We start from the raw sequence: 58,679 nt of genomic DNA, 5'->3' as shown, positions 1-58,679 counted from the left end.
GAAGACGAAGCTGCTATTCAAGACTAGATTGTGTCTGTGGAATCAGCTTCATCCGAGGACGATTATGATGAGAGTGACGATGATGAAGAAGAAACGTGGGTTGAAGATGCCGCCATCCATGACAAATTTACTTTTCCCATGGAATGCGCCCTCTATATAGATGTGCAAAGCTGTGAGAGGCCTATCGACTACTTTCGCCTTTCTGAGTGACCAGTTGCTGAACCTCATATTGGCAGAAACGAACAGGTATGGACGTCAGAACTACCGTCGGTGAACTGGGATGCTTCATGGGCATCTGTCTGTAAATGGGAACTGTCCGGTTGCCAAAGCTTTTCGACTGCAGGTCCACTGATACTATTCACTCAGAAAAAGAGACGTAAGCTTATTGAAAGGAAAGATCTCAGGAGGAATCAACGAAAACATGCTGAAGCTGCAGCAGTTGGCTGATCGACATGGACGTCAGTACGCCGAAATTTATCCCAGAAAGTCCAGAACTCAGTGCAGTGTCTGTCAGAGCCTCATCTGCTTGGATTTCTTCCAAATGAGCCGCAAATTCTGTTTTACTCCTTAGGTGTTGTTGTTCTGTTATATTGTTTGTTATGTATGAAGGTATGAACAAAAAAGTAACCAAATAAAACAAAACAAAACAGACACCAAAAAAAACTCCATGGGCCATGTCAGTTGTAGATACTGTAGATATTGGCGAGTTTACAGACTAATATTATACCATTAACTAATTGATAACTACTCATGAAGTATTTCTACGATGCTGTCCCCCAAAATCGGCGGACATTGTTCCACGAGGCAACAAGAAGTGTCCGACGGCATCGCAGATTGTCGTCAACGGTTCAAAAGCAGAATGATAAAGAGTGAAACCGAACTTCAACAAAAATCAAAAATTTCTCTTTCTTTTAGAGAATGCTTCAGATTCATGAAACCACAGATAGCTGGTGAAGAAACTCTATAATGGCAATCTTCCTTATTTTAATCCTTAATTTTCGCTCCCCAGCCAAAACGCTCTTGTTTTGGAAGAGTTGTTATTAACTGGAACAAATTAGGGCGGCTAAGCACCAAAATCTGATCTGGCTTCGTTCAGAAGTTTCTGCTAGAGGGATTCCTCTTTATACATGTGAATTTCCCTATTTCTTAACTGAAAATTAGAGTAATCTGTTTGGAAATTTTCGATACAAATGTATAAATCTTACTTTGTCATGCTAAAACGCCGTGATGGTCGTATTGATTTCTTCCGCTTCCTCGGTGGTGTCTTTTCTTCCTCGGGAATAGCATGCAATCCAAATGCGCTTGGAAACCTGAAGGGATTCATGGAAGCATAGAAATATGTGTAAAAGTAATCCTATATCTAGTCTATGAGTCCCCTTTATCTCCTATATTTGACAATTAGTACTTAATATATCATATATATCACACGCATCATTTTCCATCTGCATCTATTTTTTTCCTTGTTGATTTATCTACTTATTTACTCAACTATTCATTAATTTAGTTATTGAGTTATATGCCTTAGAGTGAGTTCCAGAATACGCAACAGTCTAATGAATGTTAACTATTGAGGTAAGAGATACACGAAACCTTAACTAGAAATAAAAGGTGGTGGTGAAAGGAAAAATGATTTAGTTTAGCAGCGAGAACTGGACTTCTTTTGAGCAATCGCAAATTGAGCAGTTCGGCAGAGAAGGCAGCGAGTGTGTTTTGAACCCAGTGATTTTTGGTCATGTGTGGATCAGGTCCCATACCACGCATCATGCAACGTTGCGGAAATGCATGTGCATCCAACAAAACGGCTAAACCCCGTAACAAAAATGCTGCGTTAGATTGAATCTGCGTCAGTGAATGAACCAAATAACACTGGATAGGAGGACTGAGAAGGAAGTTGTCGATGCTCTCATTTCCATTGTGCCTACCCTTCAAAGGACAATTGTGTTCAGGGCTCAGGAAACGTGCTGATCCCATTGAAAGTGTAAGTGAATGATCAGATATGATCCTATCTCTATAGTAAAATCGTTAATCCTAGGAACGAAAACGAAAAAGACAAAAATAAGCCTCTTCCTCCCCTTTTTTACAACTTTAATTTGATCTATTAATTTACTTCTCAAGCAATAAGTTCACGTCAAAAATCATATATATTTTTAGAGCGCTCTGCGCATCGGACTCTGTCTTACTAATATGCAGCCGCGGATAATTTTTTCAAAAACTGTTTCATTTATCAGTTTCAAAAATTCTGGTTATATCCAGGCGATAGATTTCGCACGCAAGAATCGAATGACGCTTAGACATTATGATAAGGATCAAGTTGAAGTGAGTTGTAAAAAAAAGACCCTGGTCTTCATTTTTTTCGACTTCTTTCGAAGAAATAGCTATCTACTGCAGGAGTACTGCCTAGAGGTGGGGGAAATAACGCTTGCCTGGATCCCCGCGCAGTTTTAGCCTAGCGATTTTAGTAACTGTGAGTCGTTTTCCGCTCATCTTGGTAGAGCTGGAGTAAAGAGAAATGACAAAACATCGGCATAACAACGATGAGCTCTTACTTACCACTGGGCAGTGGCTAGCTGGTCAACTCGTGTAGCTCTTCTACAAGTTAAAGGCATCACCCCACGAATCTGAGGTGGTACGGATTTCAGGTGGAGTATTCGTATACGGGATAGTAGATTATGGAGAGGAGGTGATTCCGTCCATTTCTTCCTAATTGACGTAAAAAACAGCCCGGAAGATTCGAACTTCCTGTAGAAAATAGCGCGCCGGAACGCCCGAAGCCGTATCTTCCGGCCCGTTTTTAAGGCAATTAGGAAGAAATGGACGGAATCGTCCCCTCTCCATAATCTACTATCCCGTATCCGAATACCCCACCTGAAATCCGCACCACCTCAGATTCGTGGAGTGATGCCTTTAAGGTGCAGAACGGGATATTTTGTACAAAATCATCACCCAATGCCACATGTGTACTGCAACTGCCAAAATTTCTTTCCATAGCCATTATGCTGCAATAGATGTAATTTTAAGAACACTGTACGTAAAAAACTACCACTGAGATCCGTAATTAAAACAGTGGTCAGAGCTGCACAGGACTTTGGGAGCACACTTCTTAAAATTCCACGCGGAAATGCTAACTTTCATGTCGGTCTTTTGCTCTTGTGGAAATAACCTCATTTTACAGGTCAATTTGGTCACAGTGCTACTTCTTTAACAAAAATAAATAATCGTTGTTGAAGAGATCTCAACGGAATGCCTTGTGTTCGGATTTCATCAGTGCCAAATTGGTACTCATAAAGATCTTGTAATCAAGTTCATTTGTGTGGTTTCAACACAAATTAAACAAGGATAACCAACATACGACCCAGGAAATCAAAAAGAATAAGAAACTTCCTGAAAAACGTTTAATGAGAAACTCGTGTTTACAAAATAGTGTGGAAAGAAGAGAAGAGTCTGAAGAAAACCAATGCAGTAAAAAAGTGAAGTCAAGAAAAAAATTCATAAGGAAGAAAAAACTTCGAAGAAAACCAGTCTAATAAGGAAATCAATTCCGAAAAAACTTAAAACAAGGATAAACAACCGCAAGTCCAATTTCGGTTCAGAATCACGAACAGGGGACGCTTTCATGGGGCCTCAATTGCGATGTTGTACATGCGCTGTCACCGGGATATTTTCCAACATCTCAAAAACAATCAGAGGGAACGAAAAACACTGAAGGAATACAAACAATAAATAAAAAAGAAGGAGAGAAGTACTCGTCCAAAGGAAAAGGAGAAATAAATGATTCATCTAGAATGGAATGCACCACTCACCAAAAATCTCTCGTCATATAAGTGATTGACAACATCCACATCAATAACAGAACCCATCCCAGATACCTGATTTGTTCGTCAAATGTGAAGGACGATCGAATGGCTAAAACACTCTCCAGGTAGTCCATCAAACGCTGAAATACTGTGCTATTTCGAATCCAATAACGTTCGTTTTATTACCACTCGTTCTCGTAAAAGGAACACATCCGTGAGAAAAATAGCAAAGCGACGTAAGGGGTGACTCTTCAGGAAGTGAATAATGATATTGGAATGAGGAAGAGTTTAGGATGCATGAGGACAAGTACCAATCCACAAACATTTACATACATTGGATCAAAGTGAGCAGAGACTTTTTTGTGCATATTCTGCAGCTTGCCCCGCCCACTATGCGCACGACTTGCACTGTACTATGAGCATTTAGTGTATTTTCTTCTGCTACGCCTTCACTTAGTTTCTTTTTCACAAACCAGAAGGAAGAAAAGACGGAAAAGCCTTCAAATGAACGAAGGAACCAAGAAGAGAAAGAAGGAAACGGAAGATGTGAAACATAACTCTCAACACAGCTACACAAAATTCCTCTGATAAAAAACTGGTAAGGGATTTCTAAAGTTTTTGGGAGAACTTTCTATACTGGGTTCCTTCCTGTATTAGCTAATTCTGGCGACGTACAGCTTGTGGATATCGCATCGAAAGCGTAACATTCCCTCCAAATAGAGAAATCAGGTGGGCGGTTCGACAAAACTACAAACAGTGATCAATCTACTCGACAAATGAACTCTTTACACGTCTTAAAGTGATGAAACGAATGCGAACCAAAAACCTGGACCTGCTTACTCGCACAGATGCAAAAGAATTGCCCTCCCAATGGCTATCACTGCTAATCTTATTTATTCGAAAGTATCGTTCATGCAAGTGTAAAGAATTTCTTCGTTGGATGAACTGATCAGCCTGGTGCACCTTATCTATCCGGTTACCAGATTTCTGCATAGCGTCTTGCGTATTCGTTGCGATGATTGCAAACTACGCCCCGAACTCCAGTTACCGCTGGAATAAACTCGAAATCCGAAATTCCCTCCAGCTTAATGAAAGTTTTCGAGTTTACAATCGATAGCCAGTAGAAAAACGGACTCGCCTTCATCTCCGAAGCGACCAATATTTGCAAAACTGAATCCAAGACAAATTCAAAGCTGCATTTCAAAGATATGCACTCATCTTGATTCGAGTTCAACTTTGTGCATTTAAGTGCTACATATTACTTTCCCTATGTGTAGTGGGGAGAAAAACAGTAGCAAATGACAATTGCCGCATCGTTTGACAACATCAATAAAAATGGAGCAAAAATATGTTTGACTCCGTCTGAAGATAGTAAACAAACGGTGTGCTTGCATAAATTAAGCGATATATAGCTTTGATGGGGAACAAGAAAAGGTCTTCTTATATTGTTCAGCGATGAGTAATTCACCAAACGGCGATTCAGTTTTGCAAAAACGGCGAGTCGTTCGGTTGAACAAATGAGATCGGAAGGAGTTCTTTGCAGAGTGACCAAACTAAACGAGACTCATTAGGGCTGTATTGGATTCATGAAGTTCATTACACTACATACATAGTTCAGCGTTTCCATTCAGGAAAACTACGCATGCCTTAGGTTCATACACTAAACACCTGTTTCAAAGGCGAGAAGCTGTACGGCAGTTGTAAAAAGAGAATGATTGAGCCTTACTGCAAATAAGTACTTACTCCAAAATGGCAAGAAAAATGAGCATCTTTGCAGCTAAAAAAAATGAAGAAAAAGAGAATCACGATTCCTGTAAAAATAATGATGAGGGCAGCACTTTGCCAAAAATCAAAAATAAAAGATAAAAAATAGCAGTAAAAGTATTTTCAAAATTCCGACCAAAACTTCAAATCAATTTTATTTCAAAATTTAAGCTAAAAGAGAACAGACTTCAGTGCGGGAATTTTTCCTTCGAGTCAGGCATAACACTATTATCCTTGTTGCATTACTGAGACAAGTAAACAGATAGACGGATAAATAGGAAGGATAATGAATAGGAAGGGATTTGTGAAAGGTAATTATTGGAAGATGCCAAGGGAACAAAATCCTACAATAGCTCTTATCAGATTTATTAAACTGACTACGCGATACTCACTCTCGAAAATATCAGCGCGCATGTATAAGTCGTGAAGCAGACCCAATTTCAAGAAAAAAACGACGCCATGTGCGGTGTGTATCTAAGCGCTGGAGATGCTAGGAAGATGCACAGTTTTCTCCTCAGAAACAACAGCTCGTAATACTGGTTATTGTGAAATAAGTGCTAATAAGAGTCCATCACGACGATTCCTGGAGACATGGACTCAGTTCGAGCAAAATTGTTAGCGGGAAAAGCGATTTCCAACAATGTTCAAGCGCAGAACAAAAGAAGAAGTGGAAAATGAAAATTGCACATAATTACCCTTTTTAGGTGGAGAAGTCTGAAGAGTGAATTGCAGAGAAAGTCAGAGTGGAGGGAACAGCTCCAACTGCAAGGATTTTCCTTATCTCGTTCTGATTTACTCTCCTCTCTTATTGAGCTCATGGACTTAACTTTTTCAGGCCAACGTTTTCCATTAACGCAATAACGCATGACTTGTGTACTTGACCAAAATGTTGGGGAAAAATGGATCGTTTGGATCCTAACAGAGCATTCACGAATCTAGTCGCCTTTTTTCAACTTGTGCGAGATAAAGTGACCGGATAAGCTTAAAACAAGAATAACAGAAAAAAATTCAGGAAGATGTGTTGAAGAAAAGAGCCTGAGCATGCTTCTATTTCAGAAAAGTTCGAGTAGAAATGATTGCAAACTTCGAATGGGATCATCTTATGCATTATCTACCAACTTTAGATGCTTCCTTCTCACCCCTTATGACTAACTTTAGCATCGATCAGCGTAAGCAGTGCTGGTCAGATCCCCCACGATTTTTAAGATTAGGAAGCGTTTTTAATTGTCATCCATTAATTTGTTGTGACCATTGTTTTCAACTAAGGTGCACGCCCTAATGAGCTGCACAAAGTAAGCCCATAAAATTTCTTGTATGAAGAAAAATGAAGTATTACTGTGGCTGTACAGATGTAGCATCGGCTACATCTGTGCGACTTGTGTGACATAATTTGACTGCTGTCCATAAAACTTTAGGACCTGGGATTTCTACGAAAAACAGTGCAATTTAAATAAGGGTCTGACTTACGGCTAACAGAGGTTTTTGCTCAAGCTCAGATAAGATACTAGAGGTATTAGACGTAGTACTAAAAGAGAACCCAAAGAGAATCACGATGTCCATTCAACAAATCTGATTAATCTCTACACGGAGACGCTGTAATTCGTTTAATGATATGATGTAAAGAATTCTCTTTCGCAGAGTCCTCGACGCCTATATCACTCATTTAGCAAAATGTTCTTGCAGTAAAAGAGGTCGAATCTTATCGCTTATCTTATTGAAATTTGACTGCAATTTATTTTGTGTAGAATTTCCGTTCACTTTTAATTATTTATTTGGTTTTATTTACGCTTCACTAAATAAATTTTGAGCCATCTATTCATGCAACATATTATTTACACATATCCAAATTCATTCTTTCAAACTCCAAACTTGAAAACTTGACTCAGTTAGAAGAAATTTTTCTCTCAATTAGCATAAAATTCATTTTGTGCTGCTGACGACATATTCTTGCTAATACTCTCAACTGGTAATAGTAAATATCCAAACCACAATCCTTAGGAAAAGAGCTGCCAAATTCACGATCTCTCGAAGATAAATTTTTTTATAAGATCCATTAGCTTAAATATACTCAGTAATTTCACCTGTTCTTCCGAAGAAAAATTTAGAACTCATGAAAAAAAAAACTTAAACTTAAACGGAGCGGTACCCGATAATAATCACTAGTGGCACGACTGCGAGAAAAAGGAGAATTTAAAAAAAAGACCCGATCACTACAGAAATAAAGCCTATTTATTTTTTCATTTGCTTATTCATCCACATACATTCAATGTCGCCAAAGAAGACACGAAAAACATACTAAAAGTGAAGCAGAGTGTTTATGTGGATGAATGAGTGAAAATTATAATAGTTTAAAATACTGTTGTTGAATTACAGTTACATAGGTGGTAAATTTCAGAATCCAAAGTGTACCTAATTAGATCTCAACACTGTTCAAAAGATAGAGTAGTTTTAAGTTTGTTTTTTGATTTGTAACCTGTTTGTAGCAGGTTAAAGTGTGTAGGAGTAGAGCAAAAAAATTAGAATGATGTGGATTTCAATCGAGTGATTTTGAATACGGAGTCTTCTGCTCGGAACACAGCACACAGAACGTTGTCGAGCCTAGTAACTAAGTACGCATGTGACGCTACGTCATACATTCAAAAAATCACTGAGCGCCGTTCTAATGTGTATGTAAAGAAGAACACGTCACGATAGCAGTTGACGGACGGAGGAGGGGCAGCAAAAACCTCGACGTAGGCAGAGGTTATAGGTCGAAAGTGACCGAGGAAATCTAGGATTTCCTGCTCAGATAGCGACAGTGGAGAATTTTCTAACGCCATGGACGCTTTACTAGCAGTGTGTAGGAATAAAAGGATAAAGGATAAAGTGTCTGGTGTTAATCAATCCGCTCGGGGTGCGCCCCTACGTTCACTTCAATTCAGAATCGTTTGAGGTTTACGAAATTGTAACTGACCTGTGCAGTGACTTGCGCGGGCTAGCCGATGTGCCAAGTCAGTGTTTTTATCCTCCCAGACAAGTCTGCTATTTATCGACGCCGGAGGATGAAAGGCTTGGTTAGCACCAGGGCGGATTCGAACTTCCTATCGATCCTGCAGGCAGCGGAACCTCTAACCGACTGCGCTATACGCGCTCCATGTGTGGGAATAAAGTTTTATGTAGAATAGAGATATACAAGGCTCTAGAAGTCAGGATAGAAGAGATCTTCATTTCCCTCTGCTTAGACGGAGGGGAAGTTGATGGACGCAAAACACTGACATTGGCTGATGAAACGTGGTTTGTGCGACGGATAGTGTGTGGTGGTGGCGGTTGCAGCGGTGAATTCAGAATATTCAGAGAGTCAACCCGTGAAAAAATGAGAATACATCACTTACATGTGACGGCGACAAAGGAATTTCGCCAGAATTCCAAGAAACTCGTAATAAATTAGGTGCAGAGGTATGATTTCTAAAGGGAGGAATTCTAGAACTTTGAACACCAAAAAGGAATCAAAAATCCTGCAATTGATTAGCACCTCTGAGCGGCCGCAAACGCACTCGACTCCAATTCAAAATTGAGATATCCTGTAAGATAAGTTTTGTTATCGACCCACGAAGAGGTTGGCCGTTGCTGGTGCGGTGTTGAACCATCAACTGTACAATCATAAAGAGACATCGTACTGACTGCGCTACACCCGACCACTAAGCTTAAGCGAATGCACAAAAATCGATAAAGTGAAGTGATATTTTCGGACAAACTTGTTACCGTATCTGTAATCAGCACTTGCTAACCATCTCCAACAAGTGAACAAACGTTGTGGAATGTCCCACTTATGTAAATTTGACACAGTATATTTATAAGCGAACTAAACATTAACAACAGCGAACTAAACAACAACAACAACATTATGCAGAACGTGCGCATCCAGAGCGTCCATGGACGCTCGTCGAAAACTCAGCAAATAAAGCTGTTACTGAGGGGCAATATGTACCTATCGACATGTTTTTATTCAATTTTCTATTCATATTTGAGTGAAATTGGGCACCCGATGGACGTATGCATAAAATTCGTAAATAGTGCACTGGAAAGCATAAAAATTCCTATGTGAAATGAAGAAAATAATTATTTAAGGCTTTATTTCATCTATATGCATATATTTCATCTATTTCATCATTATCATTCCATTTCATGATTTCATCTATATACACAGCCAAGCAGTTAAGAGTAGGGGGCCTCCTGCGATGTGAGGCCGAGATATAGAGGTGAATAGGAGGAATAAACAGTATTGTATCCGAGAGAAGCGAGTGTTGGTGGCATTGAAGGACCACACCGATTTATTTACAGCATGGCTATTATCTTGTATTATAAATGACACTTTTTTCCTGTAAAAAATGAAATATACTGCTCAACCACCCACGCACGAAACGAACATTTGTCATCGAATGATAGTCGTAATTTTTGCTCTTACGTATATCCATTACAGATAATCGTGCTCAACGCTAATATTTACCTAGCCTTGTGCATCTTCCTAAGAACTAGGTGTTTCTAAATGATGAATTTTTCAAAACCGCTATCACTAGCAAAATTATATTACTCAATGTCTCTTTTTCTGAAAGTAAGCAGCAAGAAATGAACCAGCAGGGACATGGCTATAATAGAAAATGACTCTCTTTTGTTGACTTCTTCACAAATTTGTTGATTTTTTTTCACGAATGTCCATAATTTTTCGGAAAAGATGATTCTTTTCTAATTAAAAATTTTCAGTGTTTAAAAGTCTCAAAACACTATTAGTTTCCATTCGCATCATGACGTATTATAATTTTGTAGAGTATTTCGTGTTACTGATTGGTTTTGACTGAATTTTGATGTTTTCTGTGTTGTTTTTAATTCCTCGTAAACTCAAAAGTAGACTACAAAGGATGTCTCTTAGCAAGAGAAGGAAATAACAAATAAATTTTGGGAGATCTTCCAAATTTTTAGGCTTCGAGCGAAGACGTTTGAATGTGGCAACATCTGCATAAAAAATTGAAGGTCCGCCACAGTTTAGTAGCGCAACAGTAGTAACCGATCTTTGACCTTATGATCTGGAAGAAATAATTTAATGCGGATTTGCGAGCCGACAGATGTCGTAAGAACATTATTCCTCTATCGAATCATGACTGGTCCAGGTGCGAAGTAAACAGGAGATAGTACTTTCAAAATCACAATTTTTATCTCTTTCTCTTCAGAATTTTCTCTCAATTTTGGGCATAGTTGGTGGTTTGAGAATGAACGAACAGACGTTCTTTTTCAAAAGAAAACACTTGAAAACAAAGAATTAGTGTTGGATACCTCAGGCACTCTTGATCTTCCGATAATCCCTACAACGAAGGAATGCGAATGTGCGGAAAATAGGAGAAAGCGCTGAGAAATGTGCTTTGGCGGCGTCTCACGTTTCATTCTTAGCCGCTCCGGTGTTGTTTGTGCGAACCGATCCGAAGATGTCCTACATAAAATGCTGATGTTTTGCAGGCGACAAATGACATTATATTTAGTAGCTCTCTTGTTCACTGAATCCATTTTGGAAGCGGACCGCTTGGACGGATGAAGCTTCTCCAAAGAATGGATTGTTGTGGTGCAGATCTACGGATACGATCCTAAATCCTAATCCCACGAACATAAATTCCCATAATAAAGTAGCTACATCATTATAATTCTGTTTTATTCATTATTTCCATTCCTCTAGCATCTTAACTGCTATTTAGATAAAAGAAAATGAAAATCTATTCTTTAAATAATCTTGAATGCTTGAATATATATGCAGATAATCGAACTGTGAATTCATATTGTTGGGTGAAACCGACATGCGACATGAAGGAAGGAAAGTCGTACTTCCAAATTTTTCAAATTAGATATCCTTTTTAATAACTTAACGGAATACCGTTTAGAATCGGTTATCTCCTCAACCTTCTCCCACTACACACATAACTATTTTTCGTATAGAGAGTTCTAGGATATTTTTGCATGTGTTTACTTAACAGAAATGTGCGATGTATGCGAGAAGACAAATTAACAAAGAACATACTGACAACAGAAAAAGCCAAAAATATGAAAAAAAAAGACATCAAACGCGAAGAATGAGATAAACAAATGGTTTATAAAATTCGTCGTCTCCCTCAATATAAAAAAAACCTGTCTCTCACTGAAATCAGGATCAGCCCTGGTAATTTACAGTAAATTCTCAATGAGGAGACAGTCGAGAATCAGTGGACGGGATGACAAAATGACTTTTGTCTTTGGCCAAAGTAGTTTGAACATCCATTCTCTCTTCATCTTCTTCTTCTATTCTATATCTGGTACGAGTAAATTGCTATCCATAAACAGCAGCAGGAAGCACAATACTAAACAGAGAACAACAGAAGAGAATAATAAAAATTTGGAGAATAGTAGGATATAGGAGATCTAAGACGTGCAAGCAACAAAGACAATCTTCATGACTCCTCAAAAGCTCGAATTGCACTGGTGCAAATCGAAATACTCAGGAAAAAATTTGTGTTATGGCTCTTCATCTTTCCCTCTACAAACATTACTAGCATGGTTGAAAATCTGCCAGCCATTCCTATTAAAAGCGAGGTCCTTCTAGAAATTATGCCTTTCCGGAAATTTCTATATGAAGAATGCCTTTGTGCTGTTGAAAGGCTGATTACGAATTTTATTGAAGCTAATTTCTGGTGCCTACATTTTAAGGGTAAGTGAATTTGATTGGAAAAAGATGCATTGGGAGAAAAGGAGCATTGGAAGTAGAAATTTGAAATGTGAAGCCCTAAATACATAGCAATTCAATGCTAAAGCGAGATTGAACTTTAAGAAATATTCTCTAGTTGTTTATATTAGATTAGCAAAATTAAACCTTTAAACTAATGATAAGAATAAGAATAATAAGAATAATAAAAGATGACGAAGAACATTTTCAAACTGAAGTCTTTGAAGTCTTAGTCTCATTTCCAAGGTTTGAGCACAACTTACCGAATATTTGATGTAGTGACTTAGATAGGGTTAGGAAGTGAACATAGAACCGCTCCCAAAAAAGTAACCAGAACAAATTAGGAGCTGAATTCTACTCGACATGAACACTTTTAGACCGATCGTAATAGAGAAGTAAATTCTGAAAGAAAGAAGCCCAAGAAGAATTGGGAGGAGTTTCGTGTAGAAATCAACCGGAATCGTTGAATTATGAGCGGAAGTTTCGAGATGAAGGGAGAGAAGACAGAATGAGCGCGTTCGCCAAAGATAGTTCGTTTCCCCCATGGTTGCAGCTTCGGCGGGGCAGCTGGCCAAGCAGCCCCTCCTTCCGAAGTGTGGCGTCGAATAGTCTCCAATTGAGCGGAAAAAAACGAAAAGACGTAAACATGGCTTTGTTGCTTTGGGCTAAATGAAATACTATGAACAGTAGAAGATGTGGAAGTGAACGTTGATAACTTTACTGTGAGGTCATGTCTCATGAAATCAAAAACAAAGCAGCACTCTCATAGAAAAAGCGCTATATCAGCAAAACACACTGAATTCGATCCGATATAATATGCGCTGTCATTGTCGTAGCAATAACGCTCTACTTTAAAAAATATAAGAAATAGAAATAAGGGATACAAGCTGAAGCCTGTATCCCTTATTTCTATTTCTTATAGTTTTTAAAGTCTAGAAGGAAGCTCTAAAGAATATTATTCTTTATACCGAGAATATTCCTAGGAATATACCATTATTGATAATCCTAATAATGATTTTTTTCAACGGATCCTATTACAACAATGTGAAGAAAAAGAAGGCAGAAAACAATAAATGATATCAGTCCACTGTCTTTCCCGCGAATGTGGAGCGAATTTTCCACAAAAAGAAAATTTTTAAACTGTTCACAAGTAGCCACATGACTAATTGTAACCGCTGTAGCTCTACATCTGACAATGTTTTTTCTTCAAGATTTCGTTTCCTAACTGTGTGGCAATATTCATTTTTTTTTTGTTAACTTCTAGAACAATGTCGTAGTGCAACTGCATAGTAGGTCCCCGAGGCAGAAAATTACTCCTCACCTTTTCAGGAATTGCCGGCGTGAGATGTGGAGAATTCTGCTGTTTTTTTCCGCAAGCAGTCCCACCCTAAACTCCCAACTACGTACCTCAACGCTCAACGACTGCCCAAAAAAGTGAGGTAAAGAAAATTCCCTCAGAACATAGATGAAAGAGGTTTCAACAAAGTTGGCAGTGACTGAACGGGGACGGATGCGGAAGAATGTACTCTGCATGTTCAACGCTTCGCAATATTTTATGGACGCAAGGCAAAGAAACACGCTCAGTGCAGTCAGATCCATCATGAAAACATAAATCAAAAGCTTTCGTCCGTTCCTATGTGCCTCTTTCGTTATCAGAATCGGATTCCTAGAAGAAATTGGCAAAAAATGCCATTTAGACTTCCTTTCAGCTTGTGCAATGGGTTTTGGTTGAAGTCCGAACGTTCTCTTGTCTTGAAACCGCGGCATATTCTATCTAAGTTTTGTAATACTGTGGCTACGAGATTTTTAGATGGGAATTTTTATTTGCGCGACGTTTCGGCTTTTTCGCTGTCTTCAATGTTTTGGTTCTGTTTTCACACTGTTTTTTCAAGCCGAGACGTCAGGCAAATAAAGAGTTCCATATAAAAACCCCGTAGGCACACTATTACAAAACATAGGACGGTTTCAGTTGTTTTTTGAAAGCTCTGTTTGCGTTACGTTCGAATCTGCCCTGGTGCTCACCAAGCCTTTCATCCCTGCGGGGTCGATAAATTGGTACCAGACTTGTCTGGGAGGCCAAAAAACACTGACTTGACACATCGGCTAGCCACCGCAAGTCATTGTGTGGGCCAGTTACACGTTCGTAAACCTCAAACGATTCTGAATTGAAGTGGATGTGTGGGCGCATCCCAAGCGGATTGATTAACGCCAGACACTTTATCCTTTACCTTATCCTTTATCCTTTTTACGTTATGGATTCTAAGGAAAAATGTGCGCAAAAAGTTCCCAAATTGTCCTTTGACGAGGCTTCTTTTTCTTCATATATGGTCAATATATGAGTAAAAATGCGTTTTCTTCATAAGAATCAGAGAATATAACAATTCCAAGGACTTTGGAAGCGAATGTGGGAGGGGATACATCAGGGAATGCAGAAAGCAGCAGTAGTAATAATGACGGTAACAAAAGTTAAATCAATTATGTAGAGAATACAGATGAGGAAACAGGAATTGACTGAGAAAGGAACTGAACTCGAGCGTCAATGATTAAACAAAGGGCCGCCTGGCGTCTTTTTCTCTGCTTTCCTGAGGTGGCTAAGTAATCTCAGTCATAGTCAACTTCGTATTTTTGGGCAGGCAAGAAACAGGTGGACGAGTGGTTTGTCAGCGCTGTGTCTGCGGTTTAAACTCTCAACAAAAGAAGAACGAAGTTAGATATATGTATCTCATAATGAATGTCGGAACGAAAGCCACACGCCTGCATCCAGTCCACATCCGAATCAGGTTTTTCTAGAATTTTTGCGGTTAGATTAACAATTTTCAGGAAGACTTCTTTACGAAAACCACACTGTGTCTTCTTTCGAGGTGTAAAGTGTTTGGAACGCCTTATCCCTTCTATAGTAATTAAGGAGGAGCCTAACTGATCTGACACCAGTTCGTCGGCTCAGGAGAGATAGAAGGCTTTGTTGCCCCAACTCCAGACCGTGCATACGCAAAGGAACTTTTTATAGTTTCTTTGCACATTCTAAATACTGGTAATCGTTAAAATCTAATACTGTGGAATGGTCTGTTCTGAGCATATTACAGTTTTTGCAACAAAAAAAAACTGAGCTTCAATTAAAGAACAGAGATTCAAAAAAAGGTAGCCACTCTTGAAGACCACACGAATTTTTCCCAAGAAGTCCAAACAAAAGGGTTTCTTTAAGAGGGAAATACGCATAAGGATATCAAGGGAGAAAAATTGTGCAGGAAGAACTGGCAAAAAAAAACGAGAAGAAAAGAGAGGAGAAAAGGAGAATTTTGAGAAGAACATGAGGACAATTGCTGCGAAGAACGACGTCAAATAGGGTAATTTAATATGCACATATGTTTCTGGGACGAACGATGAAGCGATTATGAGCACAAAATTGCTCCTTTGTCAGCTCAGGGGACTGAATGTATCTAGGTAGGGCTGGATTGAATCAGTTACACACGTAGTGTTGTTTGGGATTACGTGATTGAATTTGCTCGCACAAATTTAACGAACCCACCAATCAGCATTGTGCGTGTGCATGATGGTCCCATCCGCGATATTGAGTAGTAAATTGGCAAAAGAAACTCTTCTTCGCACCGACAGAAACGACGAAACGACCCACAAAATTGGTAATTACTCGTTGCAACTCTACATTTGAGAGTTGTTAATTGGTTTTTCTGCGAAAACTGAGCTCCAGTAATGATAGAACTAAGTTAGAGACAGAACAACTATTTTCTACATGTATCCATGCAGGACCAGTATAGTTACGGTATTGAAAACTTATTCTAAAACCTCAGTTACTGCAAATAAGTTTAAATAAAAGTTATCATTAAAACACGCTGAAATTTCGGCAAAAGCTAGAACTGCAGTAGGCACGGTAATTTTTCGCCAGAAAAAGTTTTTTCTTCATAACTCGCCTCAATTTGATCTCTATCATTCTATCTGGGCATCAATCGATTTGTAATTGTTTGCCCAAGCGACTGGATATAATTAGAGCTTAGTTAAATCCCTTAAAGCCCTTAAAGCGTACTACTGAAACACTACTTTTATATACTTTTTGAAAAATTTGATAGCAGCTACACATTAGCAAGGTGGGTCCGAGAGCTCTAATATCATGACTCTGAAGATGTTGAAAAATTGACCAAAGTAACCTGTTTCGACTCCAGGAACGATTACATTACTAGCTTGGAAATTATTTTCTTAGTAAATCTGCACGAAAACTACTTGTTGTAGAACGCCCTTGTCTCTCGACTTTCTAGTTCAAAAGAGTTTTTTTTAGATGAAGTTACAACTTCGGTGTTTTACAACACTTATAGTGATTTTTGGCAGTTCGTTAATCGTTAGCAAATTAGGCTTGCCTGCTGTCTCCAGTAGAGAGAAGTCTTTGTCCCACGAATTGTTTCAGTTTTTTCCATAATATGTCGCAGCTGCGGTCAGTTTTGAACGTGTAAAGATGGAAACATTTCATGTGATTTTACAAATACCTTATTTTTCAGTGACCTATTGAAAATTTCTTCATAAATCATGTGGATGTGTTTAGGAGTAAGAGATCTCCTGAATGGTGCTGATTTCGAAAGGAAGGAAAACTTATTATGGAAAAAACTGAAACAATTCGTGGGACAAAGACTTCTCTCTACTGGAGACAGCAGGCAAGCCTAATTTGCTAACGATTAACGAACTGCCAAAAATCACAATAAGTGTTGTAAAACACCGAAGTTGTAACTTTATCTAAAAAAATTCTCTTGAACTAGAAAGTCGAGAGACAAGGGCGTTCTACAACAAGTAGTTTTCGTGCAGATTTACTAAGGAAATAATTTTTAAGCTAGTAATGTCGATCGTTCCTGGAGTTGAAACAGGTTACTTTGGTCAATTTTTCAACATCTTCAAAGTCATGATATTACAGCTGTGAGAAATATAAAATTGTTCGCAATATTATGTAGATTATGAACATATGACTATCATTTCACTTCTCGAGAAATATACTCACGTCAAATATCATATAGCCATGGGGCGCAGTTATCTCGGACCCACCTTGCTAATGTGTAGCTGCTATCAAATTTTTCAAAAAGTGTTTTAGTGGCAAGTTTTAAGGGTTCTAATTATATCCAGTCGCTAGAGCACACACAAATCGATTGATGCCCAGATAGAATGATAGAGATCAAAATGAGGCGCGTTATGAAAAAAAGAAGAAAAATGCGAGGTTATTTCGGTTTCTGGCTAAGAATCACCGTGCCTACTGTAGTTCTTATCAAATCACATTTTTTCGATGTAGATAGAGGAGTTTTGCAAGCCTTCCTGTGGAGGGATTCGAGAACGTTCGGGAGTGAATAATGGCAAACAGAGGTTTTGAAACTTCTAGAATATTCTAGACTTTCTCTTTTAGATGCTTTTTACACGGTGACTAACTCAAAGCAGTATGTCTGGTGGAGAAAACTCTTTTATTATGTTTAAACCATGGATTTAACAAAGAGGCAACATTTCTAACATTCATTCCTAACAATTTTTTCAACTGGGGAAAAGAACAGGTGTTTTCCCGGAAGTCTCGAGCTCTTCGCGTAATTTTTGTGCTGAAAACAGCAAATTTTGATTGGCAGTCAAAAAAAAACTTTATTGGACAAGGATGGATATGGTCTGGAAATAAGAAAGTTATAGAGCAGTTTATTAAAAATCGAAATAATTTGAAGACAACTGATGACAATGGCAAGGTTTTTAAAACTCGAAAACTCGTCTAAAACATATGAAGAAACTGTCGGAGATGGTAAAATATATCTTTTGATTTTCGGCCATAATATATCATAGTTCTTCTACAACGCAAAGAAGATTTGTCATTAAATCTACTATGTTTCGACTTCTTCATGAATACATAGGAATAGGGATGAAATTCATGAGTTCGAGAGTAATCACACTCAATTCACCTTAAAAATACAGAAATATAGAAAACAGCCTGTTGATTTGTGGAGGCTAACTAGAGCCCACGTGAGCTGATACCTTGTAAGTTCACTCTGAAGCATACTGTGAAGCCGGGCAATAAGTGGGTCAAGGAAGGACAGGATGATTATACTCCTTTAGCTTAGGATCTCCAAGTACAAGTGATTCCGCATACTCTCAAGTGCGCATAGCATTCCAGACGCACAAACATCCATTATTGATGCGTCATGGAACACTGGAAGTGGAGGCTTTGTACTCGGATACGTCCGTGCGATGCAACTTACTACATGCAGTAGAACGAGGGAATCCGCAGCTCCTCTACATTTGCGGGAATAGATCAGTCTCTGCTGTCCGCTTGAGTTACATTAGTTTGATTGCAATGCAGAATGCGAAGGACGATGATGTTCCCCGTTTCTATATCAGCCATTAAAAGTTGCACCGTAGGAGAAATAGCATCACACGAGGCTGTTCTCACGCCTTTTTTCAGGATTACCAGTGGGAATAGGGTTTCATAATGCTCATGTCCGTGAGTTGCGCACCTGCTCCTATCTATTCATTGAGAAATTCCCAGGTCGTCAACTTCGTGATATAATGTCTTTGAAGGAGGGGAAAGAGGGCAACTCACCATCATTAATTGATGGGAATTGATCCGATACTGGGTAAAATTATTAAGTTGGCCCGAAATTCTTGCACCAAATTCCATACTTTTTCAAACAATTATAAACATTTTATTGTTCATAAATATCAACCAATCAAATAATGACCATCGTGATCCATTAAGTATAGACAAAAGTTCACTACACTATCAATTTCAGAAGTCCAGAACTTCACCGGCTGCGCGTCGAAGAAGTGCAAAATCTCACTTTCCAGCTCTTTTTGATCATCGAATTTTCCCTCTCGCAATAGCAGAGACTGACAGATGCGGGTTTCAAAACAAATGGTAGCTAGATGACTCCAAGTCAGGAGAGTAACAAGGGTGGTAGAATTGCCATAAGGTAGAAGTGTCATTTTTCTCACGCTTTAGAGAACTGCATCTGTCAATTTCTGCTGTTGAGAAGATGGACTTGAATGGTCACGGGAAACCTAGATAGGAGAAGTTCATAGTACAGTATCCCTCTGGAATCCCCTCCAACAACACAGCAAAACCTTCTTTCGCCCAACTCTTCTTTCGGCTCTTTTGGAGGTGGTTCGGAGCCATCTTATCTGCCGCGTATGATTAACATACAGCATCCACCTCTCATCTCCTGTAACGACTTCGCGGAAAAAAGTCCTATTTGTGTGTGCGCAAAGGCAGAGACTCTTGTCGCCAGTTGGTGGGTACTCAGTTCGTGAGGACCCAAACCGACATAACTTTCCTGCTACCCAGACTTGAAGAAGTCTGACGATTGTTGTACGGACACACCCAAACGTCGTCAACAGTTCACATGTAGTTCCAATAGGTTTGTCTCCTCAAGAGCGTCACGCCAGGTTTCATCAACCCAGTCGGGCGACCAGAGCGAGATCGTCCTTCAACCCAAATATCTCCTGACTCGACAGTCCAACTGGATGCTTCATCTCTCTTGAACGCAGCACAGGTGTCAGCGACGGCGCCGCATTCGTTGTTGCCTCGCAGGAGTTTGTAGCACACGAAGGTTCGAACTTGACTTTGGTTTATTGAAGTCATGGTTTAATACTACTGAAATGCGCGCCCTTAGATACCCCTCTGGTATTAGTTTCTAGAACATTCTACTATATCCAATTGCCACAACAATTTCAATGCAAGACCTCTGGAATTCTGGATCGAAAAATAAATTTTGGTGCAAGACTTTCGGAACAACCTTATATCTAGTTTGGTCCGAAAGTCTTATGACTGTTATTTCATGCGACAAAGTTCACTATTAGATGAAAAAACATAGGTGAACGGATTAGGAAGATGTGGATACGACGCTAGCATCAAAAATTTTCTGTGGATGAGTTAAAGTTGATGTTTAAAAATTAGTTTGAAAGAGCACAGCAAGAAAACCAAGCACTCAACTGTTCAGCGAGCTAATGTTGGTCGAAGGTAGATTACAAATGATTAATGACACAACGAAGTAATGGCAAATGGAGAAAGCTTTCACGAAAAAGAAGCCATGCATCCAAAGATGGTCGTACTGAAACCTCCTGCAATATAAAGGCGGCTCAGGCTGCAGTATTGTGATATCAGAGTTCGTTCAGTTTGCTAGCGAGGAGAAAAAGTGATAAGAATTTTATGTTCTTGACGATGGACGAGGTATGATATTTCAAGTACTTAGATAATGGATATTGATATTGGAGCTGGTCAAAGAGTTCCTTCTCACTTCACAAACAGATTAAACACATTTTCGTTAACCAAAGCAGGACATTGGTTGATAATATAATCAGATTGGAGTCAATAATACGCAGTTAGGTATTGTATGCGCAAAGCCTCGACGTTAACGTTCTAGAATGAAGAGAACCAAGCCATCAGAAAAAGGGCCAGGAGCTGTCCTTGATCGTAGTTGTCGAACCTTTTCCTTTCGCAGGTGGTGATCTCAGCGGTTTGAAATAATTTTGGTTCGACCCCGCCAATAAAGATTATAAAGCAGACAAAGAATCAACATCCAGTAAGGTTTCTCCAGAAACTAGATTTCCGAATTCTTGTAGAATTTCAGTCGAATGATCCGAATTCGACTCGTAGTCGATCCTTACTCACCGTCAGGCTTTTGCCTCTGCAGAGCGTCGTAGCAACATTCGCAGGGAAGACAGTTGTGACCAATTCAGTTGCATTCTTTGATAGTAAGGCAGATATTTAGTCCTGTCTTTTGCAAAAAAAACAACATATGTCTCAGTGGAGAAATCATTGCTTGAAAACAGTGAACTGAACGAGTTGTAGGTGCTTCGAGGGTTGCCAGTTGATCTAGGCGTACATATGCGCAAATCGGAAATGCAGCCGGAAATTCGACATTGTGTTGTGTAGCGTGACAAAGGTGCTCACCACACGAAATTACAGGTCCGGAGACGAATCCAGCTAGTTGTAGGTAAATGAGAGACAGTATTTCTTCTTATATTGGAGCAGACAACGGAGAACAGGCAACGAGCAAATTAAAAAAATGATAAGTAGGAATAAGATAGGAAATAAACCAATGTGCCGCAAAAACAATCGATTATATTTTAATGCCAATATTTACAAGAAGTATATCTGTTTTTATTTTTGTTCTTTTTTTGCTTTTATTTCTGTTTTTTCTTCATACGTAAAACATTTCAAGAAAACGCATTTTAATCAATAGTGCAATCATAAGAATAATCAATCCTTTCGCTTTCGATCTGGGAAATTTTCGACCGTTTTAGCCCAGAATTTAGGCAAGTACGAGTGAAGAAAGGTGACCGTAGTGAGCAAGGTCAGGAGGAATGGTGGGACACGACCCTCTGGAATGCGACACACCACCGGCGTCCCTTTGTTCTCCTTCTTCTTCTCCTGCAACGTTCCTGCGACAGTTTCAATTTGCTGCCAATTTAATATATCGAAAGCTCCACGTGTTTCGAAAGAGAAAAATCGAAAATTAGCCGAAGAAAAAGCAGCAAATGAGAAAATCAGTAGCTGTCAGAAACAAAGGAAACCAAGGATTAGAGAAAGCAAATTTGCTCAAATGTTGTTGAAATATTGGTATTGAAATACTTTCCTTTTTACTCCATTTTAATTCTATTCAAACGTCTAAGAAATATCTTTAAATACAGAATAAAGATCATGATAAGATGAAAAAAAGAAGAATCAGGTGCATACATCATTAAGGAAAATTAGGTCGAATTAGGAAAGAACGAGAAAAAAGGGAAAAATCAACATTTTACCTCTACAATATGCAAATGGGAAAAGGCAGGTTCGAGAGCTCGTTCATCAAATTTTTGTAAAAAAAAATTAGAATTTTGAAGACATTTCTGAGAGATAAAAGAATAATTTTACGTAGTTTTTTTTCAGTTTAAAAATGGATTTGTTGGAATTTACTGACCAAAAAAGCTCAGATTCTGTGCATACTTTTACGTCTGGAAGATCGCGAACAAATTCGTGATATGAGAACCAAGATAAATATTCTAGGTGGTTTTTCAGAGGTGGTTTGCGCTACAAAGTAGTCAAGCCACTGTTTTTTGCAATGTTCTTGTTTTTTGTTTCTTTTTCCTGAAAGTTAAATGGGAAAAAGATGGAGAAAATGGCTTTGTTCCATCACAAATTTGGAAAAACGACGAGAAAAAGTCTTGAAAATCGAGTGATGATGCATCTGATAGAGAAAATTCTCGGCTACAGCATACTTGAAGATGACTTGCTTCGTACAAAGTTGCTCTGAGTTATTGAATTTTATTCAAGATCACAGACATTTTTACGCGAGAACAAAAATTGGGATTTTGGACAGCTTTCCCATTGCAGAAAATGAGACAGCGTTTCAAAAATTACTCATATAATCGAATAGAGGGACTAAGCAAACCCCTGTGTGCAAAATTTCTTCCTTCGGGACTGTCTGGTTCCCTCAAAATCTAGACAGGACAAAAAAGTCAGAAAATTTTAGATTTTGTCTTATCAACATTGTAAAGGGAAAAAGAGGTGGCAGGAAACAGCGATACGACTGTTTTTAGGACAAACCTTTTTCTCTGAAAAACAACATAAGTTTTTTCTTTTGGTCCTCTTATAACGAAGTTATTCGTGATCTCCTGTACCTAACAATCTGCACAGAATCTGAGCTTATTTGGTTATTAAATTACATTAGTTCTGCTTTTAAACACGCTACGTTTAATTAAATTCTTCATCTTTTGGAAGTGGTTCGAATATCGAAGTCTTCCGCAGAAATTAGACTCAGCCGAGTGTCGAACCTGCGAGGTCTCATTGTCACATTGTCGACATGTTATACATTTTCAAAACAAAATGTTGGGGCTTCCAAGCTGTCCAACGCTTGGAGTTTAATACAATATTTTGTAATTTATGTAATCATTTAATATTATTTTCTGTATTATTTTCTGTATTATTTTATAATGGATGTGATTACCTAGCACTACGTAATATTTTGTCCTGGTTATCATGTTCATCATTCACTACTGCCCACCTCACACTCCCTCACGTCCCCCTTCCGTGGCAACTCCCGCCTCTGCGACCTCCGATGGGAAAACTTCCACGTTTGATCCATAGAAAAAATTTATACGAAATCGTAAAAGTTTCGCACGGAATTCATAAATGGTCAGTTTTAGCCTGTAGAAATGGGTGTCGAACGACATTTCCCAAATCAAACTGAAATACGGAAATAATGACGGTGATAAATAATTTTAAAAAAAGAAGAAAAAAAAAACCGGAAATAAACGATTGAGAAGTAACTAACGAAAGCGGGAAAGATCCTTTTTTAAAAGAAAAACTTGAAAGACCATTTGGTTACAGTTACCTCTACTATGAAAGACAATAAGAGCTTCTCAGAGTTTGGATTTTTAGAGTTATATTACTAAACTAGTACTAAGGATAAGATCCTAAAGTAAGAATTGAAATTTAGTGATTCTTTCTTACCGTTTACGAACGCATAAAGAAAAACAAGTTGGAATTAGCGGCAAACCACGAAAGCAGCGAAGCAACGATTACATGTTAAGCAGCACTTAATTCCTACATTGATTTCACATCATTAGCCAAGAATAGAGGAGCGTCCTGTAGAATGAGGGAATCGATGTGAGGTGGGCCGCTGTGATGATGAGAGAATAGTTCGAATCTCGCTGAAGCGTTCAGTTCATCAGAACAAGGAACAGAAGCCAGTAACCAATAAAAAGTGTCATTTTAACTACGGAAATGGGTCGCCATTGGTTTTTCGTGTAATAATTTAAGGACATTTAAAAAGTTTCAGAGTTTACTCTAAATTGTATAATAGATTATCTATCATTATTGATCTGATATATATCATTGTAGATCATCATGGATGGAAATTGATCGTCGTGGAAACTCCTAAAGAAAAGATCTTTTCTTTAGTTTTATTCCTCTCCCGCTCTCTTTTCATTTGGTTTTGTCGTTATTGAACCAGTAATGAATTAAATGGTGAAGTGACAACTCGTCACATATTTATTCCCGGAGGAATATCGCAGTCGTTCGGACATCAAAGTTTGGAAACGGGTATCGAAGGATTTAATGCAATAGTTAATTAAATTGCTACGTTTTTTCTTCTGCATACATAGAACAAAAAATTACAAATTATTTTCAGAAAAGACATTTGGACGGCGACATGCTGAAAAAATCCTCCTGGGTCGAAGGAAGAAAACATGAGTTGTATCGGAACTGAAGCAATTTAAAACGGATTGAAGCCAAGACGATATTCCATATGTACAATCCTTTCAGCGATCGCTGCCCCTGTCTCAGCCGCGACGCGGTCAGGTCAGAGCGAATTCGTCATTATATGGCTTTCTACTGCAGGTAATACTGTGGTTCATTGCTACATTTTTTCGTTCTTCATGAAGCACTTCTTCCTTGGCGACTGAAACCATGCCAGTCACTCCGCATATTAGCTGCCCGCAGCAGTAGCAGTATCGCAACGAATGTAGCTGCGCCACTAAATATCATATGGTCAGAGAGGTTTTCTTTCCCATCATTTCAATTATCTTCAGCGGATCTTCTCAGGCTTCAAAATGCGCACATTCCAAGCTTCGACAGTAGTGTATAAAATACAGCAGCGACAAGGCTCGAGACTTTTTCGGCTCGCTCTCTCTCCTTTCCTCTGGCGGCTTTTCGCGGCTTCTCCCACCCTCTACCGCTGGCTCCCACCAACCGACATTTCCCTTCGGTCGATAGCGTAAATGCCCGTCGATATCACTCTACTCGCTGATCTTCAAACCAATATTCGCTGGACACCCGGCATCTGGTCGTCAGGAAACAATAACCGATTCAAGAAACGGTTCAGTACCTGCAATACCCACAACCTACCAGTCAAGAAGAGCTGCTTCAGCACCTAATTCTCTGTACCGCGTGGCGATTCCTAATGGAATTTCAAGGCGAGCATTTCACCACAATGAAAAGCACCGGATGGACTTTTGCCTCGGTTGTTCGAAAACATTCTTGTAGTCACTCTTGTAGTTCTTGTTTATTTGAGAACTTGAGAAAATCATTTCTTTAGTCGTGGCTCAGTTCTGAAGAATTGTTTGCGGCGAAATGGGGAACATAAAACTAAGAAGTCATGAACCAAATGATGCTAGAGAAACAGAACCCCCTGCTAGAACTTCTGTTCAGCGGTGAAGTATTTCTTATGATTCATCAGCACAGAATGTAAACAAAAATAGTGTTGTCAATGTACAAATAAATAAAGAGCCCGTAAACACACAGTTATTCCTGGAGTTGAGTTGTTTCGGGGAAGATATCTCATTCGAAGAAATCTAGTGAGCTAAGCTAGGCTTCTCTTCAGATTATCAACGCTATATGCGCTATTTGTTAGATGAGTAGAGCGATGAAGTGTGAGGAACGAGAACTGCCTAAAAATTGTGATTCAAATCCTGATTGAGCAAGTGAAGAAGGAACACAGGTTTTGAAATTATTCATGAAGTTTCTGGGGAAAAGCCCATTTATCTCACTAGTGCATGGGAAATACTGAGGTTTTCTCGGAAGCGCGACTTATTACATCCAAATGGAAAAGCTCCATCGATAATAGAAGCTTCAAAGTTTTTCAAATGATGTAACATAATCTCCTTTAGGGATAGCTTGTCCTAGGAACCTCTTAGCCTCTTCGTGCTCCTAAATGTGTATGACGAGGACGCTTTGTCTGCATTTAAAGGCAGCTTATGACGCATCTGACGTGTAGAAGGAATCCGCGAGAAAATCTACAGTTAGGGTTGTAGATTCCGAGATCAGGCGTGGCTCCGCTTATCTCTCCCTGATCAACGTAAGAAACGGCGTGGAGTAAAACAAGTGAATAGGCTGCTAAGTCGTTCTTACGTGCCTCGTAATAGCCAATGTGGTTCCCACGCCCTCCCATACGCTGATCAGGGGGAGACGAGCGGAACCAACCCTGATCCCGCAATCTGTTATATAACTCCATCTCTAGCTTTTCCCTCGGATTCCCTCATCAAGTCAGACTCGGGGTATGCTGCATTTGAGGCGTGATATAGACGTCACAGATACGTTCCAGTCGCTGTTTTCTTATTCTGGGACTGTAGGTTTCATTCAATGACTTTGATGGAGACAGGAAGTATTAAGGGACTAAGTATCGCTCTGGATCGTTTTATTTATCGAAGTAGCGTGATTTTCGTATTTATTCGTTAAAGTAGTGAGATCGCAGACGTGTGGTGGCGTGCAACATACCCATGAAATTTTCCCATCTATAGAGGTGGAGGTCAACCCTTGTCCCCACTCTGCAGTAAACATGCCGTCTGTGCTAGCACGACGGAGGAAACGACCCACTAATAAAACAAAAACTCTGGAAGCTCCTTTGTGCTCCAAATCCAGGCTAAAACTCAGTAAATCGTCCCTGTCCAGAAAGCAAAAGTATATTGACCCCTCAAGTGCTCGCGTCTGTACACAAGTGCTCTATGACGCATGCACACGTCATAAGCGCTAAGGAGGTTATAGACAGCGTATCACGAAACTGACAATGAGGAGGTCTCTGTGGGCAGATATAGAGTTGGAAGTGTGTAGTCGGGACAAAGCGATATGAAGCACGGTGCATTTGCGTACGCGCTTGAGACGGCGGTGTGGAGGCAGTAGTTGGAAGCGAGCTGAGGCCATCGCAAACTGATGAGTGGTGCCAGCAAAGGTTTTAGCGAATCGCTGCGCTCCACAGCAGCGCTTCGAGAGAAGCCGCGTATGCAATTGCATCGTGCTTCATGTCGTTTTGACTCTACTATAGATCACGAAAATGAGCGTGGCACTGCTCACCTCCCCCTAACCGTATTAAAAACCGCCGTGGAAGACAACATTTGTTCCTACGAAAGTACTTGAGAACGCGCCACCCTTCTGCACGCGCAGGATCACGGAGCGAACGGTCGAGAAACAATAAGGTCTATTCAGGATCCTGCTGAAGTAAAGTCACGGCTCCTGAGGGAATCGAAGCGTGGACAAGGGTTACACTCTCTAACACTCTCATAGGAACTACAGCGGTTCAAACGCTGTTTTTTCAGGACGATTAGAGGGCACTAAGCGCAGTCATGCTCTTATCCGTGTTTGCTCTTATTCGTGCTTCTTATCTTCACCACGAACTTTATACTTACCCTCAGAGACCCAACATCATCATCATCATCTTTATGACCCGCTGCCTTTAACAGAATCGGTTCAGATGGGCGAGTGTAGGCGACAAAATTGAAAAAGAGCGTAGCAGAAACACCTGAGGAGGCACATTCGCCGCCAAACACGTTCACCCTAGCTTCCGCGACGCGTGCGAGAAGCACTATTGGTCCGTGAGGTCCGTCGTCGCAGCGAAACTGCGTCATCGGCGACCGGCGAGTAAACCGTAGTGGGACGCCCCAGCCCACGCGTTCGCCACACGCAAGTGCCGTCGTGAATATGTCAGTCAGGGAGAACGGGTACGTTGCGACACACGTGTCGCGGTCACCCGAGTAACCTACTAGTGCCTACTCACATTGGTTACTCGGGTGAAAATGTGTCCTAAGACGTTATAGATTAGTAGAAACGCTTACTAAATCCAAACCCAATGCCGTATGACGTCTTGCGCACAAAACAAATATCGACGAAGTTTTTATTCTCTGTAGATATATTAACGTTTTACTAATAAAGTGCGTCAGCACAGAACCTGCAACAATTCAACCACATAAGGCATAACTCTAAAAGAACTTTCAAAAAAGGCTACAAACTAACGCAAAACACAGACAACCTTTTTTTCTACGCAAACAAAAACCGTGTAAATATATACAGAGCAAACTATTTACGTCATGGATAATTCCGAGTAATTAAAGAGGAAAACATTTCGAAAAAAGGAGAGAGGCAATAAATAGTCATTGAAAATAGCTTTAGCAGAAACGCTAAATAGTCGTCATCGGCACTATGAAAATCGATAAACTCGATTATGACGGGAAAGAGGACAAGGGCAAGAGAATTTTAGGGAAAACAATTAGAAAAGAATCATATACATGAGTTGAGGATTTAAATATAGTACCAATGTTACATATCGTCAATATCTACGGAGTGCTGCTTTTTCTTGTGACGATGTTCCTGGAATGATTCCTTCGAGGATAACTGGCATGGTGAGGTAAGACAAGCGTGAAATGAGCTCACATTTTTGTCGAGTGATCTGCCACGAGCCACTGCCTTGATCTGTTTGAAGGTTTTCCGTTTCTCTTTGATATCGGCCGGCAGTTTAGCTCGTTCCGCTGCAGCTCGTTCGGCGGCTGCTTCTGGAAAATTGAAATTTAGTTTCTAGTAAAGGAGGCTGAAGATAAAAGTTCAGTCCAATAGTGGTCACATTGAGTTTTGGTGGCCAGGCAGAACATCGACACGCACCCATGTTCTCGTATTTAAATCTAAAGACGAAGGAATTTTAAGGACGGTGTCTGCAATAATCCTGCGGAGCGCTTGATTTTACTTTTCATTGTTGCATTTTCGTTCTCAATCTGAATCTCCAGGAAGTTTATCACCATGTCCGTAGGTAAAAAATAGGCTCGAATATGCCTAGCGGTCCTCTCTGTAATTCGTTCCTGTTATAATTACTGAGAATAATATCATTGCTCACACAGGTCGTCATCGACTGATTATCACTAGATCACTATGACGCCAAAAACCCGGATGTCACTTAGTGCCGCTGTCACGTATCATTTGTCTAACTGGATAAACACGCTCTATTGGGTAAATAGGCGTGGTTTGGACACCTTGGTGCGTAGAAATAAAAATTCGCAGCGGAAATAAATTTCCGCTTGTTCTAGAACCGAAAATGCTTATCCGGCATACGGCTAGCTCCTGCATTGAAGTAGAATTGCACCGAGTTCGCCCAAGTCAGTCAACCAAGTAAAATTGGATAACACGAATTAGGAAAGGTGTCCCCGATGGTTCCATTTCCATTATATTTATCCTACGAAGGATATGTATATTGAATAAAAGTCCAGAATTTAAAAAGTCAAAGCTTGAAAGTTAAATTGAAATCGTATTTTAAAATGTTTCGAAGCTGTAGTAGTAGATTTCACAAAATTTGCACCGTGATTTTTGCAAAACAAAATCTATAAGGTGCATAGCAGGAGCGAGCCAGAGACTATTTTTATGTCATTATTTGTTTCCGGGATCTACCGCAGTGTTGTAAAGATCTCATCATAATTTTCCACGCGGCCCAGTGCAAATCAACAAATCGCCAAATTGAACTAGTGATAATGGTGTGTAATACACATTTCAGTGGACTAAATAAGTCTTAAAATAAAATTAATTAATTGACTTAAATATCAAATCACTTAAATTTTCAAGTCGTCCCCTGAATTTTTTGAAGTGTTAGTCAACTTTTTTATCGTTAGTACCCTTAGTTTTGTATCAAGAAAATCATTAATTTATCCGACACATGAATGAAGAACATTTTGGTCATCATACTTTTCACTGAAATACTTTTTTTCTTGTGTTGAGAAAAATACTTGAAAAAAAAGAGAAACGAAACTTGTGAAACAGCCCAATAGCCCTATTTTGGTACTCCTTCAGATAAGATTAATTTCTTTTAATGACTTTTATTATTTGTTTGACAGATAGATAAAAGAACAAATTAAGATTTTACTATCATAAGGAAATCTCACTTTTCTCCTGATGTTTTTGATGTCGATATTTACGGTAACTGGAACGCCAACGTTCCGCAGCTTCCGCCGTCATGGTAGGAGCAGTTTTCCCGAAATTCCTATCCCTCATTTGGAATGCGCGAAGAACTCGAAGCTGAAATAGGCAGTCGAGCATATGACAGGAGAAATCCGTATAGAACCTCTGATACATCCATCTACTCACATGTTGCCCCATAAGGAACATTCCGCGCATCCATAACGATTTTCCAGTACGACGAACGGTAAGCGCACGTGATCTAGTGCGCACGTTGTAATCACCGTTAATGTGGATCTTCGACGGCTCAACCTAGAAAAATCCATAACTGACTGTGAGGGATTCGACTCAATTGCGTGGGATCCTAGCCGCCATCCCTACCTCCCCACGCCCAACTTTCCAGGTCTTAGGCAATTTCTTGCTAGGAATAGTCGCTACAATTTGTCCCCAAACAAGAGTTGATAGTCCCAAAGCGAGACACACGATCCACTAAAATCAGGAGATATTTATTTCTGACGGATCTGAAGGATCTGTTAACAAAGCTGCTACCTGCTTAACGGTTAGAGGAGCTGTGGAGAACCACGCGCCTCCAAATTGTGTGATCAATATTTGACCAACAAATGTCGATATCCAGATCACGCAGAAAACTCGGTTACTAGCAAGACCCTAGAAATTTCTGCTAGCAATGATATCTTTGTTTGGAAAAGAATCGGAAGTTTTCAGTCAATCAACACTGGAAAATATAAGCGTACCTTGAAAACGTTTCTTTCACCATGAACCTTTCTAGCGTTGACTTCATTGAACAAAGTCATCATTACAAAAGCATTAAAAACAATTGTGAAGTGCTGTGAAGGCGGAGCAAACAGCGGAGCGTACAGACCAGATTTTATGTTGAAGATACGGTCACCTAAAGAAAAAACCAGATATAATGGGTCGTAGATCCCCATCCAACACCATGTAGCGTTCCGAGTTTAAATTGAAGAATCGTAAAGGAGATTTTTGACCATTAAATACTAGTAGGGATCCTTAGGCAAATTTTTTTTTCAGCAGTCAGCATCTTTTTTCTTCTTCTTCCGCCCCATCTACGATGTCGGTTCGGGACACCTAGATGAACCACGTGGTTACCAGCCATATCTGAGGTAACTCAAAAATGAAACTGGTCCTGAAGAAAAGAGGTACTAAGGTGTCAAAAAAAACATCCTCTGAATCTCCATTGATGTTAAGTTGTCAAAAAAATCCTTTGAAATTTTTTTGTTCTAAGATCGCACGCTAATTTTTGGAAATAATCCTCGGAACATCGTTGTAATCCTATGTATGTCCAGCAATTTCAAGAGCGAGCAATGCAAAAATTAGATTCTAGAAGTAATACCAAGAATTTTCCCTAATCGGACATGAAAAAGTGAAGCTGGAGCAGGTTCCCTTAGTCATTACAAGGGTGAAACGCAGTGAGATGGCATTGCCAATGCACGGCAACCGATCCATGAGATCTTTGGTTATACTGCATGTCCAGAGTAGCTCAATGATGGAACGTACATCGAAGAAAAATGACATTGGAGACATTTGAAACATATGTTCGAGGATTCATATTTATAACAACACTCAGACTGCAGGATCAATATGGACAATTTCCCGGAACTTCTCTAATCTGACGTAAAAAAGGCTAACTCGATCAGTTTTGTTTTTCCATTCCAAGCGAGAACAAAAAAAGATGATAGCTCAAGAAAAAACGAGAAATTGCTTACATTGGAATTTCCTCGGATCGAAATTTTGTTTGAGTTGAGATGTGAGAATTTGAAGCTTGAGGTAAAAAAATGGCAAGAAATTTGCGAGAAATTAGCAAGAAGCTTCCCGAAAGCTAACCAGCAGTAAAGTAGCGAAAAAAATCAGATTGTCCTTCAAGACGACGTTCCATTCAAAAACCGTCTGAAAATAATGTTGCTAATTCCTTACCGTAGTAGAAAATCGTAAATAGAATAAGTAGTTGGTAGAGCGCATGACAGAGAATGTTCTTGACCATAGTGCGAGAAATTAGTGACTTTTTCCTGCAAAAAAAATTGTTTCGCGCCGAAATGTAAACTGTGCATCGCTAGAGCTCACCTTCCATAGGGTTTCCTGTTGAGAAGCTCATCGGTCGGCACCTCCGTTGCCAACGCCAACGAGGCCAACGTGTCCATGATAAGGTTGATCCAGAGCATGTGTACGGCCTATAATTGCACGGGTGGTTGCTACAGTGAGCCGAGCTGTGGTGACCGCACGTGATCAAATGTGAACCTACTGGACCAGACCAGTGTAAATGGTTTAATAGAGTTTTGGTGCATTGAAGTATCAGATAAATGACCCCGACTGGATGAAAAGTGTCGCGCTGCACCCGTCACCAGTGTATTGAATAAACGAGCGAATAATTGAAGCATAACATGACTATGATCAACCTTCGAACTACCCCAAATTAAGTTCAAACTCTAACCGCAAACCTTCAGTGGTGAATCGGACACCGTAACTGCACCGATAAAAGCTGTGATGACAGCAACGACGTTCACAGTCAGTTGGAACTGCAAGAATTTTGAGATCGAATCGTACACGTTTCGTCCCCACATCACAGCCTGAAAAAGCCGCAATGATTGATAGAAACCTCGCACGACTAAGAGACTTCCTCATTTTGGAATGAAATGACACATGAGCCAGATCTGACTCCGTACCTTAACGATCGAGGTAAAGTTGTCATCAGTGAGAATAATATCTGATGCTTCTTTAGCCACATCCGTACCGGCGATGCCCTACAGTGCTCCGTTTTAAACATAAGAAAGTAAAAAGCTAGAAATTAGATTCCAGTAACCATTGCGAATCCGACATCAGCCTTCTTCAGCGCAGGACCATCGTTTGTACCGTCACCAGTTACAGCAACAATTTCTCTGAAAAAAAATCACTGGGTGAGACATAAAACATGCCCGATTTGCCATCAACTGCTCAAACTCCGATGATCTAGTTAGTGTCGAAATTCTTCATTATATTGAAGCTGAAGGCAGGGTGAACAGGTAGTGAGGAAAGTGGAGTTGAAGCTACAAAACCATGTTTGCAGAGTGAATATCAACCTCTGAGGTGTAGCCTTGCTGTCAATGATGCCCTTCACGAGAGTGTATTTATCAGCCGGTTGCGCACGAGCCAGTACTCGCAATCTTGGCCAAATCTCGTCCAGTTTCGCTTGTGACACTTTCCCGTTTTCGTCACGAATTCTTAAAAAAAACTGTGGACTTTTAAAATGCTCTGTAGAGCAATTGATCCAGTGAATTTTAACCTTTCGTTGAATTCTTTTCCCTCGAGGGCTAAGAAGTCCTCACCAGGTTCCAGGATTCTGCACGACATCGCGATTGCTCTAAAAACCTTATAAGTGCAATAGAATACGGTACTCAAGAGGTTTTTCGCATCTCCAACTTGACTCTGTAAACTGGAACAATAGCGGGCGGAAAGGGAAACCGGTGTTATGTTAAACTTATAGAAAATCTAGATCTTGTGGAAAAGTCGACCTTCTGGAAAAAATAGACTTTACGGAAAATTCTCGGAAAAATCGGAAAATACCATACGAATCTGCGATCCAGAAATATGGATTATTATAATGGTGGACATTTAAGTTCATGCAACGAAAAAGCACAAAATTGTTCAAAGTGCTACCTAGCCGTGTTAATGTTGTCACCGGTGACCATCCGAACAGTGATCCCAGCCCTTTTACATTTTTCAATAGCAGCAGGTACTTCGGGTCGAACAGGATCCTAAAAAAAAAGAAGGATTCGACTTGGAATGAATAAAAGTCCCTGGAGCATACTTGGATTCCACAAATTGCAATTCCAACAAAGTTCTTATACATTTCTTCTTCATCATCCCAATTAATATCCTCATCTTTCTCGAAGGGGATCTGAAATTGTTTAGATGATTGGGCCGGGGTCAAAGAAGAGTGGGCTGATGAAAACGTACAAAAATGTGGGTTATTTCGGATAAATTTCACCTCCAGGGGAAGTTATGTGACTCACCTCAGTTCGCTCGGCTTCTCTTGCACTTTTGCGAATGTAATCCTTGTATGCGATGCAAATTGTGCGTAGACCATTGTTTGCCATTTGAGAAATTATGGTAGCTGTTATCTCTTTCAATCTATCACTGGAAAAGGTATGTGGTTTGCCATCGGACCCGATTAGATACGCACATCTGAAAAAATAGGAGGCTGTCGGGAAAGATGTCTTGTCAACGCAGAACAAATTTACAGGAAATGAAGATCAGAAAAGGTCTTTCGATTACCTGCCAAGAATGATTTCGCTGGCTCCTTTACAGTAAATTCGATATCCGATATCTACACCGTTTTCCACCAATCGAATCACAGTCATCATACATTTTCGGGAGGAATTGAAAGTGTAGACCTAGAGCGAAATTTTTCTCAAAGCGTATGGTTGAACTGTCTACTGAAACTGCACGCGTTTCGTCAATAATAACGTCTTATGTGAAACCAAATAATGGGTAAAAGGGTGTTCCCAGAACAATATTACTGGTTGGCGCCGCCCATTCAAACTAAGAATTCTGGTCGGCAAAAACTCGAAGAACAGCAAAATTTTGGCTACAACCGCTGTTTTCGTGTTAGCACCCACAAAATCTCTAAAATGAACAGATTCACACTAGAGTGGCTGGAAAAGTTACACCAACCATCTCTCCTGACCGGATTAATCAACCAGCCAATGGTGTACTTGCTTAGCCACGCCCTATACCGTAGATAAGATAGACCAGAAATGCCAGAAAGTTGTCCAGAAATAATTCATTCTTTCGAAAATATTCTTTTGAAATATCCACCTTCAGGAACGACTCTTCAGGAAACTTCTTTCTAATAGTGGCGTAATCGCCGCCCAATTTCTGCACGAATCCCAGTAAACCACATTCCGTCTTGTTGCCAAGCTGTTGGACTTGTTCGCCTGGTTTCGTTGGCTCCATGATCATTGAATTGTACGCACTGTAATAAAACTCTGCAGTGTAAAAGTAAAATAGGAAAATAATAAATCGGCGGAAAATTTCGTTAACGTAAGATAATGATATTAAAAAAAAACTGAAATAAAAGTGAGTATTTTAAATAACTACAATTACTTGAAGCATAATTTATACAACTTGATGCGAATGTTTTTAGACAGAATCCGATTGTAGCTGTTTACAGTGAAATTCTCGTACTCTCACCTGTTCACAGATATGGCTTCAGTGATTAGATGAGCTGTGTTTCCGGGAAGAGCAGCACCGTTCGGCTGATTGTCTTGACCTTCGTAATGGTTTCCTGGAAGAGAAACACATCTTGTGGAAAGGCCGTAATGTGGCTGATCCAGATCCACAAGCTGTCCAATCGAGACGTACCGTTTATGTACGAGTCTACAACAGTCATTCTATTTGTGGTCAATGTTCCCGTCTTATCCGAGCAAATCGACGTCGCATTACCCATCGTTTCACATGCGTCTAGATGTCGTACGAGATTGTTATCAAACATCATCTGAATGTGTGATGGCTTTATTAAATGATGGTTTCAGGAGGAAAAATAGCAAATCCCGTCCAAACTCGCTCACCTTTCTAACCGAATAGGTAAGAGCAAGCGCGATAGCCAGAGGTAGGCCTTCAGGGATTGAAATCACAAGAATAGTAACAGCTATGATAAAGAATTTCACGAACATCTGAAAAGCAAAAAAAAAAGAAGTAAATCAGTGAACAAAAGTCCAGATATTTCTTCTAAATTAATTTCAAATTGTCCCAAATAAGTGAAGTAATTTCGAAATTTTCAGAAAGAAAGAAACTATTGTTCCATCTGCAATGCATACATTTTTGATAAGTATTTTTGTAATAAATGCATCTCTAAAGACCAAGCGCTGGTTTAACTAGTAATGTGGATTGAAACGTAGCATAAACAACTTACAAATAAATACATGCTCACAAAGATACTCTGGAAAATTAGACAAAAGTCATAAAATGGGAAAGAAGGTAACTCATTAACACTAACAAGGACTTACATTAAACCTTTAGAAACTTATATAATGCAGATCAGAATCTTACGCTCTCCACCCCTCGTTTTCAATGACCGGAGCTCTCTGCAGAAAATTTTGCGGTTGTTTTCAGATGTTATGGAACCTTGTGTGAGCATTACGACGCAAGAGGAAAAGGAGCTAGCCTTGGCAGGATTGTTCTCTTCAACATAGGTTCTAGAGGATTCATCCACATCCTTAGTGCTGAAGTCTTAGAAGTAAATACATAACAGAAGTTTTTTCCATGAAGGTTAGTTTTGTGACTACTAGCAGTTCTGTTCATGGAAATTTGACTCAATTCGAAAAAATATTGCAATGAAAAAATTAACAGTATATTAATGCAGCGACAACTCTTGTCAAAGACGTTTAACTATAGAATGGTAATTAAGTTTTTGCACCGCTTAAGATTCTTGAAAGGCTTCCGCGAAATTGAAAAAGATCATGAGTTGAGAAGAAAAAAGACAAGAACTTTAAAGCAGAAAGTTTAAAACATTCGAAATATATCTTCGATATAAATTTGGAAACTCACCTGAATATCAGCTATGCTGAAAGGAATCCCATCTCTGACATAATGTTCAATGCAAAATCTCGTCACCAACACGACTAAGGCTACAGCGGCTACGGTCGTTCCTTAAAAATAACTTTCAAAAACCGTGTCGCTCCAAGAATTCTCAACCGCTAGCTCCGCTGATACAGTTAACCTGTTTAGGATTGCGGTTTTTTGAATATGTAGCTTCTTAACGGCTCACCACAATAAATAATTTGAAGAGCCAGCTTCGAGAGCTTCGACTGAAGCACAGATTTCGCCGATAAACCATCATCGTCGTCACTATTTCTGCTGGAGCTTGATGATCTAGAAGAATTTGAACTGGATGAACTTGACGAGGAGCTAGACGAGGATGAGGCTAAAACAGAAGCAGAGGTGGTTGTTGCATCGTGCTTGGACTATAGAAAAGTGAAGTAAGAAATCAGTGAGAGTGGTTTAATGCTGCTATCTTTACGCTCTACGTTGCTCCATTAGGTGTCACTCAGAATTCACTCTCAGAATCGTTTAAAATCTTCGGAGTGGTCGCTAATTCCTCATAGCTCTAGTACTAATCAGCTCATAATCTCTTTTCTGAACCTTTTTCACCGGAAAACAGTGTAGTTGAAAAACCCAGGTCGCTAACTTACCGCGCTACTCCTGCATGTTTTGCAGTACTCATAATCAATAGGAGGATCAGTAGGGGTAGTTAACTCTTACGATCCACTTAGAGCTCATTCTTTCTTTAAAGAAACTTTAAAGAAAGAATGAAACTTTTAAAACGTAAAAGAACTTACTAGAGGTTGAATCATCGTCAACCCCTCCCACCCCAGGTTTTCCAGCACCGAGAAGCGTCATGATGATACCAGTTTGTGAGTTCACTCCAACCGCTGTCAATACCATCTTACCAGAACCTTCCATAGCATATGTACCTACAGTATGATCAAGGTTTAGGAAAACCGATAGAGTCTGTGACAGTTTTCCCTACCCGACAAAAGTACAGGATCGGATTCGGGCGTTTTTTTAATGTGATCAGATTCGCCGGTGAGTGATGACTCGTCGATCTGAAATTCACATCCAATTAGAAAACAAATACGACCAATTGGATGCTAATAAATATTTTTTTAACCAATTTTTTTTACCAATTTTTGGGGAACTTAAATGCACGCGTGTTCCCACCTTCAAGTCATTTCCTTGTAGGAGGAAACCATCCGCTGGTATAAGATCACCGTACTTAACGCGAGCAATATCTCCAACCACAAGATCCGAAACTGGTACATCTATCGCTTCACCGTCACGAATCACCGAAAACTTTTGCCCGGTCTCGATCTTTTCCTGAAATACCGGAAATGTCACTGGAGAAAGAAAGGGGCTTTTGCTAATTCCATTGGTTCTCAAGTAAACGCTGTAGCCAAACATTAATATTGTCAGGTAACCGATAACAGTCAATACCTGTAAGCTTCTGAACTGTCGTTCTTTCGAGTAATCGTTCATCGCTGTCACAAGAACGACGACAACAACGCAGAGCAAAATTGCAACTCCTTCGATCCAGGCAGTTCCATGTCCTTCTCCTTGTGGTTCTGCAGTTGTATTCAGCGATAATGTGGAGTTCAGCAGGTCAAATCCTAGGAAGTACATTTGTAGTGAGAATCAAATGAAGAAATAAGGCACAAGAACGAATTATATTCCCAAGATTTTTTTAGCCTTTTTGTACGTTCGTTTAGTAAGCTTGAAGGTCATTCTCTTGCAACAGAAGGTCAGAAATTATGCGCTGATTTCGATGCGATAAAAAATAGATATTCTTCGAATGAAGGTTTTCTGATACTAAATTAATATCTCCTTCATTCCTCTCACTATTCATTTTTTTCTTATTCTTATTAGTCCTTCTCTCTTGCCTGGCTATTGAAAGAGGCGAACAGTTCCAGGACCAAATCAAGAGTCTGAGACACCAGTATGAGCCTAAGTATATTTCACCGACTATGAAGTTGTTAGATAAGGACAAGCGCATCGTTTTCGTTAATGTTGGAGGCCCCCACAGACAGAAGAACCCGGACCCTCCAAAAGAGGCAGAAAACAAAGCTAAATGACCAGACCACAAAGACGAATTGGAATCGACTGAATTGGATTCAGTCCAATCGATCGGTTTAGTTTTTATCTCTGTGATTTACTTTTTAGCATAACCCAGCCACCAGAGTTTAGCGTAGTTGCAGTGCTGCCAAAAATTCAGAGAACAATTGTTTTCTGGTTTGAAAAATGTTGTTAGTTTGAAGAAAAGGCTGTGGAACGAAGACGACACACAGCGATCGAGTCTACGACGATTTTTTCAACTGTCATGTGGTCGACGACCGTTTGGCTCATTTTGAGTTCCGCGCTCATCAAACAACACCGAACCGTTGGGCGAACTTTCGCTCAATTCGATAAATTCTTTCATTCGTCATAAACAATGCGTGATACATATGCATGTCTGTCTGTCTCAGCACAGTTGACAGAAATGGAACTCTAAACAACGAAGCAGATACTTCGGGCTTGTGAACTTGTCCACAACGTTAGTGGGACAACCTTTACCAGGAACCCACCAATGGTATTGTTCAGTAAAGCCCCAGTCATAAGAGCCGCCGAAGTCACCATGTCCTCTTCGACAGGTGCTTGCATTTCAGGTTCGTAGAATGATAGCGCCAAATTGACGAATCCAGAAACAACGAGAATAATTAGAGTGGGGTCCTGCAAAGAAAAAATTTGCTTGCACTAAGAGTTCCTCTTCAAGTGTCTGAATTTCGAAACTTACTCTACAAGCGTCGAACAGTAATCTCACAAAGCTTTTACTCTTAGCCGGTGGGATCGTATTCGCTCCGAAAGCCGCTCTTCGTTTGTCGAGGTCCGTAGCGTTGTTGGCCAGGCCCCGAACTGGGTCGACTTTGAGTTTTTCACATAAACCGTCAACGCCATCGTGCTCAGTGGATAACTGGAAAATTTCGAAAGAACTCTTTTTCAGTCCACAAAACAAAATCCCTAACAGGGAATATATCAATTATGGCTAAGGTTCGCAATAAAGTTCGACGACTATGTAAAGGTGAGGATAAAATATCTGCATTATTCAGAGAATGTGTTCAAGAACTTGGATCAGAGCTGGAACTAAAGACACAATGCAGGTCGAAAAATGAGAAAAATGTGGAAAGCGCTTTCAGCATTTGAGAGGAAAGTAGAAGTTCAGTTCATAGACAGAGGAGTTAATGACTGCGGAAATATTTCATTGATATCTTCAAGTAGACAAGTAATTTTACGGAATATTACTTGGAATTCTAATGACTAGGCTGGATACTCTTCTTCTCAAAGATTGTTCCAAAAATTTATTCTTTAGCAACGTTTTTATTTCTCCTTTGAAAAATTCCCAATTATTATCCTGCTTACCCTAACGATAGCCTCTGCGCCTCGCGCCTCCATAAGGCTGCGCAGCTGTGCCAACGTGCATCCATAGTCTTTCGAATGGTCAGTGACCTAGAATAAATTATTTTCGAAACCTAATTACTGTAAGCATAAAATTTCAAACAGATTAACACCGTCAAAAACCTTAGCCGCCAAGTTTTTAAAAACGAGGAACATTGCTCTAAGTACAAATTATGATGTCTAAAAAACTGATATAAAAGTGAATACATTGGATAATTATAATTATTTGCAATACAATTTATATAATTTGATTCGAATGTTTATAGAAAGACTTAAACTGTAGCTGTTTACTGAAAGTGATGGCAGAAGTTCCATCCATAACCTCTGGACTTTCTGCAGTTGCTAAAGTGTTATTTTGAATAGTCTAAATAGGAGTCAGTGAATGTCTTTCTGGACCGTCTTTTTTTCGCACATTTATAGGTACTTACTCTAATGAGCATAAGGACCTAATTAGTTAGTTGTTTTTTCGGAAAGAGATCTACACTAAAACTTAATGATTGTGTACTGGGGAAAGCTGGCGTTAAATCTCTAACAAAGCCAGCATTCGAACTTGTAAAAGAGCTCAACCCGTTAACTACTCCAATACCCTTTCAATATTTCTGACTTTTTTCCTTTCTTCTCTCAAATCGTCAAAATGACGTATGTCTGCTGGTTTATACGTTAACCTATGGAAGAGATTTTTTGAAAGTTCGTCTTCTTTCGAAGAATGAACCAAATAAATCATAACTTACATTCAAGAACTCAATATCTTTATTGCCAGGCTGACGAAAGTGAAACTATACAGGTCATTTTGGTTACGATAGTTCCACCATATATTTATACGTGTGAAGTAATCATAGATAAACAACACCTCCCACCAACGTTGTTCCATCAGAACACGTTTCTTTGTCGAAGACTGCAGTAATACGTTGAATCGCTTGCAATTAAAACATATTTCATTTGATATCGATTGATTTCTGCTAGCTGAATCAAATAGTGAACGTGAGTCGATCCCCTTATTACCTCGTGTTTTCCTCGAAGCTTCATCAGAGATATAAACTATTGAGTGAACATTCTTGCAGCCAAAAATTCAGCAACAAAAGTCGATGTTAAGAGTTGAAGGGTTAGCGATGGCAGTCCCACACTCTGGATAGGGGGTGTTTTAAGGGGCAAAATGGGTACTGTAGACTCAGATGGATCCACCAATGAAATAACCAGTGCTTTTGTCGGCTTAGTCGAACTGCCCAAGTAGATGTGAGCGGCTGAATCAGTCGAAGGAAGTATTCGATCTCGACGACAGGAATGGCTACCTTGCGTGGGCGTGGCTATCGTTAACCAACGGGTTATCTCGTCCTTCCACCGTTGACATTTCTTTCTTTCCACTCTATCAAACGCATCAATCACGTAATTATACATGTGTACGTATACGTATGTGTGGCAGTGTTGTAACAGAATAGCGTAATCAGCATAACGTATAACATTCGTAACGCTTACAATGATTATACGATTTCCCAACTGGATCCGATTCCTTTTACGTCGGGTCAAGGTGATCATTGTGGGCGAATTTCGAGAAGAAATAGAAGCACTCAGCTCTCTAAAGTGAAGAGGACATAATGTGGGTCCTGTGTGGATGTGTACAGCGGCCGGTCTTATTGTCCAGCTGTAGGAAGAGCTAGTGAGTTGGGCGTGGCTGAGAATTGTTCATTGGTTGCTGTTATTAGGCTCTAATAAACTCCGTAAATCACTCTAGGAGTATCAAAGAGCGTTTGCTTTAGTGTTTTCACTAGCAGTCGTCTTTACAAAGTCGGCACAGTTCCATAAAAATGGTTCCATATCTTCTGTGACCAAAAGAGATGGGCAACTTCCGATTGGTCATTCAGCAGTGAATGATAATGATTGTCAGATGAGCGCATTCCTTAGCTAATTATAGCGCAGGCTAAGGATCGTGGACCAAAGATTACCTGCTTGGATCTTTATCGAACCTCGGGATTTTCCTTTCTCTTCTCAAGATGCACATTCTGGGAAATGTTACTTGCTTAGCGCACACTGTGCTCAAATGACTTTTCTTTTTGTTTCAGATCAAATCCATTGAAATCGCACTAATCTCAAAAGATTAGTTGCTGTCTTGAAGGGATTCTCGTAACTGGACAATGATCGTTATTTTTGAAGCGTTTCATAGGGAAAAATCATCTTTACTTTTGTTCTACTGAAAAAGAAAAAAATAAATGCCTTGAGATCCAGATCCAGCCTGTGATTTTGCGTGACTTCGTTAGCAGTTTAATTAAACCCATTCCAAATTCTCGAAGATACACAAAATTTGCCGTAAGTAAAAGAATTCACAAATATGATAGATCCGAAAAAGGGAACAGAAATACGAAGTAGTTAAGTACGCAGTCATCCATTCCCTACCTTCCAACTGCAACTCAGAGAGGAATGATTTCCTTCCAGACATGTTGACAATTCAAAGAATCGTATCGTATACACATTCCATTTCATATTTCCCACTCTAAACTCTAACCACTTGAAAGAGTAGCACAGAACGAAAATTTCGTGCTTTTTGTACTTGCGTGCGGAAAAAAATATGTATGAAGGGTATAAAAATAAATAAAATATAACGTTGGGGATACGACAGTTGCTGCAGAGCTACTCACAAACCCCTCCTTCATTGACATTTTAAGGCTGGCAGTAACAATAAAAAAACACGACCACGGAAGAAGATCCGAAGGAGACCGGATCTGCATATGCTAAAAATCCTGCTATAGGAATACGAAAAAACTTGTCTATGGTTTTTTTTCTAGCCCATGCTGAAAAAAAAACTCATTTTGTGGTCAGAGTTCGGCGACGTCAGCGCCGACTGGGGGATGATGTGATAGGATAATCGATGTGACAACACATGGTTATCAATCACTGTTGGTAGCGCTCCTCAAAAAGGGTGATAACTCATCTATTTCAACAGTATGCCAGGTATTCCTGCAAGAAGAGCTTTTTGGAGAATTCAAAAAGAATTTTCAAACCCTAACTTTCTCAACACCTGCCCAATTGTGGACTACTTCCTAAGATGCAGAAAAAGTTCAAATATAGATCTCATAGCACCTCTACAGTTTTCAGCTATTCCAAAAAAACCACAAAAATTAAAAATTATATTTTTGTGAGTTGTTAGTCACAAAATGTACCACATATAAGAAAAATCCAGAAATAGAGTTTGAAAGTCTTTTTCTGTGTTATCTTGTTATTGAAAAGTTTAAAAGTTTACAAAAATATGTACAAACATCAGTTAAATTTGAAAAAAAAAGCTTTTTCAAATCTTGGAAGAAATTGTTCGTTGGAAAATTGTTAAAACCTACACAAAGCTTAAGCAATTATCTTAGGTAGTCAAGAATTGTTAAAGCTCACTAACCAGTACATTTTTTTCAAAATTTCCAGGAAGGATAAAGGATAAAGTGTCTGGCGTTAATCAATCCACTTGGGATGCGCCCCCCACGTTCACTTCAATTCGGAATCGTTTGAGGTTTACGAACGTGTAACTGACAATGACTTTTATTCGAACCTCCGACCGATCGCGCAGGAAGCGGAACCTCTAACCGCTACACTACACCCGCCCTCAAATTTCTCATATTCAGTACATTTTTTGAATTTAGATTAGTTGGTCTCATGTTAACATTTACATTGCTGTATGATTTTCTTTTTGGAACAAGCTGGCAAAAAGACCAGTATGCGAAGGAATTAAATTATTTCTGAACTCCCCGCCTTTTTCTCCAGGGCGCTGTCGGCGAAGGAGACTTCCATTTATCACTGTCTATCAAAAACAAAACTCCGCATACCTGTCGTCCACCAATGGTATCAGGGGCGCAAGCACCGCAGGCCGCAGCCGAAGCGCCAACACCATTCGTATCCTTCTTAGTCACATGATCACCTTTTTTCATTGAACGCGTACCAATATCAGCAGTAGTCAGCTTTGGAGAAGGGAAACTCGGGGGCAAATCGGTGGATTCCGACGCCTAACCCTGAAATTTACATATTTTCCTTGTTTTTTCCTATCGTCAACTATTACCAAGTCGCTTTCACAGTCGGTAAAGTACCTCTGGAAATGAGAGATTACATGCGACGATGTCACTTCGTAGAGAAGTGCTTCCTTCTCTCTCTCTCTCAGGATTACCGTGGGTGTGGTGTCGCGAAAGAACATCTTTGAGTCCGAATAGTATTTGATTTATCGTGATATTAAGCAGATAATGCTTGGTCGACCCTGTTTCAGGGTCTTCTGATTCTTTCAAATACTTAAGTTTACTACTAGTCTTTTTTATTATGTTTTATATCCCCACTATCTCTACGTAGTGTTTTATTGAGATTGTTTTGCTTTCAAATGTAGTTACCATGGGACGGATGCCATCTACAGTATCTATATGATTTTCCACCAGTTTTTATATTCTCCAAATTTTCCCTATCGAAAGGCTTGGCAAATATGGCGTAGAAATATTCGAAATAAAATCGCAAATAAATGTTGAGCATTAAAAACGCAACAAAATATGATGAGGATCAAAATATCGGGGAGTAAATTTGCTGGGAATTACTTCGTCGATAATCGCCTTAAGGTCGTATTTGATTCTACGCATAATCATGCCTGACAAAACTATCAACCACCCTCGAGACGCAAGATTGGTTCCAAGTAGTGGATTTGATTGCTTCAAGAAAATTCCTTGAAAAGATGTATACCAATTCTTACGATCAATTCACTTGTTTGAAGTCCTAATTCTACATCAGCATAATAATCCTTGAAGAAGTTAGTACATACCTGGGAAGGTTTCCTTAAAAGGTCGAAAATTATGTTTTATATATAGTCGGATCAAAATGGGATGAAGCGCCGTACAGTTGCGTAAGCTGTGGAGCACAGTGGTTAGAATCGAGTGGGGACCCTCGCCGGCACCATCCATCACTGCTGTAGTTGGCGATGGTCCCACCTCGATCCGTGCCACAAGCTCCGCAGCACCGCATCGAGCGCAGCCGTTACGCAACTGCGCTGTGCTTCATGTCGTTTTGACCCTACTATAGTTCCATAATTTGTATTGGGAGGGGGCATTTTTCAGGACCTTCCATTGCTTATGCTCTTAGATTTTTCTAGCATTTACAGTAATTTTATATTTTTGCTGTTATTAGTGTTGTTAGTGATAAATATTGCATAAATTGAAGGTATCACATTAAAAAAACTGTAACAACTAAAAAAACTAGGTATAAAATAAAGAAGAAATGGAAATGTTTTGTCACGTTTTGTTTGCATTTAGAGCTATGTCAATAAACTATGTCATGTGATAGGCACATTGTTTTTATATTTTGAGAATCACAAAAAAAGTCTTCTCAGGAAAATTTGTTGGGAGGAAATTAAAGAAAGGAAGAAGAAAATTCGGTTTTTTTTTGCCTCTCGAAATGAACCCGTAAAAAGCAACAGTGTTCTTGTTCTAATGCAGGCGTCGTAACAGTCCACCCTGGTTTTTTTTTTTTGTAAAGTGTCTGCTAAAACTGGAAAGTTCCACTAATTGCAAACAGTGCTACTAGTGCTGCGAAGAATTCAGCAATTAGATATAAGGATTGGAAATCTTCGGACAACCACAATTGTGACCTTCCGTAGCAGCTTTCACACTAACTCTCGTTACGTTAAAAGATATGAGATGATAGATTTTCTATCCATATTCAAGATTCAAACCATGTTTTTCGTCCCTCCGGTTCTGAAAGATTTTGAACGGACATGGACGTCGCACAAGAAAAAAAAATATAAGTATTAAAGATTTCCAGCCTTTCTCTAAATCTTCTAGATCTAAGTCGAAGAAATATCTTCATTAGGCACCACTGTGAATTAATTACAAATTTCTGGTACACCAAGCGGAATTGTTTCGAAATAACGTCTCTAAAGTTTTACAGAACATGTTCCTTTAATTGAATCCAGATAGAATATTGAAAGTGAAGGGGAACAAATTTTCCGAAAAGAGCATCAGACTTCCAAAAAGATTCATTGTACTGTATTGCTAATTTATGAACTACCAAAAGACAGTTGGCAAATTAGCAATACAGTACAATAACTTTAATAAAACTACTGGAGTACTGTAGTGGGGAATGTCAAGTTCAAAAGACCTGGATTATGACGTGCTGTCATCGAATCAGTGAGGAAAAAATAGCGCCTTTGGCCAATAAAAGATAGCAGAAGGCCAAAACAAAAGGATAGGTCATCCGTGGGTGACCCCTCGCATGCTCCACTCTTACTCTATCTTATCAACGCCTATCCGCAGAGACAGCCTCTGCAATCGTCACCTTACAGAAATGAAATCAGACATCATAAGTTAGAAGATACTGTGTAGGTGATACGGTACGTTTGTGATCATGATCACAACGTTGAGGTAGTGTTCGATGGTGGCGTGATCAGCGAATTTATTGCGATCACTGTGAAATTATGTAAAGCCGTCACACCGATCGTTTCTCGTCGTCGAGTCACTCTTCGGGCTTAGCATGTTTTATGCATATTGATCTCATACTAATGCATCGTTTTTCGCCCTCAACAAATCACCATACGCCAACATTAAAACAGGACAGCGATCTTGCACCGCTTCACAACGTTTTTCGCAGGTTGTTTATGGATAAAGGAAGCGTGAGAGTTCCGGAAGTTTATAAGTCCGCCCGAATAAATCTCCTCTTAAATTCTTTCAATTCTTTCTTCCAATGTCTTCAATGTTTTCCTCAAGTAAATCTCCTTTCATTCTTGTTAACTTCTCATCTTTTCAACACCATGCTTTTTTACAACGCAAATGCAAAGTATTAAAGGCATCATATCACGAAATTGGCGGAGTACTGAAACCCCAGGAACAAGTAGATTACGGAGACGAGCGTAGCCACGCTCAATTCCCTCTAGTGGCCGCAAAAACGGCGTGGGAGCTGCTTTATTTCCTACGAGGGATGTTAGAACGAATTGAATAAACAGCTGAGGAGGTCTAATTAATCTTCGATCGCTCGCTCATGGATACGGCACAAGAGTGGCGCGTTGGAACTAATTTCGTAGAAAAGAACACCGTCTATAACATCGTTTTTTCAAGACGATTAGGGGAAGATGAGTGGACCCACGTAACTTTCCGTAACCTACAGCACGAACTCTACCCTTCCCTGGGGTCTCCGTACTGCATCACAATACGCTGCTTCTAATTTGAGGCGAAAATAGTTGTCCACCATTAGATTCCGCACACTTCTGCAAACGCAAGCAAATGTATAGTATAGTCAATAAGTTCAAAACGACGTGAAGCTTGGTTCAGTTACAAAAGCTGCTTCGATCGGCTTCGAACCTTCTTCACTTCTGCCCTCCAATTGCACCAAGCGAAGGTCTCGACGTGATCTCAGCCGCTAGCCTCTTACGCACACCATTGCGGCCGAATTAGACTCGTTGTCGTTGGTGCTCATGAATGCGTTGACGCATCGAGTCTCCCGTCTTTGTCTGAGGCCAGTCTCACCAACGGGCGGGGCTGGTGAACCGCCGCGTTTTCAGACTGTCACTCAATAACCTCATCCTTTCATGAAGGAGAGGTTCTCGAGGAATCAGGCCGCAAATAAAGTTCCACCAAACATCGTTGGCAAACCAAGAAAGAATAAGTTCAGTGCACAATGCTGAGGTTTTTTCTTCAAGATGAGATGACTTGGAAATATTGACATCACATATAAGATATGTGGTGTTTCAGGCTTAATCAATCCCTGTGACAAGATTGATCAATCCAAAAATATTGCACATCGAATCACATAACCTTAGTGTACGAATGTTCTAGACCAAAAAATGTGCATTTGTTCGCTTTGAGCAACAAAAATAAAATCCACTGGCTTATGCGAATTAGTAAATAACTACACAAATATTCTTCCGACCAGAGCGGACTGCTGTTCTCTGATCCGTCTGAGCGCCAATTGGCTCACTTCTCACTATAAACTCAGATAAGAGGAGAATATACTCCTCTCAAAAATAAATCTTCACAAACAAACAAATTCGATGAATTTTGTGCAGGTTTCCACACAGGATACATTTTCCATCAGTCTGAGCGAAAATCTTTTTTTAACGTGAATGGAGTGTTGAAACACAAAACTAGCGGAGAACAGAATAATACGATTCATAAGGTTTTTATGCTTTGCTACAGAGCATTAAAAATATATTCTATTAAACTAGATCAGTATTATACAAAACCCTGACTTCCGGAAACTTCAAAAAAAAAACCTGCTTGCCAAAATGGCTCTCTAATCTCTAAATTAACTCAAAGTGTTATACGTCCCTTCATAAGGAATGCTAATTGTTTGTGCGCACTGTAAATATTTTCTCTCACATCGTAGCAACCTATAGAAATTGTTCTTCTTCTGAACAATATGGCAGATGGTCGTATTTTAAAAAGTACAAAATGCCAAGAGACCACAAGCACACATATTTGAGATCTGTAGTCTGTATTAAACACAAATGCAACGCAGTCTAGCAAAGATTTACGCACGAAAGAAAATGAAAAAAGAAGAGAAGAAGAAGAGAAAAAAAGAGAAAAGAAAGAAAATGACGAAGGAAATGTGCTTAAAAGAGAAGAAACATCATAAGAACATTACATTCGAATCCACAAAACACTTGGAGAGATCGTTAACGAACGCAAATCCTGCTTGCGAAGTCGTTGTAGGTGGCGGTCGTGATCGATCCAGGCCGATAGCGGTGGTTGCATGTTTGATCTGTTGTCTTGTTTTGGAACTCGAACTGAGTTTCTGTTATTTGCCCACTTTATTTGTTTCTTTTATCTGAAAAAACGAGACACAGAAACCATGCAGTTGCAGTCTTAACAATTTTTACGGAGTTCTGTCAATTTCCAATGCGAATCTTTTCAAATTATTTACTGTTAGTAACTTTCCTGCCCAGAAGTTATCTATCGTACTTCTAGTGGGATTTATTTCACTGATCTGATATTTGTTCATTATTCATTTAACTGTCAGTTTTTTCTTGGAAAGAGATGCTCTCTGTTTATGACACGCATAGATATTTCTCGTTCTCTTTTATGGCTTCGTCAAAATTTCTCCCCTAACTTTTTATGATGGTTTATCACTGTTTTTCTAGGTTATTATATTGATGTAAATATCTGGCAATGTGGTACAACACGAGTAGCAGATGTGCATCTCTCATGTTCCAGCAAGCGACATTCCAGCAACAGCAGAAACGTCGCTAGTCTGGTTTCAGAATTTTGAACCGTAGTAATATGAGGGGAAAGATGTTACCATACCAACCTTGTAGGAGGCTACGCGGATAAGCTTGATGAGAGCGAAGCAATTCCATCACATGTTGGCCGCCAATCGGACTCATCGGAAGTTCCAACGTAGATAACACCGGCAAAACGTAAGCTGTAATAAGGGAAACTAACAATCTTGGCTTTCGTTTGACATGTCTGATCGACGAGTACATTTCGCGGTAAGATTCAAATAACACAGCATATAAACAGAACTACTTGTTTATTGACTCAAATACGTATCTAAGTGATAGTCATAAATTACAACGAATACGAATCTTTTCTCTCAGGAGGCGCTCGTACGTAAAATTTGCAAATGTGGCTTTTCGTATTCATCTGTTCAGCTGTTTCAACAAAAGGTTTAAAAAAAAGTCGGAAGAAATCCATCAGGGTATAAATCTGGTTAGCACACATCACTGTTTATGAACTGTGTCCTTAGACAATAATATGTACCAGATCCTTGAACAAGCGCTAGAGACAAGTTCTAAAGTGTAGAAAGCGAAGAATGTGACGAAAAAACTGGCATGACCACGTCAAAAAGTTTATTTTTCAAACGTCCTTGATCATTGCAATAATAAGAGCCGAAACATTCGAAATTTTCCCTATTAGAAGGCAATACCTCTGTTTGAGCATTATCTATACATCTATACCAAACCATCCATTTTTAATGTTAATTTTTTTCATGTAGTTATGATCCAGAAAACTAATCCTTTTTCAGGTTTGCCAATCTCGATCTTTAGGGAAAGCTTGTTGAAGCTCAGCACAAAACGTGTCCAACGGGCTTACGCGACGCGACGCGAGGCTGACCGATAGGCTCCTCAGATCACCAGGACCTCTACTTGTCGCAGCCGCGTTGCGTTAAACTTCATGGACTCGTCCGGTCATTGTATGCCATATTCCAGTTAGAGCGACGGAAACTACAATGATAATCTCTCAGTGAGAGTTCCTGGCTGCGACTCTATTAAAAACTAAGTAATTAGTAAGATTAGTTTATTTCCCTCTTTTCTGGTAGTTTCTTCAAAAATTCCACAATTGTGAAGAGTAGCTTATGTAGAAGAATGCTTTAGTTCCTACGAGGAACGTTAGAACGCTCCTATTCACTGGTTTCACTTGAATAAGCAATCGAAGAGAACTTTTTGGCTTTCGACCGCTGCGCAGCTGGATGCGACGCGTGTGCGAAAATGGAGCGATGCAACTGAAATAGTCGTGAAAAACGGAGTGCTCCAAGTGGTTTTTTACGACGACTAAGAGGAACTACCCCGGATCCGGCAATCTACAAATCTACTGCCCCATCTCTAGCTTTTCCCGCTGATTTCCTCACCACGTCAGATTCGTGGTGTGCTACCTTTAAATGCAGTACATTTTTGGACAAAATGATTTCGGAGTCATATGATCGAAAAAAAAGACATTTGGAGTGCATTGAAATTTTACATTAATATGTTCGACAATATCAATATGTTAGTACGATTCTAGATTCTTAGCTAGAAGCTCCGGCTTCCAGCGCACCGGTCATGCGACATCGGTCCATCTGCATTGCATGTCATTTCACTAATCCTCCGACCATTTGACACCTGGACGTCAAACAAACTTTGCTACCAAACACTGTCTTGGCGGACTAGCTGCGAGCCACCGTCACATTACTCTGGTCTTCTTGGACTACAAGAGACAAACGTGATCAGAGAATTTCACGAGGCGCATAAAAATAACGAAAGATGATAAGCACTCACTTACATAATCACATGTGAATAAATTATCGAAAGCCTGAAAATCAGGAACATGGGAACATGCTTCCGACATCAAAATCAAAAGAACGCTTACGATATTCATTCACCGAACATTTCACATCTTGGCATGTCGGGAGATATGTGCCAGCATGTCCAGGTAAAAAACAACTCCAGAAAGAACAACAAAAAATGGTTAACTCTATTCGAAGCGAAAATGTTGTTCAGCAAGTCGAGGTCTGTCTTCTTTTCATTGACAAAAATCATCAACTGACGATACCTGTCGACTACGTCATTGCAGCTGACACTTCTGCCTAGAAATGTGTCCAATAATACGTCATACATACATACGTGTCCCACCAAATATTTCTAATCCAGTTCAGTAGAAAGAGTGATGCGAGGAGTATCCCTCTTCAGAGATGTGAAGGAGGAAATCCGCAGTTTTGTCCTAATTCAGTGATTGAAGATTAGAGACTCAAAAAGTACTTCAAAGAAGTGCTCATGTTCTCCAGAAAAAGAAACTCCACTCTACTCGACTCTCGAGTCGGGCGAAATGACATAAAAAGGATAAAGGATAAAGTCACTGGTGTATCAATCCAATTGGGATGCGCCAACACGTTTTACTGCAATTCTTAATCGTTGAGGTTTTTGAACGTGTGTTTGCCTATACAATGAGAGGGCCAGCCGATGATGAAGTCAGTGTTTTTATCGGAGGGATGAAAGGCTTGGTTTGCACTAGAGATGTTTCCAACCCTCGACCGTGTGGCTATAACAGACCTCTAACCGACTGCGCCACCGCCCGTAACAACAAAGTAGGTATAACAATAGGAAATAACATAGGTTTTCAACAAATTACGACTTTTTCAATTTAAATAGTGTGGATTGCGCTCATGCATTATAAATCATAAGTTATAAGCGTGAAATTATAAGTTGCTATGAATTTAATTATTACCGTTATGTAAAATATTGTGAAACGTAAAAGGTCGCAACTGAGAAGCATCAATAAAACGATTTACATCAGCTGAAGTTCGTAGGCGGATAAGAAAAGATATATCTTGTTTCAGAATATTGTAAATATGGTTTTAAAATGAGTAAAGCGAACGCTAACTCAGTAGCTAACGCTATCAACGAACGTCGATTAATGCGGGACAAGATGACGGTTCTCTTGAAACAAAATTACCAGCAGGACAGGCAATTTACCAGATAGTGAGTCTAAAATCACGTATAAACTGTTCTTCCCAAGAAGAATTATGCACATTCGCAAAATTTGATCCGCAACATTGAACAGAAAAAATCGACTAAAATATGAGTATTCCTAGGAGAAAAAGAATCCGAGACAATCGGTTTTGGTCAAGATGAGACGCCGTAGTTTTGTCGAGCGAGAACTGCGGTAATTCATCAGAAAAACATAATTTAGAAGGACAGGAAGCGTTAATATGCACGTTCTTATCAGGTCATTTCAGACTACACACGCCCATCATCTATACATGTCAACTTCATAATGAGTAGGAGCAATTGCAGAAGGAATTGGTCAAGGAATGTCAGCATGTTGAAAGAAAACTATTTCATAGAAATGGACCTATCACTTGCAGTGCTTGCTTCGTTAAAGAACCCCGTTCCAGGGTTAAAGCACTAGGTATTGCATTAACCCCATTTTTTATTTAAGCTTTGATCACGTTAAAATGCTTGTGTGTCTTAAGTTTTGAACACATCTGTTGCATCTATGCATTACCATGTGAAATTATATGTAGGTCAAACCTCAAAAATAAATCTCAAAGTTTGTACAGTTAGAAATCCTCTATGGAATTGTTGGATGGCAAGAGCGACCTGAAAAGTCTATAAGAGATAAGATCTCCTCAATCTCTTGTTAGCTTGCACAGTAGTGTTAGGTAACTAATAAGCTTGAGCCCGACAAACTTCGGAGAATTCATTGTACAAAACGATCTGCTGATATCGCCACCATATGACCAGAGAAGCGAAGACGATTTTCTGTGACCTCTTCCGATATGTATGTTAATACCTCCCAGGTGTCCTTCGCTGCTGTACAACGTCGACTTCCGCATAAAGATGTTCACTGCGCATACCTTGGCCCAAACAGCCGTCGACTTTTTTCTCTCCGTAACTCTAGGATCCGTACATTGTGATAGAGCTAGTTGCGGATGGGTAGAATTGCAGCTTGACTTCGCGAGCGATGGAAGTCGACCACAAACATTTCGTCAGAAACAACGAGTTAAACATAAAAGCGCATCTTTGCTGAAAATCTTCCTCATAGTTGGCGTTGTTCTTGAGCATACATCCCAGGTAACAGATTTCGTCGACGAGTTCGTTTGCTCGTCCACCCTGATTCCCGCTCGAGGTCTTGAAGAGACCCACATCTTGCATTTGTTAGGGCATTTGTTAGACGTAGTCCATAAGCCCGAGCCATCTTCGATACAAGGTTGTCAACATGTCGAAGTTCCGTGCTGTTTACGCGGATATAATAACGTCGTCAGGATACTCGAGAACGGTCAAGGAGGACCCTGACGACCCCGATGGTGCTAAGACGATGTCGGCAGGACACCGATCGACTGTTCTTCGCACGATGTCATCGATGGTCGAGTTGAACAGGAAGGGTCCTGCTACTGCTCCATTGTCTTACTTCAGTTACAAATTCAAACGGTTTTGTGCATCTAGCTCACGTTCACACTGCGGTAGTTGTTCGTCAATTCATGTCATTTAGTAGGCGATCGAGCATTCCTGGGAATCTATCGGCGCGAAGAACGTTGAGAAGACGGCCTCGGTGAGGAGAGTCGAACGTCTTCAGAGTCTTCAGAGTCCAGAAACGCTAACTGCATTGGCTTCGAGTACCGCTGCCAGATTTCGATCACTTTCCTGACGATGACTACTTAGTCAGTCGTTGATCGAGCAGGATGAGACTCAGGTTGTTCATCAGTAGTGGTTTCCTTGCGATGTTTGGTAAGCCGATCCGGCACGATCCGCCCTAAGACCTTGTATATTATACGCAGCAATGATATTAATCGGTCGTTCTCAGATTTTGTGACGGATAACTTGTCGTGGAGGAAAATTATGATAGCGTGTCTCCACGAATCCGGTATCTTTTCGTCATTCCATATTGAACGGATGATCTTCGTCATCTCACGGATCCCAGAAGGAAGAAGAGACTTCAGCATTTCAGCTCTAATTCTTTCGTATCCATCAGACTTTCCATTCTTCATCTTTTGAGTGCAGATCAAACCTTCGACTCTGTTGTTGGACACTGGCCGTGCTCGAGGTCAGGAGCAAATGGCCCTTGCCGATTTAGCAGGGTGTTAAACTGATCCCTTCAAATTGGTGGGGTTGCATCACCGATAGTGGCAGTGTTGAGAACTGGAGAACATCTTTTCATTTTGCCGCTGTGCTGTCTGTTGATGCATATTTACACGCATCATACAGTACCTCTAACACTGAAGGAATTCTTTTCTGAACATGTTTGTTTATCGTGTAGACTTTCATATACTATTCACACAAGGTCCTCAGACGTAAAACTCTTTGTTAGATGATAATGATTACTGATAATTTTCTTCCTGCTGCACTCAGGTCCCACATGTTAATTTTTCATACTATTTTCATCGGTATCATCAGCAAAGATGGAACTTCAGAACCATTTAAGTAAGGAGAGAAGAATTTGACAAAAAACTTGGAAATCAACAACTTCTTTTGTTTTAGCTTTTCAAGGGCAGAATCTAGGTTCTACGTGTTACATGGAAATGGTACCCTGCATATTTGAACTTGTTTTTTTCAAATCAAAGTAAAGCTGGTATTCGACTTGACTCTCCTAAAGCACTATGTTCGCTTACCATATAGTCAGGAAGGATAATTTTTTAACGTCGAAAAACAGTTTTCAGTTCTGCGTGATTCCAGCGGTACGAATGAAAACTCAACTTTGTGTACATTCCATTTAACCTTAGAAGATACTTAGAAGATTACTCATAAATAAAAAGCTAACAGTTAGTTACTTGCACAGATAAATACGAGTTTTAATGGAAGGTGGACACTTTGAGAGTACCTTCATGGGACATTTTTCAGAAAAAAGTAGGTCAACTGATGAGAAACTCCTCAACCTCTGCTAATAAATTAAGTACTACTAGTCATACCCGGTTCAAACACCCTGCAGTTATTTCTTCAGAGATATTATTTATGAAATGAACTTTTTACATTATTTCGTCGTATATTCGAGGGTTAAAAGTGATTCTAAACTCACAACTCTCGTGAGCCACTTCAGATTTCTGATACCTTCACTAGCGCTATCTCTATGTGCTAGTGCGATCACACGATTCGAGTGGGCGTGGTTTGTTTACGGGAGTCTAGTCATCCGCACCAGCTTTATGCAATCACGGACCACGTGGTCTAATAAATGCAAATAATACGAAGGTCTGAGTGATCATATCTCATAAGAGTTATGTTTTGCTTACTACAAAATTCAATCTTTGTAAAAGAAGAGCGACTTCCTCCAAAAGAGAAAACCACGAAATCCAGAAAAAGTTATCTCTTTGGTTATTATTCATCACATAGTAGGTATGTGAAGAGAAGGTTTAAATCGTCAGTTTCTAATTTTTCTTTTCATCGTAGTACTTTCTTGAACCCCAGACTATTTCGGTATTCAATGCACGGGCAGAGAATGTCTCCCAAAACAGAGTCATATGACCCGAGTATCGTATTCACATGATCCGATCACATTGAAATGCATTTAACAGACCTCGTAAGTGGACGCTGACAACAGATCCTCCGTGGATTTGTCCCCACTCAAGACTCTTCGATTTGCCGTTTCACTTTTTCTTGTTGACTAAAAAGGAGCAATACGTTTAACGTTGATTTGCCGTTGCGAGATATATGAAACACAATCTTACCTACCCAATGGAAGTTTCGAGCTATCTCCCTATTTTAAACTTCTCTGTTCCTACTTGTGGCTACAACTTAATCAAAGCAAAAAAGGGAACCAAAAGGAAAACTAACATAAATTAGTTCACCTTTCGAAACTCCTTGAGAGACAATTCTGATAACACATTGTGAGCTTACAGGGTCTGTCATTAAAATCTGGACAAAGAAACATTTCATGGGAAGAGTTGTTTATTTAACTCAATATACAAAGATACAGAAAATGTTGTTTATCTAATTTAAAGGACCCTTTTATAAGAACTTTCATTCGAAGTAGCCACCCTTCACTTCTATCATCGCGAACTCTGCCTCACTAGCGCCCCGGAATTAATCGACGTTAGGGTGCCTGGGTTTGATAGTCCGTCTCTCGACTACGACCCACACGTACTGACCCAGAGATTTACGTCGGGTTCATGGGAGGCAAAAATTCCGCGTAACTCTTTCGAGTTTAGCCAACTCGGAGAGTAAGAGGCGGCGGACCTTGAGGACGCGGTAGGTATATCTGAGGTCCTCTTTAGCAACACGGTGGACTATTCTTAGGCTCACTCCTACGATGGAAATCCAATTTAAGTGAGCGAGGTTCTGGATCTCCCAGAATCATGTCTCATGGTTTTTAGACGATCTCTGGTCCCTAATGTCCCTGGTTCTTTCTGAGAAACCTGGATTTTCCTCGCCGGAAGGAGAGCTCATGTCGAACCTCACTGAGACTGAGTAAAGACGTTACGAACAGTCGATTCTGGGTCTCCAAACAACCTAAAGAATCTAACAATCTCGGGGGTGTTCTCCTAGCGCGAATGCTTTCTATAATAGTCACTCTTCTCTCGTTCTCCATGTTTGGCTTGAGAAGGTCGGATATGTAGAACTTATGAACGTCTTATTGATGTCTCTGGCTAATTTAAAGCGTCTAAGCAATGCTTGTTACGAGGACTATGCGGAAGTATCCAGAAAGTATGAGTTTCTCTTTGCTGGCCTTTCATTTTGGAAAATAATTAATAAGAAACAAAGTCGAGTGCGTGGATTCGGGTCTGTGAGTTTTTCTCTCTCTCCTCACCAGTTTCGAACAGATGTTTTGCATTCTCCATCGTAGAAAAATCAAGCATTATTTGGTCGTAGATTAATGTTTCCAGGAGACGGTACGATCTAGCCGTGACGTAAACGTCCCAAGTGTTTGTAATCTGAGTGGGAGACCTTGACCTCATCGTAGCACTACTACTTCACCCCTCATTGCGCAGTTTCAGTCGACGTGCGGTGAATTTTCGAATGATGTAACATGTGTTGGACACGCGGAGGTGTACTTTTTTCCACCACCACATCAAAACAAACGGTTGGAGCTGCTGTCGGTCGACGTCACATGGCCCACGCGATCGCACCTGATCATCTCGGGCGCTCTCGACAAATACGCTGATCAGCTGATCGAACTCAACGTTGATTTTCCACACATTCCGCACATACGCACAGTGTACCCATGTGTAAACAATGAGTTTGCTGATAAGCTGATATTGAAACAAACTGCCGCATGCGAACAATCTGAAGCGCTACTGTCTGGCGCCTCACCATGTAAACATCAGAAGAAAAATGTTGCGAGGAATGTACTTCAACGACATACGAAGGCCACTTGTAAATTAGTGTTCCAGTGATTCAAAAACCTTCTATTCCTCAAATAACCGCAAAAATGCTCGAAAAAAAAAACTTTGGGAATCGGCAGGGAAGGATTATGGGAGCGAATATTAATGGCAAAAAAATCTATTAGAACTTTACCGTTCAAACAATTATTTAATTTCTAGAGATCACATACTTCAATATCCTCCAAAACGTTTCCGTTTTGATTTAAAGACTAGGAAAGCAACGACGACGCGAATTCCGGACTGCTTTAGCACATTTTTCAGAGGCACGGGCCTTCTACGATCCTTAAGTCAGCTACACCTTGCAGAGTATTTGTAAACACTTTTGCCACCCAAATTTCCTATGAAATATTCTTAACGACGTTGAAAACCGTGGACATTTGTAGGATTCGCAGTACAACAAGTGTCACTCAAAAATTCAAAATCTCTCGACTTCTGATTTAGTGTGATTAGACCGTTTTTAGCACGCAGAAGCGTTCGGCTTCTCGTAGATTTGAAAGGTCAGCAGTTGTTCGTGTTCACTGTTAATGCCTCCCACATTTCGCCATTTACTTTTTTCTTTGTTATTGAAGAAAGCAGAACTCCAATAACTCATAGTTAATTCATAATTAAATTTAATCCAATAACGTTGTTCCAATAATTCTCCCTCCAGCCTTTGACTCACGGTCCAGCAAACAAGAAAGTGACAACAGACAACTCTCACTTCACTCTCTTGTGTCATTTTTCGAGCGTTCGCGAAGAAATGAGCCCAGTGCTCGCGGCCGCAAGCCGGAGCCGAAAGCGACGCAGGCGCACCGACGTGACGCGTTCTTTTCATGAAAAACATGTCTTGTTGTTGTTGTTGTCGACATGACCTGTTCCATCGCAATCATTTGTCAACGCATGTCAACTCACCGATTCCAACGCATCCTTCTCGGATGCGGTCTCTGGGTCACATTGCGAGATTGGAGCACGTTGCGGACGAGTCCTCTAGAACAGCAGCATTGCCTTATTTCATGCAATTCCCTCTTTTTTTGAGAACTCAGTGCAATTATGTTATCGTACTAAAGAACCTCTTCTTGAAATTAATCATAACAGCGCCAAAACAGACAGCCTCATCATCTTGGTTGTAGTACGATACAACACCACGTGTGTAAATTTAGCACCTCTCCGCTCCATTATGATGGAATTCAGAAAGTACCACTATTAATGCTCATAAATCTCGGAAATTAAATATGTTCACGTATCGTGGAAATTTCGAGATCTTATTGAACTTCTGCAGCTTAAA

General features: G+C 39.9%; 2 protein-coding genes across 3 annotated transcripts; both read right to left on the bottom strand.

The window, feature by feature from the left end:
- Nucleotides 1-28,303: 28,303 nt before the first annotated feature.
- RB195_001965 (uncharacterized protein) lies at nucleotides 28,304-44,078 on the bottom strand (the record flags this gene model as incomplete). Of its 2 annotated transcripts, XM_064198991.1 has the most annotated exons (33): nucleotides 28,304-28,354; nucleotides 28,418-28,536; nucleotides 29,908-30,040; nucleotides 30,110-30,232; nucleotides 30,302-30,409; nucleotides 30,470-30,586; nucleotides 30,673-30,827; nucleotides 31,871-31,962; nucleotides 32,018-32,124; nucleotides 32,392-32,520; nucleotides 32,617-32,694; nucleotides 32,754-32,829; nucleotides 33,010-33,150; nucleotides 33,213-33,290; nucleotides 33,587-33,684; nucleotides 33,738-33,827; nucleotides 33,943-34,114; nucleotides 34,205-34,323; nucleotides 34,748-34,904; nucleotides 35,123-35,216; nucleotides 35,294-35,426; nucleotides 35,500-35,604; nucleotides 36,479-36,579; nucleotides 36,699-36,854; nucleotides 37,270-37,404; nucleotides 37,461-37,536; nucleotides 37,652-37,807; nucleotides 37,925-38,097; nucleotides 39,049-39,193; nucleotides 39,258-39,434; nucleotides 39,881-39,967; nucleotides 43,717-43,893; nucleotides 43,947-44,078. In XM_064198991.1, the coding sequence occupies 33 exons, from the start codon at nucleotides 44,076-44,078 to the stop codon at nucleotides 28,304-28,306; spliced, it is 3,990 nt and encodes a 1,329-aa protein (XP_064054871.1). The 2 variants fall into 2 exon arrangements, with proteins under 2 accessions (XP_064054871.1, XP_064054872.1); XM_064198990.1 differs by lacking the exon at nucleotides 43,947-44,078 and having other exon boundaries at nucleotides 43,717-43,818.
- A 9,683-nt stretch (nucleotides 44,079-53,761) lies between these two features.
- On the bottom strand, nucleotides 53,762-54,091 carry RB195_001964 (uncharacterized protein; the record flags this gene model as incomplete). The annotated part of the gene is made up of 1 exon (XM_064198989.1): nucleotides 53,762-54,091. The coding sequence occupies one exon, from the start codon at nucleotides 54,089-54,091 to the stop codon at nucleotides 53,762-53,764; it is 330 nt and encodes a 109-aa protein (XP_064054870.1).
- Between the last annotated feature and the right edge of the window lie 4,588 nt (nucleotides 54,092-58,679).

The sequence above is a fragment of the Necator americanus genome, chromosome IV, assembly GCF_031761385.1.
Source record: "Necator americanus strain Aroian chromosome IV, whole genome shotgun sequence".
In the NCBI taxonomy this organism is placed as follows: Eukaryota; Metazoa; Nematoda; class Chromadorea; order Rhabditida; family Ancylostomatidae; genus Necator; species Necator americanus.
This window is presented reverse-complemented; position numbering and strand designations above follow the sequence as displayed.